The 62,314-nt window shown below is 32.7% G+C and overlaps 2 protein-coding genes and 1 non-coding gene across 3 annotated transcripts; 2 read left to right on the top strand and 1 right to left on the bottom strand.

The window, feature by feature from the left end:
• Nucleotides 1-25,682: 25,682 nt before the first annotated feature.
• Nucleotides 25,683-25,789, bottom strand: LOC121223955 (small nucleolar RNA R71). The gene has a single exon (XR_005921420.1). It is a non-coding gene; the product is annotated as a small nucleolar RNA R71 (small nucleolar RNA).
• A 25,560-nt stretch (nt 25,790-51,349) lies between these two features.
• On the top strand, nt 51,350-53,022 carry LOC121223175 (uncharacterized). Its single transcript, XM_041104272.1, has 6 exons — nt 51,350-51,398; nt 51,525-51,670; nt 51,829-51,923; nt 52,199-52,334; nt 52,412-52,566; nt 52,702-53,022. The coding sequence occupies exons 1-6, from the start codon at nt 51,350-51,352 to the stop codon at nt 52,835-52,837; spliced, it is 717 nt and encodes a 238-aa protein (XP_040960206.1). The 3' UTR covers nt 52,838-53,022.
• A 2,892-nt stretch (nt 53,023-55,914) lies between these two features.
• LOC107947223 (probable mannitol dehydrogenase) lies at nt 55,915-60,551 on the top strand. The gene is given in 6 exon segments (XM_016881798.2): nt 55,915-56,259; nt 56,470-56,583; nt 59,371-59,846; nt 59,849-59,883; nt 59,959-60,112; nt 60,207-60,551. Coding segments are annotated over 6 exon segments (1,092 nt in total). The 5' UTR covers nt 55,915-56,161; the 3' UTR covers nt 60,422-60,551.
• The last annotated feature ends 1,763 nt before the right edge of the window (nt 60,552-62,314 follow it).

The following is a 62,314-nucleotide window of genomic DNA, read 5'->3' on the forward strand; positions in this document are numbered from 1 at the left end:
GGAAGAATCAGACTATTCTTGACATGGTTCGATCAATGCTCAAGAGCAAGAAGATGCCGAAGGAATTTTGGGCAAAAGCCGTGCAATGTGCCATCTATGTGCAAAATCGATGTCCACATGAGAAGTTGGATGATCAAACACCACAAGAGGCTTGGAGCGGACAAAAACCATCAGTTTCTCATCTTAAAGTATTTGGTAGTGAGGCCTATGCACATGTGCCGGATCAGTGAAGAACGAAGCTCAAAGACAAAAGCAAAATGTTTATTTTTATTGGGTATGATGAGAAAACAAAAGGATACAAGCTACTCGACCCGATAAGTAAGAAGGTTGTGGTAAGTCGTGATGTACGATTTAATGAAGCAAGCGAGTGGGATTGGAATAACTCAACGGAGGTTACCATCAAAGATGGAGGATCATCAATCGCTACACCAACAATCATACCAACAAATCCTGAAACTACCGATGATGAAGATGAACCGCAACAACCAAAAATGCGAAGTTTGCAAGATTTGTATGATTCAACAAATGAGGTACATATTGTATATCTTTTGGCAGATTCCGAGATTATAAGTTTTGAAGAGGCGGTGTGAGACAAGAAGTGGCAAACTACTATGGATGAGAAGATTAAAGCAATTGATCGCAACAACACATGGGAGTTAACGGAATTACCGAAAGGAAGTCAGCCCATTGGCGTGAAGTGGGTGTTCAAAAGAAAGATGAATACTCAAGGCGAGTTAGAACGGTACAAGGCGCGACTTGTTGCAAATGGATATAAGCAAAAGGAGGGGATATATTATGATGAGGTATTTGCTCCCGTTGTAAGAATGGAGACAATCCGGTTGCTCATTGCACAAGCGGCACAATTTAAATGGCCAATATTTCAAATGGATGTCAAGTCGGCATTCTTGAATGGTGTGCTCGAAGAAGAAGTCTACATTAAACAACCACCTGGGTATATGAAAAATGGAGAGGAAAAGAAGGTGTTGAAATTGAAGAAGGCACTTTACGGGTTGAAGCAAGCACCGCGGGCATGGAATACTCGTATCGGTACATACTTCAAGGAGAATGGGTTCAAACAATGTCCTTATGAACATGCCCTCTACGTGAAGAAGAATAGAGGTAATATGTTATTTGTTGCTCTTTATGTTGATGACCTCATTTTTATGGGGAACAATGGTGAGATGATACTGGATTTTAAGAGCAAAATGACACAAGAATTCGAGATGACAGATTTGGGTTTAATGAAATTTTTCCTTGGTTTGGAGGTTCGACAAAAAAGGACAGGTATTTTTGTGTCACAGGAGGCATACACAAAGGAAATTTTGAAGAAGTACAAGATGGCACATTGCAACCTAGTATCAACACCAATGGAACCAGGTGTAAAACTCTCGAAATTCGATGGAGGAGAACGAGTCGACGCAAGCAAATACTGAAGTTGGTGGGAAGCCTTCGCTATCTCACTTGCACAAGGCCTGACATTTCGCTAAGTGTTAGCATTGTAAGTCGGTTCATGGAAGAGCCGGTTTATTCACATTGGAAGGCGTTGAAGCGAATCCTACGGTACATTCAAGGAACGGTGTCACACGGGTTATTTTATTCAAATAGAGAAGATTACAAGTTGATTGAGTATTCCGACAGTGATTGGTGCGGAGACTTAGATGATCGGAAAAGTACATCGGGATATGTGTTCTTTATGGGTAACACAGCATTTGCTTGGCTTTCAAAGAAGCAACCAATTGTGACACTATCGACATGTGAAGCTGAATATGTGGCAGCATCTTGGTGTTTGTGTCATGCTATATGGCTCAGAAATTTGTTGGGCGAGTTGGAGCAACAACAACTTGGTGCAACTGAGATACGAGTTGACAATAAATCAGCGATTGAGTTGGCAAAGAACCCAGTGAATCATGAGAGAAGCAAACATATTGACATTCGTTTTCATTTCATCCGAGATCATGTAAAGGAAGGAAGTGTGAAATTAGTGCACGTGGCAAGTCGGGACCAAGTCGCGGATATCTTTACAAAACCGCTACCGATGGTACTCTTCGACAACTACAGGAAATTAATTGGCATGAAGGATGGCAGAAGCATTTAAGTTTACAGGGGAGTTTTGTTAAATAAACTTAAATGAATGTTAAGAGTTATGTAAGTGAAAGGTCAAGAGTTGAAAGGTCAAGAGTTATGTTGTTTTTAATGGGTTTAAATTAGTAGTTTTTTGTTTAAGAAAATGAAAGGTCAAGAGTCATTGGTTTATGGTTATTATTAGATTTTAATATTTTCAATTTTTAGTTGTTTTAAAGGGTAGACTATAGCCTATAAATAGTTTGTAAGCTTTTGATTTTATAAGAGAGAACAATTTTATATTGAGAACATTTTCTACAAGGCCAACAATGCCTTTCAAAGGACTGTAAACAGTGATTCCAGCACAAAGCAAAGGAGCTGCGGAGTCAAGGGGCATGCCGTCAGGGATAGAACAACGAAGCATTCATTGGCGGCCATTGAATCTGAATAGCCTCCATAAGTTATGGTTCCATCTTAGTAAATACCATTGTAGGTTACAATGAGTTTAGCCTTAGGGCTGTAATCTTCAGGGTCGTTTGCCCAACTGTCGCAGCCGTGGCAAGCTCCAACCATGCACCCCACACACACTTTATCTCCCACCTTAACCTTTTCCACTTCGCTGCCTACTTCTGTCACTTCCCCTACTATTTCATGCCTGCAAATTATGGGCATTTTGTGTTATATCTCGATGAAGATGTAGCTGTTAAAAGAAATGGTCTAAACAAATTAATGATTTTATAAGTAAAATATATCATTTTTTTATTTTTTATTTTACTTCTAAATAAATAAAATACTTTTGTTGCAAATATTCTTACGTTCTTGTAGTACTTTTAGATTTTATATATTCTTCACATGATGTTGCCAATGCAGAGGACTACATAAATGGATCATAATGTTATCCAATCCGATAAAATAAAATGAATGTATACTTTTATAAACCAATTTGGGTGTGATTCAATTATGACTATTACTCTTACCGTCTTTATTTGGATAGTTCAACATTTATTTGTGTAAAGGTCTAGACATGAAGCATTCTGCACTCCTTATTCATCGACTGTTTTAAGCGTAGGATACCAAAGTCAGCGAGCTACCAACTCTGAGAAATTCAAATAATTTTAAACTTCTAAAATATAAATATTTTAATTTTTAACGTAATAATTTATTTTATTTTTATATGATTAAAACATAATTTAAATTTACATTATAAAAAGTATTAATTATATATATTTAATTGATTTCTTTTATATAAAAAATTAAATTGCATGTAAAATTTATTATATGACATGCATATTAATTGATAAAATATATTTTTTACTATTTATTATATTATATTGATAATTAAATAAATTTGATCTTTTTTTATTAAATTTATAAATCTACTATTAATATTCTAAAATGCTTATTCCAAAACCTAAATATATTATACTAAGCCCAAACTTTAACAATATACTCATTATCACCCAAAGTCAAAATAAACTAATTATAGTTCAAATATCAAGTCCAAAATAAAAAGAAACTATACTGAAAACCTAAATACAATTTGTAAAAGTTAAAATTCAATTTAAAATCTAATGTGATAAAAATAATATTTTATTAAGATATTACATTTTTAATGATATTTATGTATTATTAATTATAGACATGTATTGTAATATGCTAAATTGCACATAACTATTTATACTATATCTTTTCTTATAATCTATAGTATAATAATTATATATATCTATTAATAGTTTTAAAAATATATTATTATATTATGTAATACTATATTGCTTACTATAATAATACATAATTATAAATCTTTATATAATATTATTGTTTATTATATTGATTGAAATATAGACTAATTCTTTGTACTCTTTACACATTTAAAAGTTAGCCTTCCTATTATATTATATAATGCTATATCATATCATATAATATATAAAGTAAAATATATTAATAGTTTATATATATTCATTAATGATTAAATATTATAATATTATATATTTTATTATAATGTATAATATAATAATTATATATATATCATGTATTAATAGTTTTAGTAATAGTTATACACTATGGGGAGGGATCCACTTATAAAGTAGTTTTACACCTTTTCACATTTCTTTATATGGTTAATATTTTACTAATCCAACCGTCAAATCTTACATTTCATTTACATAGAACATGCATGTCAAATTTAATGTAAATTAAAAGTATTTAACTATTTGTTTTTATGTAAAAAAAACTTTAAATCGTTCAATAAATATTAATATATATAGTATTTTAGATTAATATTATAGAATTATGGAATCAGTTTGAAAATTTACATACATGACAAGTACAATTACATCGATAAATTTAACGGTTGGATTGTTAAAATATTAATGGTACAAAGAGATAAAAAAAAAGTGTAAAACTTAGTTTTATATTGTTGTAAGTGGATCCCTCACCATGCACTATATTATAATATTATGTAATAGTTTATCATCTACTATAGTTAGCGTTTTAAGCAAATTGTTGATAAATTCATTTTTTTGGGACCAATTAATAGATATATATATTAATAGTTTTAAAATATATTATTACATTGGTAATATTATATCACATGCTATAATAATATATAATATATTTATTATCATTATATATTATTGTTTATTATATTAGATAAAATATGTTTTAAGTCCTTATATTCTGTGTACATTTGAAAATTAACCCTACTACTATATTACATAATGATATATCGTATTATATCATATTATAATATATTAGTAGCTTATATATATATGCATTAATGATTAAACATTATAATATTTTGTAATACTATATCTGTTATTATAATCTAATATAATATATTTATTGAAGTTTTAGTAATAGTTGCATACTATATTATTATATTATAATAATAGTATATCATCATTAAAGTTAATGATTAAAACTAATTTAATCGACCAAATCGAGCTAATTCGAGTAAATTTGTTGGTAATTCAATTTTGATTTTGGACCAATTAATAGTTATGTATTAATAATTTTATAAATATATTATTAGACCATGTAATACTATATCACATATTATAATAGTAGTAATAATATATTAATTATTATATATTATTGTTTATTATTATATTGGTCAAAATATGTTTCAAGTCCTTATATTCTTCGTACATTTGAAACTTAACCCTTTCATTGCATTATATAATGCTCAAAGAACATGTACTAATTTGATCAAGGTTTATTATTATAAATTACACAAGCGCTCGATTTTAGAAAAAAATTAATTTTTCATTGTGTAACAAGAGTGATTTCTAAACGAAAATTTTCCAACGAAGTGAAATAACGATAAAAGTGGAAATTGAAGTGTTGAAAAAGGAAAAATTGGTTTTATAATATACTAATGTGTATATTAAAACATCAACATCGAGTATGTTGTAAAAAAATGTAAATGAGAAATTATAATGGGACGCTCATGTGTTATATGAGTTTTGAAATGCTTAATTTTTAAAAATATTTTGAAATCAATTTGGGTTATAGAGTACATGTTATGACTTATTCAAATTGTAAATTAAATGTTTGGGGCTTATCGATTTAAGTCGGGTACGTTCGATTTGAGCAAAGTAGAATTTTTATTGTAATTCAAAACCTTAAAATAATTTTATAAAATCATTAATCCAATTTTAAGAGACTTTAAAGTCAATATAAAATTATTTTGAAGATGCTCAGAGGTGGTTGGAGGTGTTTGGGACCTAAAACGGGCTTTGGAAAGTCAAAACAACTCAAAATAGTGGAGTGACACCGCCTAAGAAAAATATTGATACCTCTGAGACAGTATCGATACCTATGTAACAATTTTGGAAATTTTACAATTTGGCCCATTTGTAGGTTTGGTTGATATTTTAAATACCCTTATTGTATGTATGGCATGTTTTAACGATAAGAAGTGGTTGAAAGACTATAATTCATACGTAGGACTAAATAAAGATGATGATTGGTTACTTGCGAAACTGTTTGCTAAATAAATTATGCATAACGATGGTGTAGCGTCCTTCTATTTGGGCTCAGCGACTGGGCCAGGTATAGAGTTTTACACAATCGAAACTGTCAACCACTAGCCGATTGCTACTTAAACTCGAAAGCAGCAACATCTTGCACCCTTCTTCCCTACCCAAAGTTATTGTATTCCACTACACTTCACCACCACAACCCTTAACTTTCAGCCACTGCACCTTCACCACCCTCTAAGGCCAGCGTTGCACCCCTCAAAACAGCCACCCAAGAAAGCATCAACCGCCCTACACCTCTAAACCAATGCCACATTTTTTATGCATCTTATAGTTTCCATCTTGTGTCTTCATTGGTTATTAACAAAGGTAGTAAGAATTTTTTTTCCAAAAAATTTTTATTAAGATTGAATTTTCTTATCTATTTGGTTGTATACAAGTTGATTATGCTAAAATATTTTTTTATTATATTTGGGAAATTATGGTCACTAAACTAACTATAAATACAACAAAGGCAGCACACTTATCGAACAATAGTATAGTTATGGTGAGTAGGGAACCTCATATCCATAAGGACTAAAAGTACTAGTAATTACCGTTTTTCTATTATTTAGCCAACAATTTAGGGTGATGTATTTCAATCTAAATTTACTAAACTAATTTAATTAAGAATGCAACAAAGAATGAATCAAAGAAATAATCGAATATTAACCAAAGAGATAGACAATACCCAAGAAAGAATCCACCTAGACTTCACCTATTATTATGAATCCGATTCACTGGTTACTTGATCTGTAGAAATCCCTAAATTATGTTAATATCTCTTTCGAGAGTAAGAACAACTAACTCTATGTTGATTAATTCAAATCTCTTTCAAATTAAAACCCCTATCGTCGCATTAACTCGATCTATGGAATCCCCTATTAGATTTGACTCTAATTCAATAGATTTATGTTGTCCTATTTCTAGGATTGCATGCAACTCTACTCAATTATGCTAGATCTACTCTAACAGCCCGATTTTGGGCCTAATCGAAATAGTGGTTTTGGGACAGCAAATTTGACGAGAAAAAAATTTATTTTCATTATATTTTTATGGTCTACGATTTCAAAAAATAATTTTGTGAAAATTTTGTTCGAAAATTTTGACATTTGGGCACTCAATTTAGTAAAAAGTAAATTGTAAAAAGTGCAAAAGTTGAGTTCTACATGTTAGAAGTGTCCAATTGTTATGAAATTTTAAATTGGAGGTCCTTATATGGTATTTTGACCATTGGTTAAGTTGGTGGACAAAAATGGACATGAGATAAGCGAAATAGGATATTTTTAAGTTAAAGACAATTTGGTAATTTGGTAATTAAAATGAATTAAAAAGACAAAATAGGCAAAATTTTCATCATCTTCAAGCTTTGGCTGAATTTTACAAGAGGAGAAGCCATAGTTAGGGTTTTCAAGCTTCCAAGCTCTATGGTAAGTGATTCTAAGCCCCGTTTTTAATGTTCTTTACGTTTTTGGAGTCCTGGTAACTTGATTTAGCTATTTCTAGCAATAATCTAACCTAGGGTTTATATTTGGAAAAATACCCATAGGTGAAATGTGTTTATTTTTTATGCTTTATGGTAGAATATGAAGCTAGAAATTATGTTAAACAACTTTTTCTAAGCGATTTTAAGTGAATACGAGTAAAACGACATAATCGGTAAAAATACCTAATGTTCATAAGTGTTAGAGTGGGAATTCGACATTGCCATAGAAGGGAAAATGTTCAGTATGTCATAAAACATAAGAATAAGAGATGAATTTTAATTTCTGAGCTTTGGGGAAAAAGTGTAAATATGCAAAAGTTTAGGGGCAAATTTGTAATTTTGCAAAAGTTCGAGTCAAGGACTGTTTTGATGAATGTAAGTGTTAAATAAGTCAAATGTGTTATTATAGATCAAGAAAGAAGTGGAATTGACTTTGATCAGAGAAAAGAAATGATTAATGACTAAATTGCTAAATTTCTATATTGTTGCACCAAAGTAAGTATGCATGTGAATTAATGCATTGTTTTAATATTATTCAATATATTGTTGAGATAAGATTGAATATCGAATAAATATTTGATGTAGATTATAAAAATGTGGTTAAGTTTGAGAAATGTGGTAAAATGTTGAAAAGTAAGATTCCCGATTGAACACTCGGAATAAGCCGGAGTACATTGAATATAAAAGGGGTTGCTAAGTGCTGATTCCACCGTATCTTTGAATGTGAAAGGGGTTGCTAAGTGTTGATTTCCCGAATCTTTAGTGGTTGCTAAGTGTTGATTCCACCGTATCTTTGAATGTGAAAGGGGTTGCTATGTGCTAATTCCCCGTATTACTGAATATAAGGTGGTTGCTAAGTGTTGAATCCATCGAGTAACGGATGATTTTCCGAGTGTTCAACAGGGAAATAGGAAAAGTGAAAGTATGTTTGAAATGGGTAAGATTATGTGAGGAATACTGGGTTGGATGCTTAATTGACCCATGAGTAAGATGGTACGAAGTATCAAAACTACAAAAGAGTAAATTTAGAAATAAAACAGTTTTGAACAACAGTAGTTGTGCAACTTTGAAAAATCACCAAAAATGGTGAAAATTAAATTAGAGGCTAAATAATATATGAAATTGAAGCTAAATGAGTCTATTTTCACATGAAAGAAACAGAGCAAGCAAAAGAGTTATATATTTTAAAATATTCGAATTTTAGTGAATTTGGAAATCCATTCAAAAACATAGGTGCAAATTCAGATTTTTTTCCAAAGTCTATTTTTGTGTTTTCTTTCACTAATTTTGACCGAATTCACATCAAAGTTCGTGCACTACCTTTCCCCAAAGTCTGATGCACAACCCACCTCTCTAATAGGCAATAGCCCTACTAATAACTCAATAGGGTTCTCATTACTTTGTTGTACCTCTAGAATTTCCATGGGGGTCTTCTTAGCACTTCAATCTACCAAGTCAATATTTCTACCACTCTGAACATCCTTGGCTAGCTGGATTGCCAACAATACCTTGGTTCCACCCTTCTCATCACAACTCATTGGCAACACGCATTGTCTTTGACGAGTACCCAAGATACATATGCAATCAGTAAAAAGAATCAATAGAGCATTAATCTTGTCAAGAAAATTTAAGCCAAGCACGAAGTCATAACCATCTAAGTGAATTACCTCAAAGTCTTCACTACCTTTCTTCCACAGTTGGGACCTCTTTGGAATTTACTATCTTGATGTTCTTGGTCGATTGGCTAACTAAGAGACCAAGTTTACCCACGACTTTCTCTTATCTGAAAAAGTTCGATGCCCTCGTATCAATAAGATCACTCTTTCTTTGGCCTGCGATGTCAACGTCCAAAAACATCAACCCTTTTTTGCTTAGGACCCCTCTTCACTTTCATAGAATTGAGTATCATTGACACAAGCTTTAAAGCCTCACTCTCTGGCTCTGCCTCATTTCCTTTACTGTTCATGAATATATTGGATTTCCCTCAATAGTCCTGTATATGATACGAACCACAACATAAAAAAAATTCAATGGCCTTTTCTCATTCTCTTTGGCCCTCTTAGCTTTGACACCACAAAGCTTCAGTGGTTTTTTTCTAACTCATCATCCACCTTGATGGCAGAAAGCGTGGATCGTATAAAACAGTCCCTCTGGTTTGTTGTTGGGCTTCCACTTTGGTTTGTTCTCGGGCCTCTACTTCCCATTATTTGGTCTCCTATTACCACTATTTTTGTTGTTGTTTTTAACCTGTCCTTCTTCATCTCCCCTACCATTGACATTCTCTTTGGGCTTAGAAGACTCAAATTTGTATTTCCTCATAACAAGCTCGATTATGGACTCCGCTATGGTCATTACTTTGGAAAGTTCCTTGATTCCTTAGAATTGCAAATCTTTTTTCGTCCAAGGCTTCAACCTATACTTGAAGGAGAAAAATGCCTCCTTCCCAACCAAATCAGAAATTTGGAGCATTAGCTCACTAAACTCCCTCACATACTCCTTATCTATGCATTGTTGCATAAGCTAACACAACTTAGCCCGAGCCTCATCTTTGAAATACTTTGGGTGAAAATTCCCCTTGAATTCACTATAGAACTCCTTTTTAGTTCAAATAGCAATACCACCTCGTCTCTCTTATATGGACCTACGATGCCACCATAACAAAGCAGCATCAGTAAAATACATGGGAGTGGTATTTACCTTAGTAGCATCATCCATGATACCTTTGGCACAAAAGTATATCTCCATTCCCCATAAGAAGTTATCCACATCCTTTGCGGACCTCGTCCCATTGAACTCTATTGACATCGAGACATCTATTTTAAGCTTGGGTGTCATAGCCAACACCCCATTTCCCAAAGTAGCTTTGCAGATATTGAACATCCCATTAAGCTCCTCAATTCGTTCCTTCAAGGCCGACACCATACCTCGAGAGCATCATTCTTCCCAAATAGTTCACCCACATCAATATTAAGAGCCCCTTGTATCGCACCCATATTATCCCTAAGGACCTTTACTATTTAGTCCTTGAGTTGATCTTACCTCAATTTAAATTCTGTGGTACACACATAAACTACCTCAAAGGTCTCCTTCCCATCATCCATAAAAATATCAAGTTTGGCCATTGTGCCATCTAAAACTAACAACATATCCCTTAATCGACTAGCTTTATTTCCTTCCCCATGTGTTTCTATAGGCTCAACTTGTTCGTCTACTCTTTTTGACATCTCAGGCAGTGCCTTCAAATATTGGCTCTAATACCAATTGTTATAGGGCTAAAACTTAAGTCTAGCAAACTACGTAGCCTTAGGAGATTTCTTCACTTCAAATCTACCTAATTCAGCCAAACTCACAAAAGATGAGAATCCTTTCGAAAATTTACTAAGTCATCAAAAAACATAGTAGAAGCGAACTCGAAATAAAAAAGCGACAAGAGAATTGGAAAAGCCACAAGAAAGTAATTCACACCAAGTTTCTTAATAATTCTCTCAAATATATTCTGTAACTATCAATGGGATGATTACAAATAAAGAGGGCCTCTATTTATAGTCGAGCTCTCCAGATCCAACAGTACAAATTGTATTACACCAACATCTGATATTAGCGCCTATCTACAAGATAAAATTCCTAAAAGATTTAAACTCTATACATCTTTATCCTTTAGGATTTACATTAATTGCCCTGGTAACTCTAGTTTTACTAGAGTGTTTCACTAGACCACCAAGACTTTAATGTAACAAACCGTCTAACGTAGATCGTATTGATATGCTATTTGGCGTATAGTGGAATAGCCTAAGGTAGGAGAGGGCGAGATTGGTAAACTATCCATTATAAATCTGGGTGACATGTTATGTGAACTCAATAGTACGCCCATTTGTGAAACGCCTTCCTGGAATTTACCATTTGGAGAACTCTAAGGTTTGGCAGACTCGTTTGTGTGACAATCACCCAACCCCAAATACTTAGGGTGAACCTGTTAGTCTTTCAAATTTGTACACTTATTTTTTGTGTTTTAGCATCAAAATGAGAACTTGATGAGTATCGTTAAAGTTTAGTTGACCTAGCTGGAATTGAACTAGAGTACTGTAGATGACAGTTTGATGTGTTTAGGTAGCTGAGTGACTTATTTAGTTGGCTTGTTTTAAAGTACAAGCAACATTTTGCTACTTACTAAACTGATTAATGGTAGTAGTTAAGTTTGGTAGACGCCTAGGCAAGCCTATTCTCGGGTTTTATAGGGCTATAGTGGGATTTCCTGACCCTTCTACATCTATTTTGGAACTAAGAAATTTCAAATCAACTTACTCCATTATTTTTCATTCTTAGGCATTTTGATAGTAGAAGAAGGATCTGTCGAATGGGACTACGCCAGAGTTGCGTTACGAGTGAGCCACTTGTTTATTTTTGTATCATACATGGCTATGTGGCGAATGGCGTATGCATATGTTTGTAATTAACCTTTGCAATTAACTATTTTTTTATTGTTTATCTTAAAGAGAATTGTCCTTTCTTTTGAAAGTGTACGTAAAACCCTCTTGAATTGCTGATCATGATTTTCTTTGATTTTGATATATATACCATAACTAGGCAGCAATTGAATAATATATTTTTCTTTTATAACTCCGATTGGTTTTCTCTGTAGATGCATTGAAAGATAAAAGAAATGTTGGAAAAAATAAAATTTTGAAAAAAAATTTCTTGCATAGAAGAAAATTAGAATTTTGAAGATCGAATTGGTTTGTGTTATTTATAGCAATAAACCTTAACTGAATTTGTACCTGTGTTTTTTCCATAAGTAAATCATTGATGTATTTTGGTTTTCAACCAAACGATCTTCTCCGCTATTCTTATATCATGAGTTGCTTCGAGTGTGGCTTGAACCAATTGAATTAAAACACGAAACTAGAAAAGGTTTTCCTTTTGGGATGAAAATGGGAATTCTCTCTTCTTTAAAAGAAATTTGTAAAATTTTTATTTTGAAAAATATGTTTATAAGTTGAGAATAAATTCTCTCTATTTTTCGCCAGGATAACGATCTATTATAAGTTGTTTTAATAATTGTACTGGTGTCATCTATTTGTAGGAAGAGAAGGTATAACCGTTGTAGAGTAATAAAGGTTTATTTTAAATAGATAAACAACATTCTACTTAGAGTAGGAGAGAGGTGAACAACTCACCATTGTATTTCTACTAGGGTTGTTGGCACCTTCATGTTATATTAGGGGTTTTAGACCTCTCTCACAATAGGTCCAATTACAGTACTTCTTGGGCCTTTTTGACCCAGTACTCTGTAATGTGATCCAACCTGATTCAGTTTTTCAATTTCCTAAAATAAGCTTTAAAATTTACATATTAAATAATTTTTAATCTTAATTTTACTCCAAAATATTTTATTCCCCAATAAAATTTCTAGAAAATCAGTTCAATATGTTAAACTCAACATGTTCATTATGACCAAATGGTTTATTTTCATTTTCGGACTTTACAATAGTCCAAAAATATAAACTCATTCTTTTATCATTTTTTAAGTAATCCTATGTAGGATTGCAAATTTCCATATTCATTTTTATTTCCATTTTTGGAAACCTACATTTATTTCCAAATGATTCCATTTCTCTGTTTCGAAGAAAACCATAATCATTATTGAATGTTTCTCATTTCTCTTTTTCTATTCATTCTGTTCATTACTATTCAAACACGCAATTCATTTCTAGTTTCAACGAGCTAGCAGAGGGACCGATTAAACATATGTAGTTTAGAATCAAATGATTTATAATTAAGTTCCTACTTTTCGCCTATTAATCAATTCAGTTCTAGTTTCAACAAGCTAGCGGAGGGACCGATTAAACATATGTAGTTTAGGCTCAAATGGTATATAATTAATTTCCTGCTTTTCACCTATTAATTATAAACTCATTTAGTAATAAAATCATTCAACTATAGTATCATGACTAAGCTCTCCTTAACGACATACCATTACGAAAATAACTACTCAATGCATGTCCAATGACCTTGTATTAGTTTGTTACCCTCATACGATATCCTTAATCTCTTTAGGATAATATTCATTCTCCCAATATGATTCTATTTTATCTCATGGTGACCATTATATCTTTCTTCATGAAAAGTAAATCATTATCTAATAGTGATTAAGTTATATTATAAAGAAGAACGAATCGTGGTCACGTTTACTTTTCATCAACCATGTAATGTCAATGAGAAGATCTCATTTACCCATGTTTTGGGCTATGAATTCCATTGTTGTGAATGACACTACATACTACAGAAATCATACATCCAACATACCAGCTTTTGATTCCTTATCTATTAGAACTTAGGTATTTTTACATCAAAGTGTATGAGTCAAGCATACATAGTTCGCCATCCACTCAGGATTTAGGTATGTCACACTATGAACATCACAAGTGAATAAATCCATAAACGAATTCAGGATCTATTCTACTTGGGTCTTGTCTAATGTACTGTCAGTCCAGTCAGTCACATCTATGTCTCTATCTTCTTGTAGTCATTCGCTCAGAAGCCCAAGATAAGGTATCTCCCCAATTGGACTTGATAGACAACATATTATTCTTTTAATCGATTTGCTCATTTATGATTAGATTAAGGACCTGTTTAGGTTTTTCTATTAATACAAGTTGTCTTTCTGTACTATGACCCAACGACGTAATACCCCTTAGTATTAGTTAAACATTTAGAAAACCTATGAGTAATATTTGCTTCCATTTTGCTTTGCATGGAAAAACCATGTGAGGAAAATTATACGATGTATATTAATGTAATCAATGAATTTGTTTTCTTAACTAATCTGTTTGAAAAAATTACAAGTATATATTAACAAAAATATTACATTTAGGGCACCAAATCCAACAGTTTCCCATGCCTCCCCACATGTTCCCTAAATAACTCTCTAGCTAGTAAAGTCTTGGTAAAACAAACCCCAGGGTATGTCCTCAGATGCGTTCTTTGACTACATCCATTATTCCATCAAACACTACCGTCTCGTTTAATGTGATATGTTCTTATATTATTTCTTTTAAGTTTAGTTATATCCACATTGTTACAATGTCAGCTTTTTCGCACCTTATATTTGGCCCTCTATAGTGAAGTTAGCAATGTAACCTTGTTTGACAGTTATTCACACTATGGACCCATCGCTTAGTATAAAAGAACAGTCTAATGTCAATTTCCTCGAATCCTGACAAGTTTAGAAGATAGAATTAGTATATTCAATAGGAGTAAAGTCTCCTCCGGAATACACAAGCATATAATCCCTTGCTTTCGATAAATCCTTGAGTATATGCTTAACTGCTTGTCAGTTTTTTACACTTGGATTCGTCTGATATTGACTTACCAATCCCACTGCACAATAAATATCAATGCGTATGTATAGCATAACATACATGAGACTTCCTACTACAAAAGCATAAGAAACATTTCTCATGTTTTCTATTTCTTCCACTGTCTTAGGATATTCCTCTAAAGACATATGAAATCTCGATACGAAAGGTTGATTTCCCTTCTTCGAGTCGGTCATTGCATCACGCTCCAATATCTTGTGTATGTATGAAGCTTGAGATAGTGTTATCACTTTGTTCTTTTGATCCCTTAATATCCGAATACCTAGAATTGAATTGACTTCTTCCAAGTCATTCATGCTAAATTGTTTGGTTAAACATAGTTTAACTGATGACAATGTCCTTACAACATTTCCAATTAATAGAATGTCATCGACATATAGAATGAGAAAGACCACCTTTCCATCCCTAAACATTTGTAAGTACAAGGTTCATTTACATTTTACTCAAATCCAAAAGTCTTGATTGTCTGATCAAATCTTTGATTCCATGAATGGGATGATTGCTTAAGTCAATTTATGAACCTATGTAGTTTGCAAACTTTATGTTTGTTTAATTTAGCTATATATCTACTGGGTTGCATCATGTAGATGCTCTCTTCAAGATAGTTGTTTAAAAATGTTGTCTTAACATTCATTTACCAGATCTCATAATCAAGAGTCACTGCAACGGATACTAATATACGGATTGACTTAAGAATGGAAATCAGAGATAAGGTTTCCTCATAATCGATACTTTCTTTCTAAGTATAACATCTTGCTACAAGTCTGGCCTTATAAGTTTTCACTTTTCCATTCACATTTCTTTTCCTCTCATAGATCCACTTACACTTTATGGGTTTTATCCCTTTCAGTAAGTCTACAAGTTCCCACACTGAGTTGGAATACATGGATTCCATCTCAGCTTTCATAAATATTTCCCAAAGCTTGGAATCAGCACTCTGCATCACTTTGTCGTATATGAATGGATCATCATCTTCCTGTTCAGTAGACTTAGTGTTAAAAAAATTTTGACCACCAAGCACCCGAGCCCCTACAAGCTACAATGGCTAAATAATGGTGGTGAGTTAAAGGTAACAAAACAAGTACTTGTATCATTTTCAATTAGAAAATACGAGGATAAAGTGCTTTGCGATGTAGTACCCATGGACGCGGGTCATCTGTTGCTTGGAAAACCGTGGCAGTTCGACCGAAGAGTTGTCCATGATAGGTATACAAATAGATATACATTTAAATATTTGGGGAAGAACTTCTCATTAGCCCCGTTGATACCGAAGCAAGTCTACAAGGATCAAATGAAATTGAAAACTTTTGTAGAATAAATGAGAGAAAAAGAAAAAATTAAAAATGAGTAAAAGAAAAGAAATATAGGAAAAGAGAATGAAAAGAAAACGAGAAAAGAAAAAGAATATGAGAAAATTAGTTTGATTGCAAAAGGGAGTGAAGTCCAGAAAGCACTGTTATGGACACAATTCGTTCTTGTACTCATGTACAAGGAAAATTTATTTAACACTAACAAGTTACCCAAGGATCTACATCTTATGTTTGTTTCTCTTACAGAATTTCCAAGATGTGTTCTCGAAAGAAACTCAAAGTGGATTGCCACCCTTTTGCGGAATCAAGCATCAAATCAATTTCGTGCTTGAAGCCGTAATTCCAAACCGACAAGCCTATAGGATGAATCCTGAAGAGACTAAGGAATTACAACGACAAGTCAATGAGTTGATGGAAAAAGGCTATATCCGTGAAAGCCTTAGCCCTTGTGCCGTACCTATTTTGTTAGTGCCGAAGAAAGATGGGACATGGTGGATATGTGTAGACTGCTGAGCTGTAAATAAGATCACCATCAAATATCGACATCTGATGCCTCGCTTAGATGACATGCTAGACGAACTAAGGAGCAAAATCATTCTCGAAGATCGATTTGAAAAATGGCTACCATTAGATTCGTATGCGAGAAGGCGGCGAGTGGAAGATGGCCTTCAAAACTAAACACGGTTTGTATGAGTGGTTGGTCATGCCGTTTGGCCTAACCAACACTCCTAGTACCTTTATGAGGTTAATGAACTATGTTTTAAGGTCTTTCATCACTAAGTTCTGTGTGTTTTATTTCGATGAAATCCTTATATATAGCAAATCATTGGAAGAGCATGTGATGCACCTCAAATCTGTTTTGGATGTTCTACGTAAGGAAACCCTTTATGCTAACCTTAAGAAATCTACCTTTTGTTCTGATCAGGTTATCTTTCATGGTTTTTTAGTTTGTTTGAAAGGATTAGAAGTGGACCAAGAGAAGATAAAAGCTATACAAAAGTGGCCGAGACCAACAAGTATTAGCCAAGTGTAGAGCTTCCATGGCTTGGCGAGTTTCTACAGACGATATGTGCCCAATTTTAGCTCTATAGCCGCACCTTTGACGAGCGTGATTAAGAAGAATTCGAATTTCCATTGGACCGACAGCAAGAGAAGTCTTTTATTGAAATTAAAAACTGTCTTACTAACGCACCTCTACTTGCATTACGCGATTTTGCTAAAACCTTTAAACTTGAATGTGATGCATCAGGTGTTGGAATAGGTGTTGTTCTAACTCAAGACGGAAGGCCCATTGCTTATTTTAGTGATAAACTTAATGGAGCTCCACTTAACTATCCTATTTATGACAAAGAAATGTATGCGCTAATTCGATCCCTTAAGACGTGGCAACACTATCTATGGCCGAAAGAGTTTATGATTCATTCTGATCATGAAGCATTGAAGTACATCAAGGGCCAGCATAAGTTGAATAAGCGTCATGCCAAATGGGTCGAGTATCTCGAGTCTTTTCCTTATGTTCTAAAGTACAAAAAAGGTAAAGATAACATTGTAGCTGACATGTTTTTGAGAAGATATACGTTATTTTCGTCTCTTGAATCAAAACTGCTTAGATTTTCTTTCTTGAAAGATTTGTATGCTAATGATACTAATTTTGGTGAGATTTTTACTGCCTGTGAGAATGCTGCTTTTGAGAACTTTTATAGGTATGAAGGCTTTCTATTCAAGGAAGGAAAGCTATGCATTCCCCAAAGTTCCATTCGGGACTTACTTCTGCACGAGGCATATAGCAGATGCCTCATGGGACATTTCGGAGTAAGTTAGACCTTAGCAACGCTCCAAGAACATTTCTACTGGCCTGGGATGAGAAGAGACATTGAACAAGTTCACGAGCGATGCATGACGTAGATTCAACCACACGGCCCATACACTCCACTACCCATACCCGAAGCTCTTTGGATGGATATATCCGTGGACTTTGTTCTTAGATTACATAAAACAAAAATGGGGAAGGATTACATTTTTGTTATTGTTGATAGGTTTTTTTAGGATGTTGCATTTTATTACATGTATGAAAGCTGATGATGCTATTCATATTGCTAACCTTTTCTTTAGGGACATTGTTCGACTACATGGCATTTCGCGAACCATCGTGTCCAATCGCGATGCAAAATTCCTAAGTCATTTTTGGAGATCGTTGTGGGGCAAACTAACTATGTTGTTGTTCTCAACTACCTCCCACCCTCAAACAGATGGAAAAATAGAATTGATCAACCGCGTTCTGTCCACATTACTTCGAGCAATCATTTGAAAGAACTTGAAACCGTGGGAAGAATGTTTTTCACATATCGAGTTCACCTACAACCGATATGTTCATTCAGAAATTAAATATTCACCTTTTGAAGTAGTTTACGAGTTTAATCCATTAACTCCATTAGATTTAATGCCATTAACTCATGATCAATTCATTCATTCTGATGCTAGGAAAAAAGCTGATTATGTAAAAGAGCTACATCAAAAGGTTCGGGCCAACATAAGGGTAAGAACCGAGACCTATGTGCAAAAGGTGAACAAAGGACGAAAGCAAGTTTTTTTTGAACTTGGTGATTGGTTTGGGTTCATATGCGCAAAGAGCATTTTCCAGCCCAACGGAGGTCCAAATTATTACCTCGAGGAGACGGACCTTTCCAAGTCCTAGAACGAATCAATGAGAATTCCTACAAACTAGACATACCTGGTGAGTATAATATAAGTGCAAGTTTTAATGTTTCTGATTTGTCTCCCTTTGATGCAGATTCTGACTTGAGGACAAGTCGCTTTGAAGAGGGGGGAATGATACGAGCACGCCCCAAAGCTCACCTAGCTCGAGCAAGGATCCGACGGTGCTGCCCAAAGGTCCTATAACGCGAGCTCGAGCTAAGTTCTTCAAAAAGGCCATTTCAGCCTTAGTCACTCGAATATTGGCTGAACCGTTGTCTGAACACATTAAAGAACCCAGGACCAACGCAACGAGGAATCCTTGCAACCTCTTGCAAGTTAACCTTAGCTCCTCTTCAGCTTTCCGAGCTCTGTTCAGCTCAAATCAGCTCATTTGAGCTTCTTTCAGCTTATTTGAGCTCATTTCAATTTATTCCCAGCTCATTTACTTTATTGCTAGAAATAAAATAAGTGATTACTTTAATTAGTTTATTTTTGTTTCAGCTCATTGATTAGTTTATTAGCTCATTACAGCTTATACATGTTTTTAGTATTTTTTGGGCTAGCAGAATTAATGTGTTTGTTAAGACCATATTAAATATGTCATAGTTTCATTATATGTTTATTAATGTGTCTAAAGCAAGTCTTTATTTTGGTTCAGCCAAACTTAGCTTTTTTTTAATGTTTTTTTTTTGTCATTTAGCTGCAGTCGAATGCATGAACGGAAATTAATGCATGGTGCATGTATGATCGGATACAACGCATGGAAGGATTCATACATGGTCGGCTACAATGCATGGTGGCTGATTGTTTGGCTTCTCCAAGCACCTATTTGGCCAAGGAGTAGCTGTCCATCAATTTCCCAAGTTGGCCGAACATCTCCCGAAAGCAGCCTTAAAGGTATTCACACTTGCCGAATTCCCCATTCACACATGAAGTCCATTCGGCTATAAGCATTCACATTCAAATGGATATTCAACTTGGTGTTCACATTTCTGATGACTATTCAAGCTGCCCAATTAATGCATGCAACACTCGGCTGAACAAGGCAAATTAATTGAGCTCATTTAAGCTCATAGCGGAACCTAGACATGCCCAATCAGCTCCCAATGATTCCAAATTTATTCAGGTGAATTTTTTTGTCATTAAGCTGACTTGTGGCGTCCTCAAAGGTTGAACATGGACAAGGAAGACTTATGGATTTATTTTAGAATATTTTCGCTCATTTAAAGCCGAATACTTAGTCATTAAGCTATGTAATTTGTCTATTCGGTTAGCCTATGTAATAGCTATAAATACTTAGCTAATTTCATTTTGTATAGACTTTTTTCCAATTTGAATGAACATAAAGTTCTTTGTAAGGTTTCTTCCTCTCCAAATTTCATTTGAGTCTCACTTGACTTATCTGCTCGTCAGTAGCATCAATCTGATTCTCTTCTTGAAATTATCACCATCTTGGTGTGGCGTTCACCCTATATCTTATACTATTGGTTCCTACCTTGTTAGGTAATGTGTCAAGGTCCCCTTCTTTCATTCACCAAACCACCTTAAGCTATATAAGTCCCGAGTCACACTCTCAATAGTGTTGGTTCGTTCTTGACACTTGAGTTTGATTTCCATTCCACCTACTTATCAAATTACCTATCATTAATTCTTTATTATCCCAACTTATTCAAACCATACTTAAACTACTTTGAACCTAATTACACCCATTATCATATCACTTAGCCGATTACAAGCCTAATACAAGTTTGGAATGATACTTTCTCCTTGACAATCGGGCAATTAAGACTACTCGACTCATATTATCGAGGCAGACTGTATCATTTTCCTCTTTACTCTAAGGTTTGAAGTCATTCGTGTAAATTTCTTCAAGAAAAGTAGCATAAGTTGAGATTATAATAGTTTGCTCTTTCGGGTTATAAAAAAAACCACCTTTGTTGCCTTTCGATATCCAACAAACATGCATAATTTTATTCCTAAGTCTAACTTACTCGCATCTTTATCCAATACATGGGTTAGGCATCCCCAAGCCCTAAAATGATTAAGATTTAGCTCCCTTCCATGCCACAATTCGTATGGGGTTTTTGATGCTTCCTTAGTTGGCACATCATTCAGAATATAGCAACCGTTTTCACAGCGTATCTCTAAAAAGAGATTGGTAACTTCGAATAACTTAACATTGAATGTACCATGTCTAACAACGTTCGATTTCTTCTCTCTGTCGCGCCATTATTTTGTGGAGTGTCGACGTGATTAATTGGGATATAATCTCATTCTCTATAAGGTATCCTAAGAAATAATCATATAAATATTCTCTACCTCGATCACACCAGATTGCCTTTATGGGTAAACCTAGTTGTTTCTCCACTTTCGTACCAAACTCTTTGAATTTATCAAAGGTTTCACTTTTATGGTGCATCAGGTATACATACTCTTATTTGGAATAATCATTAATAAAGGTTACAAAATACTTATAACCACCTCTTGCACAAATACTCATGAGGCCACAAACGTCAGTGTGGTCAAGTTCTAGGGTTTTCTGGCCTTCATTCCTTTTACATTAAAAGATCGCTTAGTCATATTACCTTCTAAGCAAGATTCACACTATTGAAGATCAACTTCTTTAAGTGAACTTAAGATGTCGTCTTTCACAAGTCTAGTGATTCTTTCTCGGTTAACATGACCAAGTCTCAAATGCCAAAAGTATGCCTCATTAGAGTGAGAAGTTTTAAGTCTTTTATTTGATATTTCAGTCCCAAGCAGTGTGTACATCTTTGGTTTGATAAAATAAAGATTATTTGATATTCATCCATTACAGATAAGATTGTGATTTCTACATATTTCAATTCCATTATAAAAAGTCATGATCAAGCCATCTTTATATAAACATGCAAGAGAAATTAATTTTATTTTGAAACTTGGTACATAGAAAACGTCTTTTAAAATAATCTTCCTAAATTTATCAAATTAAAGATGTACAACTTCCACTACTTCAGCTGGCACACTTGTCTCGTTCCCGGTCTGCAATGATAAGCTCTTATCTCTAAGATCTTTCGTCTTCTTGGAACCCCTATAGAGAAACACAAACATGATTAGTGGCTCCCGAATCAATGACCCAATGGTCTATTAAATCTTCCATTAAACAAGCTTCTATCATCAGAGTTCCATACATTTGCCTTTGGTAGCTACGCATTTCTTCCACTCTTTACAGTTTGCGTTAAAGTGTCATTTTTTGCTACAAAAGAAACATTTCGACTTAGATAAGTCTTTAACATTTCTGGTTCTCTTCCTTTCCACTTGTGGTGGCCTAGAGACCTTAGCCTTGCCTTTCTTAGCGCGTTTCCCTTCCCTTTTGAGGAAAAAGTGATGGCTATATTTGCTTATACTCTTTGGACCAACTGGCCACCATTCAACACCAACTCATAGGATTGTAACTCTTTCATGAGTTGTGTAAGGGTCAGGTTTTTGTTGCCAAGGTTATATGTGACTCAAACACCAGCAAAATCCTTGGACAAGCTTTTGAACATCATATCAATTTGAGTTTTTTGGTCCCAATTGGCCTTATTGTCTGTAGCCTCGGTAAAGTAGCCCAAAAGAGTGATCATATGGTCTTTGACTGGAGTGTCGGGTGTTTGTTTGGCATTCATCAATCTAGTTAAGAAAAATTGTTGAGCCAAGACAGCTTAGCCTCCAAACATGTTTTCTAGCTTATCTAGAATCGCTTTAGAAGTCTTATAGCTCTCAAGTTGTTTATATAGAGTACTAGTCATGCTTGCCAGCATATAGTAACGAGCTATCTTATCAAACTCTTTCCAGCATTTTATAGCCTCAGCTTGAGTGGCCAGTGGGCATTTATTATCTAGAACTGTTTTAAGTTTCTCACAGCTCAGGAAAATTATCAAGTTTATTTTCCATTCCTTATAGTTATTTCTGTTCAGTTTGTTTTCAGTGAGTATGTTCAATAAGGGAGTTGGTGTCATTTTTGGACTTAGAAAAAACATTCATATATTAATATCTTTGTATTAAGCAAATGTTTGAAAATGTATTGCAACATTACAGTATGCATTAAGATGATACATGCATCTTACATTAAGCCTTTAAAATTTTTGTAAGTCATTGCAATGATAATTCTCACACCCATTGAATCAAGCTACCATGGGGTGATCATGATCAACTAGTAAGAACATGGATTTCCATCCAATTAGTACATGAACCTAATTTTTTTAGGCATTACACGAACTAATAATCGTGTAGCATTTGACCATCATTCTAACTTAAGTAGAGCTCCTTAAGGAGTTACTTAACTAGAAGATCTTGAGTATATAACTATCAACTCAACACCTATCGCATCATGCACCACAAATGATTCATCATGGTACAATCTCACTGAGTATCAAGCTTTGACTAGTTGTCCTCTTTTGAAGATAGAATTTGTTAATGTATTGCATGATAATACTTATCACAGGGTCCGGTCAAACTATCATATGATCATAAGAAAAGTCTACTTACTTTCAGGAAGTCTTCTCAGTGAAATCCACATGACAGTCTACCTTGAGGCAGGTCCATTTCATGTCATCACAATAGACCATTGATGAAGGCCATAGGTCTTGTTTAGGGACCTTCTCCCACTCAATATTTTTAAGAACATGCAAGGATTTTAATTTTCGATTTCAATAATGTATGATCAATATATTCATGGCAAGTGCATGTGGCATTCTTTTCTAAACTATATGGCACGCTTATCTCATGTATACATGACCTACTCTGGAAATTTTTAATATTCACATTCATTCACTTACAAGAGTCAATCAAAAAATTTTGATTCTCCACAAATTTTCTTTTAGGGAAAAACTGAAGAAATGAATGTGACTGATAAGCTATAGAAGTAACATATTTTAACCACATTCTTAATGCATTTTTGGATGATTAATTATGCAAATTAGTTAATTTGATGCTCCTAATCCTTTAAATTCATGTTTCTATACTTATGAGAGCATTTGAGAGCAAAAAATGAGTCGAAATCAGACAAATAGAGCTGTTTTCAAGATCCACACGGCCTGGGCATTTCCACACGGGTTAGGCACATGCCCATGTGCCAGCCCGTGTCGATTTCACATCCTACTTCCCAAATACGCCAAAAAACCCAATTTTTAGGCTTTCTGAGCATTCTAAAGTCTATAAATACCCATTAGAAGAAGACATAAGGGGGCAACTAGAGAAGATTAAAGAAAACACTCAAAGAACACCATCAGAATCTACTCAGAAGCAGATCTCCATCAAGATCACAGATCTCCTTTTAATTTCTTTCGAAGTTTTATTAAGTTTCTTTATGTCTTGTGGTTATTCTGACTTTGAGATGTTTTCATTCAAGATTATGAACTAATTCCCTATATACCTAAGGAGGATGAAACCTATGTTTACATGAAAAATACTTGATTCTTATTCTCAATTATTTATGCTTATTTCTTGTTTTAATATTTCCAGGATATTAATTAATGTTTAATGTACTTAATTCAGTGGAGCAAAAATCCCTGTTTAAGAGTAAATCTAGCATAATTGAGTGGAGTGGCATGCAATCCTAGAAATAGGACGACATAAATCTACCGAATTAGAGTCAAATCTAATAGGGAAATCCATAGATCGAGTTAATGTAACAATAGGATTTTTAATAAGAAAGAGATTTCAATTAATCAACCTAGAGTCAGTTGTTTTTACTCTCGAAAGAGATATTAACATAATTTAGGGATCTTTACGGGTCAAGACACAAATGAATAAATCGTATAATTCAGATTCATAATAATAGGTGAAGTCTAGGTGGATTCCTTACTGGGTCTTCTCTATCTCATTGGTTATATGATTTCCCCATTTCAATCTATGTTACGTTTTTAGTTAAATTAGTTTAGTAATTTTAGATTAAAACACAATCACTCCAACTTTTCGGCTCAATAATAGAAAAATGGTAATTACTAGTACTTTTAGTCGTCGTGGATACGATATTCCCTACTCACCATAGCTATACTATTGTTCGATAGGTATGCTTGCCTTAGTCGTACTTATAGTTAGTTTAGTGACCATCAAGTTTTTTTGGCACCGTTGTCGGGGACTAAAATATTATGAACACTCGATTTTTATTAATTTGTCCATTTTTATTTTTATTATAATTTTTAGTTTAATTTTTACATTATAATTTTTCTTTTATTTGTTTCTGGCAGATTTCTTTAGTTTATGACTAGAAGAAACCCGTTGAGACCATTATTATTTGATAGTGAAATTGAAAGTACAGCTCGTTGAAACCGTAGAGAAGCAAGGCAAAGTCAAGAAAATATAGTAGACGAACAAGAGGAAATTATTATTACAGAGGAGATGAGTGATAACCAGAATAATCAGCTGCCTCCTGTAGTTGTTGCAAATCTAGATCCTATTCCACGTACTATGTACGATTATGCCAAGCCCACTATGACTAGGCCTGAACCAAATATTGCGTGACCCACTATTGCTACAACAAATTTCAAACTGAAGCTCAACACTATTCAGATGATACAATAGTTTGTAAATCTGCGATACTTTCAAGATTAATGGGGCCATTGACGCCATTCACCTACGGTTATTCCCTTTCTCGTTGAAGAACAAAGATAAGTAGTGGTTGAACTCTTTACCATGAGGTTTCATTACCACATGGGTTTAAATGAACTAGAAGTTCCTTCTAAAGTACTTCCCACCGGATAAGATAGCCAAGTTGAGCAATGATATCTCTTTCTTCATTCAGATCGACTTAGAGACCTTATATGATGCATGGGAGACGTATAAGGACTTATTGCGAAAGTATCCTCACTATGGGTTACCTCTATGGTTACAAGTTCAAACCTTCTATAACAGTTTGAATCCCTCAACTAGGCTACTAATTGACGCAGCAGCCGGTGGAACTCTGAATAATAAAACACCCGAAGAACGCTCAATCCTAACACGAAGGAAGTTGTTAAGTCTGAGGTAATTAAACTTCTAGATGTTGGAGTTATTTTTCCTATTTCTGATAGTACTTGGGTGAGTCCTGTGCAGGTTGTTCCTAAGAAGGGAGGCATGACTGTTGTGGCCAACAAGAAGAACGAGTTGATTCCAACGAAAACAGTCACGGGATGGAGAGTTTATATTGACTATAGAAAGTTGAACGATGCCACGAACAAAGATCATTTTCCTTTACCATTCATAGATCAAATGTTGGAAAAATGATCAGGTCATATGTATTATTGCTTCCTAGATGGACTCTCTGGCTTCTTTCAAATCCTATAGCTCTCGAGGACCAAGAAAAACTGATATTTACATGTCCATATGGTATGTTTGCTTATGGAATAATGCCTTTTGGATTATGGAATGCTCTTGCTACTTTTCAGCGTTGCAAGTTAGCCATCTTTGATGAACTTGTAGAAGACATTATGGACATATTTATAGACGAGTTCTTAGTATTCGGTAATTCTTTCCATCTTTGTCTTAAAATTTTAGAACAAGTTCTAATGAGATGTGAGGAAACAAACCTTGCGCTTAATTGGGAAAAATGTTCAGCCAACCAAATAACTTATGTTCAACCGAATCATTATTTATATATTCGGTTCCCAAATTCAAACTCGTATGACCAAACCAAACTACCATAAAACATAACCATAATTTACTATCTTCATTCACATCTAAATAATCAACCAAAAATAATGACATAACCATTATTTAACCTATGTTTCATACACCATAAACACACTTTTAAAGTGAGCTACTTTCATAGCCAATTATAGACCAAGCTTTTCATTTTCCAATACCGAATTATATTTCAAAACATCCCAAGCATATATATAATGGAACATTTCTCCATAATAAGCTCAAGTAATAAGCAAATACAAAAGTGAACTAATCATAAGCCACATATATGTATATCATTGCTTCATACTGCAACCAAATTCTAAACACACCACATAATCTATACCATGACCGAAAATGCATTAACAAGAACATCATTAACAATCAAAACACATTTATATATCAAGATTACTACACACATATATCATGACCAAAATTACTTAAACATTAGAACATTAACATGAAGATTGATCCATTTTCGCATGGCTAAATATATATACAAATTTCGAGGCCAACCAAAACAAATGCTAGCCTATACATGCCATATGTTCAAAGTTTCAAGCTTTCAAAATACCGAAATAGACATCGATAGTGTGACAGACTTCCTTGACGGTCTCCAAGCTCGTAACTAGCTTTCCAAAAATCTAAACAAAATAACGAACAAACACACACAGAGTAAGTTTATATTGCCTAGTATGTTATAAGCAAATAAATTATCAAATGAACATTAGCATAGTTATATCAATATGGCCGAACATGAACAAACTCATGCACATATTAGTCACACCTTTAACATATATAATTCATATCATCATCTCAAGTATCATACTTACTTATTTTTATGAACATTTAATTTCGCATGTACCTAAGCCATTTAACTCGATTTCACACTCGATCTTAACTTAACACTGCTCGTTGAACCATTTGGAATCCATAAGGATACTCAGATAACTCAAAAAGCTCATACAATGCCAACGTCCCAGACGTGGTCTTACATGTAATCAAATAACGATGCCACTGTCCCAGATAAGGTCTTACACGTAATCATATACGATGTCAATGTCCTAGATATGGTCTTACACATAAATCGCAAATCGATGCCAACGTCCCTGACGTGCTCTTACACGATATCACATAACGGAATCCTATGGTTCGTACAGGCTTTCAGATGTAGTAATTCAATCGAATTAAGCTCGTAAACAATTTTCCCATACTTAAAAACAGTTCGGCATTTACACATATATTTATTAAAATTTAATTTGACATATATATACATATACATTCAAATTTAAAGGCATTTATTTTCTTACGAACTTACCTCGGACGAAGACAAACGGACCAGAACAGCTATTCGACCACTTTTGATTTCCCCCAATCTAATTATGTTTTCTTTTGTTCTTGATCTATATAAATTCAAATTTGGTTATTTAATAACACATTTCATTCAATTCAAACCACAAACACATAATTAGGGCATTTTTCACTTTAACCCCTAAAATTCACATTTTTAACCTTTTAGTCACTATTTTATAAAATCACAAAATACACAAAATTTCATATTTCCCATGCTTGGCCAAATATTCATATAGTTCATATAAGCCCATATCTTTCATTTATTTCACATTTTAACCCTTCAATTTCTCATTTTCACAAATTAGTCCATACTAAGCAAATTCATCAAAAATCACAATACAAAATATATTTATCTATCATCAAGCTTTCATATTTCACCATTTAACATCACAAAGCTTAAAAAATAAACAATGGCATAACTCAAATTCATCAGTAAATTCTGAAATTTAAGCATGGTCTTGATAAAACAGAAAGCAACGATCTCAAAAATGTAAAAATCATTAAAAACTGAACAAATTACATACCTAATTTAAGCTTCCAAGTGTGTTGAACTATTTAAGCAACCATGGTTTCTTTTTCTTTCAACTTTCGGCCAAAAAAAGATGAGAATGCATGGAAATTTTATGTTTTGTTTATTTAATTCATAATAATATATCATTTACCATTTTGTCCATTAATTAAACATTATAAAATCATCAATTATAAGCCCAATACCGTCCATGCTATTATTCAATGGTCAAATTTCAACATAAGGACCCCATATGATGCAAGTATGAGACATTATGACGCAAGTCGCTCAAAGGCGACTTCTCTTCCTCCGGCCTTATGGTATATTCATGCCTTCTTGGCTCACACATTAACCGGTAGAAGAGACAGCATCAAAGTCATCAATACTACCGATGCATATTTTTTATTGAGCATGGCTACAGGGCATATTTTCGATTCAGCCTACTTCATCGCTCTTGCATTTCGCCATCAAACAGACTGCAATAAGAAGGGTCCTACTTGTTTAGGCCCTTATGTAACTCGACTCGCTCGACACATCGATCTCCTCGACACACCAGATCAGTCCTCCTCGCCTACACTCGTCGACTAGATGTCCCCACAGGGAATATGAGCATGACCCATATAAAGATGATCGAGCGACTTTGTGGAGTGGATCTTCCTCAGTACCGATTATCTTGTTCTAACCCTCAGGATGAGCCCGAGGACTTCACCAATGACGTCTCCTTTCATTACGAGGACCCACCTCATCCTCCACATTCGAGTCACCGTTCTATATCTTCTGCTACTACCTTAGAGGACATATCCGAGCGGTTCACTCACTTCGAGCAACACTACTTTCAAAGGTTTGACAGTATTGACGCGACATTACAGCAAATCTACCAACATCTCTATATCTCCTCTTCAGTACTGATAACTCACAACACTGACACCTCTGACGATGAGGACCATTGAGTTTATTTTTTTCTTTTTAGATTTTTTTATTTTTTTATTGTTATTTTTAGTTCTTTTTATTTTTATTTTCTTAGCCTTATTTCATTTCTTATCTTTTGAACTATATTTTTATTTTTATGGTTGTTTCTAATCGAGTTAGTAACCTTTTAATCTTCTTCACTTTTTGTGTTTATTTTCTTATTAGTTTGCTCGAAATCATGCACACATCTAGATTTTTCTACAATTTCACTTTTTATCATTCCGGCAAGTTCTTCCAATATTCAGAACAATTGCAGTGTTCTCCCTCTCTTATGATATTCTGCTTATTCTGTGATTATATCTATTTGTACATTAAGGACAATGTACATCTTAAGTATGAGGAGGTTATTTATATAATTATTAGAAAATCCCTAAATTATGTCTTGTATTTAAGTAATTTTCTCATACTTCTATTAGAATGAATTTTTGTCGATTTGGAATTTTTGTTGATGTGTTTTAGATTAATTTGTCGATAATTATGTATTGGTTTATTTAAACTTGAAGACATGAGAGAATCCAGCATGATAAGTTATTTTTTAGAAATTAAAAATTTTTAGGTTGTTTCCCTCAATTAAAGTATTATCTTGAAGTTTGAGATTTGCAAGTTTAACATCAAAAACCATGAGTTTTTGTGAGATTTTCAGCCTTTAGAGCATACATTTTTCTTGCTCATTTTATTATTTTTTTAGATAAATAAATAAATAAATAAATCAAAAAAATATTAATTATTATTTAGCTCTATGTTGATTGATCTTGAATAGTTAAATTCATATTTTGAGAAGAAGCTCGTTTTTATTCTTGAATAGTTCTCGATTAATATAATTGTTTTTAATTCAGCAGTTGTTTATTTTTACTAGTTTGGTAATTTATCAATTTGATCTTGATTATAACCAACTTTCTTGGCCTTTATCCACACTCTTAACATAAGCCCCATTCCAACCTCTTAAAGACCTTTTGATTTGTGTATCATCTCATTTTATAGTGGTGAAGATTTGATTTTCATACAAGCCTATGGTAATGACCTTTCTTGTTTAACTATTGAGTGCTTATTTGTGAACCTTAAACACTTTGAGTGATTTGAGTGAATCTTTAGTGAGGTTGTTGATTGTTGTCAATTTTGAATTAAAGGTAATTACTTAGATAAGGGGAGACACCTATGTTTTCGTGTTTAAAAATTTTAGCTTGGATTGTTTGAGACTTTAGTACTCTTTTAGTTGAATTTCCAATGCATGATTATTTGTGAATTATTTTGAGACATTATTGATGGGAATTACAAGTTGAGAAATATTAATTTGAATGGAAGTTGAGGATTTTTCTTGAGGACAAGTAAACGCTTAAGTGTGGGGAAATTTGATAAGCTATAAAAGTAACATATTTTAATCTTATTCTTAATACATTTTTGGATGATTAATTATGTAAATTAGTGAATTTGATGCTCCTAATCCTTTAAATTCATGTTTATATACTTAGGAAAGCATTTGGGAGCGAAATGAGTGAAAAACGAGCCAAAATCAGACAAATAGAGCTATTTTCAGGAGCCACACTGCCTAGGCATTTACAAACGGGCTGGGGCACAAGCCCATGTGAGCTACACGGGCTAGACACACGCCCATGTCGATTTCACAATCTACTTCCCGAATACGTGGAAAACTCAATTTTTAGGCTTTTTGAGCATTCTAAAGTCTATAAATACCCATTAGAAGAAGACATAAGCATTAGAAGAAGACATAAGAGGGTAACCAGAGAAGATCGAATAAAACACTCAAAGAATACCATCAGAATCAACTCAGAAACGAATCTTCATTAAGATCAAATGTCTCCTTTTAATTTCTTTTGAAGTTTTGTTGAGTTTCTTTATGTCTTATGGTTATTCTGACTTTGAGATGTTTTCATTCAGGATTATGAATGAATTTCCTAGATACCTAGGGAGGATGAAACCTATGTTTACATGATAAATACTTTATTCTTGTTCTCAATTATGTATGCTTATTTCTTGTTTTAATACTTCCAGGATATTAATTCATGTTTAATGTGCCTATTTTAGTAGAGCAAAAGTCCCTGTTTAAGAAAAAATCTAGCATAATTGAGTGGAGTTGCATGTAAGTCTAGAAATAGGACGACATAAATCTACCGGATTAGAGTCAAATCTAATAATCGAGTTAATAAGACAATAGGGGTTTTAATTAGAAAGAGATTTCAATTAATCAACCTAGAGTTAGTTGTTTTTACTCTCTAAAGAGATATTAACATAATTTAGGGATTTCTACGGATCAACTACGGATCAAGACACAAGTGAATAAATCATTTCATTCAGATTCATAGTAATAGGTGAAGTCTAGGTGAATTCTTTACTGGGTATTGTCTATCTCATTGGTTATCTTTGATTATTTCCCTATTTTATTCTCTATTGCGTTCTTAGTTAAATTAGTTTAATAATTTTAGATTAAAATACAATCACTCCAATTTGTCAGCTAAATAATCAAAAATAATAATTACTAGTACTTTTAGTCCTCATGGATACGATATTTCTTATTCACCATGTTGAAACCATTTTTTTGAAAAATAAAAATTTTAGGTTGTCGACTTTAAAAAAAACAAAAATTGGGAGTCGCCACTAATATTTTATTGAGGTGTGATTGGATCACCTAAAAAACGGCTTTGGTCTACGAGTTTTAGAAAAACGGATTCGGGAGTCAGTTATGTACGAGGAAGGATTAGCACCCTCGTAACGCCCAAAATTGGTACCTAGTTAATTAATTAGTGTCTTAAGGTCAAGAATTGGGAAAAAAACGTAATCCTTAGCAAAACTTAAAAGGTTACGTATTAAGACCCTTATTATTTCAGAGAAAGAAGATACCACACCCAATGTGTTAGGGTACAGCATTCTAATTTTCCCCAAAATGAATTGGGCCAAACTACTTGTACAATAAAACTTTAAAAGAACATCCACTTATCCAAGATTTAAGAAATCACACCCAATACGTTAGGGCACGATTCCTCTAGAATCCTAAACTCGGAATATTTCCTTTACTTTAAAAGAACATCCACTTATCCAAGATTTAAGAAATCACACCCAATACGTTAGGGCACAATTCCTTTAAAATCCCAACCTCGGAATATTTCCTTTATTATTTTTTAAAAAAAATCTTCATTTCGAGAAATCAATGCGTCACATCCAATACGTTAGGACACAACGTGTTGAATTCCCAATAATGAGTTTTTATTTTTTGATTGAAGAGAAATGCTCGATTGTCAGATTTAATGAAGAAAATCGGAACCCAATATGTTAGGGCTCAATTCCCTTGAAAATCCTAAATACGAACATTATCTCAATTTTAAAAAAATTTCTATCTTTAAATTTGAGTAAAAAATGATGTAATGTGATTTTATACATACAAATGCTATAATAATAACAACAACAATAATAAATACATTAATGACATAAAAAAATGTAAACAAATGAATAAATGAAATAAAAAAATAGTAATCCATGACATGCAAAATATTAAATGTAAACACAATTATACAACGAATGGGAAAGCAAACAAAATAAATAAAGATCAGAAGACATATAATATACACATGAAAATTATGAAGATTAAAAATATATATATTTTACAAATAAAATTTTGGGTTATAGAATTTATATATAAATACAATACATAATATACTTATGCAAATAAAGAAAAAAATATAATTATACGTACATATATAAAATAATAAAAAATAGGTATATTTTAAAAAAGAAAAATTGAGTATTTAATCATTTAAAAAAATTTAAATATATACATATAAATATGAAAATATTCTTTAAAAAAATATAGGAAAATATTCGTTAAAAAAATATACATGTACATATAAAAGGAATATACATAAATAAAAAATTAAATAATGAGTACATTATCAAAATTAATTTTTTAAAAAATAAATATACGTATATATACATATATATATACAAATATGAGAAAAATATTAGCTGAAAAAAATAAGTATGTTCATAAAAATATACATATATAGATTTTTTAAAAAATGAAAATAATAATAATAATTACACTATTAATTAATAAAATAAATAAAAAGAACATAAAAAAACTAAATTGAATTGCAATTAAAATATCTGGGGTAAATCCGTAAATAAATAAAAGTAAAAGGACTAATTTGAACGCGCGAATTACATAGAAGGGCTAGAAGGGAAATTTTCCCTTCTCCTCTAAAACGGCGTCGTTCAAATGGATCAAATTGGAATTTAAAATAAATAAAAGGGTAAATTAAAAAAAAAAACTTAATTACAAAAACATTAAAAGGCGAAGGGGCTAAATAAAAAATAAATAAATAAAATTCGCAGTGGTATCACCTTCTCCTTTTTTTTTTAAATCGTAAATAAGTAAAAAATAATCGAACGAAAAAAATAGTAAGCCACCTTTAAAAAACTGCCAATCGTTCTCTTTTTTTATTCCTCCCTTTCCTCCTTTTTTTTTTACAATGAAGGGAGAGGCCTCTATTTATAGCTGAGCCTTCCCAAATCCAACGGTACAAATCAGTTACATCAACGGCTGAGATTAAAGGGTATCTACAAATTAAATCTCCAAGATTACAAAATCATATATTCTAAGATTGCATATCATATCTAAGATTATATATCATATCTAAGATTGCATATCATATCTAAGATTGCATATATCATATCTTGGATTGCATATCATATCTAATATTGCATATCCTCAAAAATTATGTTTCCATATGTGAGCCCGGGCAAAAATTGGGTATGACAGCTGCCCCTCTTTGCTCGTTCTTGTGTAACAGGGACGAAGCAAAGACTTTAAAAATGCCCGATTTTGTCCGGCCGTGCTGAACCTTGGTACATCTTTAGAAGTATAGGAATTAGTGCCATCTTCAGTCTGCCCCACTGCAACTTCAGGAGGATAGGACTTGCTTACTTAGTCTGCTCCACTGCAACTTCAGGGAGATAAGACTAGATGCGATCTGCTCTCTGCAACTTTAGAAAGATAAGATCTGAGGTTTTAATCTGCTCCACTGCAACTTCAGGGAGATAGGATTATCGGCTTTAATCTGCTCTACTGCAACTTCAGGGAGATAAGACTTGCCATCTTCAGTCTGCCCCACTGCAACTTCAGGAGGATAAGACTTGCTTACTTAGTCTGCTCCACTGCAACTTCAAGGAGATAATACTAGATGCGATCTGCTCTCTGCAACTTCAGAGAGATAAGATCTGAGGTTTTAATCCGCTCCAATACAACTTCAGGGAGATAGGATTATCGGCTTTAATCTGCTCCACTGCAACTTCAGGGAGATAAGACTTGCCATCTTCAGTCTGCCCACTGCAACTTCAGGAGGATAAGACATGCTTACTTAGTCTGATCCACTGCAACTTCAAGGAGATAAGACTAGATGCGATATGCTTTTTGCAACTTCAGAGAGATAAGATCTGAGGTTTTCATCCACTCCACTGCAACTTCAGGGAGATAGGATTTACAATCTTCAACCTTCTCCGCTGCTGCTCAGGGAGACAAGGCTTGGTGGCTTAAATCTGCTTCCCACTATCTTGGAAAGATAAGATTCGCCGTCTTCGATCTGCTCCACTACTGCTTAGGGAGATAAGATCTACAATCTTCAACCTTCTCTGTTGCTGCTGAGGGAGACAAGGCTTGGTGGCTTAAATCTGCTTCCCACTATCTTGGAAAGATAAGATTCGCCATCTTTGATCTGGTCCACTACTGCTTAGGGAGATAAGATCTACAATCTTCAACCTTCTCCGTTGCTGCTGAAGGAGACAAGGCTTGGTGGCTTAAATCTGCTTCCCACTATCTTGGAAAGATAAGATTCGCCGTCTTCGATCTGCTCCACTACTGCTTAGGGAGATAAGATCTACAATCTTCAACCTTCTCCGCTGCTGCTGAGGGAGACAAGGCCTGGTGGCTTAAATCTGCTTCCCACTATCTTGGAAAGATAAGATTCGCCGTCTTCGATCTGCTCCACTACTGCTTAGGGAGATAAGATCTACAATCTTCAACCTTCTCCGCTGCTGCTGAGGGAGACAAGGCTTGGTGGCTTAAATCTGCTTCCCACTATCTTGGAAAGATAAGATTCACCGTCTTCAATCTACTCCACTGTCAATGCAGGAAGGCAAGATCTGCTCTTTCACTGATCTGTTCTCTGTGGAACATGACCTGTATAATGAACCTAACTATGCCTAATGATTAGGATGGCATGATCAAAATGCATCAAATGCTCCTAACTAGACATGTGTGAATTTTGCATGAATGTAAAATTTATTTTTCCGAGAATGATCCCTCTTAGGTTGTCATTACTCGAAGTTTATTAAGGCTTTGTGACTGACGTGCTACAACGCCTTCTTGCTTTACTGGCTTTTCTGAAGAAACATTTAGCCAGGCTGTCCCCCACTGTGAACCTCCAAGTTTAATCCATTGGGATGCAAAATTTGTACCCTCTTTCTTCTACTGTGACCCAAGGGTAAAAATATCTGGCCTTTTCTCAATCCTCTGCTATCACAATTCGAAGATACAGAATGCGAAACTCTTTGGTTTCCTACACCATTCCTAGGGTGTCATATCAAATGATCACGCACAAATGAAGGATTCTCTTCTCCAAGGAAACCTCTTCTTATTGTTTGGTGATTTAAACTTTGTCACCCATCTGACATCCTGTCATTTTGTTTGATCAATGTTTTTGACAACAAAATCCAAAGAGATAGTCTTCATTTAGACTCTTCCTTCTCAGATTTCCAACCTTTAAACTTGGTGCGTTCTAAATAATAGTCATGTTTCAGGCTCCTGTATTATTTAGAAACTTCTAGAGTAATATGCAAAACTTCCTTCGTGAAAGTTTTATTAGTCCATTAATCATTATTCTAATGCAACATGCTTGTAAAAAGGGTATAACAATGGATGAGAATACAATTGGTTCTGAGCATAGCTCGAAAGGAATAGATTATCAAAAATAGTAAACAAGGATAGCAAAGAAATTGATTGGGAATGTGTATCTTGGAAATGAAGTATTCCAAGAATAACAAATTTAGTATGAATATAGGGTGCCCCAGATATCGCAGCTTGAACTTCTCTGTACAAAATTTTTAAAGATCCTTCTGAGTTTGACATATGTTTAAGAGATCCACAGTACTCTGCCAATGCCCCAAGATGTTACCTACCTCTTCCTGATAATTCAGGTATAACAAGATCACCACATGCCCCCATCTGGTCAAAATTTGAACTGCTCTGATCACCTCTTGCCCCATTCTAATCAATATTTGAGCCGCCCTTTTCGGGTTTTCAACTCAAATCCCCTTTGGTCTCAAGGCGCCCTTTGCGGGTTTTCACCTTGGCCTCTCCATTTTCTTTCTTCTTTTCTTTTTTTTTCGAAATAATTTTGATTGAATCTGAACTCATAGGATTAGGCACGTCCTTGTTATCCCTTCTAATCAAAATCAACACTTTTTCAGATAAGGCCTTCAACATAAGGCCCTTCCCATCTTGGATAAAATTCTTTTTGTATGGGAAAGATCCCCTTCAATACTAGGTCTCTCTCAAGGAGTTCTCTAGGGCGAACCTTTTTTTGTGAGCTCGCATCATTTTCTTTTGGCGCATTTGACCATGATGGATAACTTTGAACATTCCTCTTCAATTAGATCTAAAAACTCAGAGTGACAGAATCTTGTCTTCAATAGGCAAAACCACGATGGGCCCAAGAGAAAGTCATTGCCCCAGCAGAGTAGTTTTTTTTTGCCATCTTTTCTTTGGGCAATATGGCATTAATCGTGAACAGACTGTAAACTTTTGATATTTTGTTGTTGTTCAAATTTAGTACATTGTCAGATATGATCCTTTTGGCGTTCCATATGATTCTTCAAAAATTGACATACGAAGCAGCTTCCACACATTTATTAAAGTAATTGACGATCACAAAGATGAATTGATGACCGTCAGACTCTTTTGGCGAGATCGACCAAATGACCTCCATGCCCCACATAAGGAGAAGTCATGTACCCTGATAATTCTTTATAAGGTGAGATCCATTTTCTGACTTGTTCTACCATCCTTAACAGGTTCAGAAATAGGTTACGATCTATGAAATCTTCAAAGTTATGAGATCCCTCTAAACACATGTCTCGCTCAGAAGGAGATTCTGAGTCAGTAGCAGCGTCACTCATGTCATTGATATCTTAGGACCCGTAGTAATTGCAAAAGAATATACAAAAGAATGTATGAATAATTATTTGTACAATTATGAATGAATGGAATAATATGGAAGAAGATCCGAAAGAATGAAAGTATAATTATTTGAAAAGAATGAAAGAATATTGGCTTAAAAAATGAATGCAAAGATGTATTTTATTAGAATAACAACGTTCAGACATGAGCCTATTTCATAAAGGAATTCTTATTGCCTCTAGGCTGAAGGCAACAAGTGTGTTTTAAACATTATTCTGAGTAATCTCTAAATACTACAGGGGCTTCTTCTGCAGTCTAATTATTTAAAACACTCCCAAGTCTATAAGGGCAAAAATCTGACAAGGTCTCTTCTTCAGTTGTTTCATCGTGAACACTTCTCGACACCCCTTCATATTCAATCATGACTGGGTACTAGATGAACCATCTATCTTGACAATACCCATGTTGATGAATTTTTCAACTAGCTTTTTGAAGGTAATGCAACTTTCTATAGAATGCCCTGTAATTCCTGCATGATAATCACATTGTGCACTTGCATCATACCATTTGAGATACGGGGGCTGTGGAGGCTTCACATGTAAAGGAGCAACAACATGCGCATTGAATAAGCTTTGATACAGCTCCTTGTACGGTATTGGAATTGGCATGAACTGGAGCTTTTCAGTACCTGCCTTCACACTTAATTCTTGTCTTGATGAACCCAGTTGGTTAGCAATCAATTTTCCGTACGTATTCACGCTGTTCACCTCATTTCCCTTTTCTTTTGAGGCTTGCCTTCTGTTATTTCCTCCAGCATCAATATTTCCGCTCCTTATGGCACTTTCAATCATTTCACCATTCATGATTATGTCAGAAAAGCTTTTTGTCGCACTCCCTAACATATGTGTGATGAACGGAGCTTTCAATGTATTTATGAATAACATTGTCATTTCCCTTTCCAAGAGCGGTGGCTGAACTTGGACGGCGACCTCCCTCCACCTCTGTACATACTGCCTGAAGCTTTCATTTGATTTCTTTTCCAAATTTTGTAAGGTGATTCTATCAGGAACCATATCTGTCACATGACTGTACTGTTTTATGAATGCCTGTGCCAAATCTCTCCATGAATTAATCTGGGTACGGTTCAATCGATTGTACCACTTGGATGCTGCCCCTATGAGGCTATCCTGGAAGCAATGAATCAAGAGTTGGTCATTATTGACATAACCGGTCATTCATCTGCAGAACATGGTAATATGAGCTTCGGGGCTACTAGTTCCATTATATTTATCAAACTCTGGCATTTTGAATTTGTAAGGGAGCACTAAATTCGGAACCAGACTCAATTCTTTAGCATCCATCCCATAGTAGCCTTCTGCACATTCCATCACTCTAAATTTCTCTTCCAACCATTTGTACTTTTCCTCTAGCTGTTTTGGCAATTCATCATTCATTTTCTCCTTTCTAGTCGTCTCATCGAAATCAAGGATAGCAGGATTAACAAAGTTGGCTCCGGGGTTAGAGCCTGATCCTGCTTGGAGATTCAATAGCGTTGCAGCGTCACCCGGAGGATTAATGGTAACAAAGGACATACACGGGTATATCTCAACTTATTGGGGGGTAAAGTCTGGAGGATAAACAGGTCCCTCATTGTCTCCTTCTTCATTATTGAGCACAAAGCCTTTTCCTTTATCAGTTCCTTTGTTGAACCATTGAGTTAACTGAGTCATCATACTCCCTAGAGATTCTATCATTTTGTCTATCATTTTTTGCTGCTCATTCATTTTCTTTTGAAGTTGCTCATGCATTTCCTTTTGGAATTGTTCTAGTCTTTCCATCCTTTGATCCATATCCTTTAGTTTTCAATCGAGTACCGTAGAGGTGTTTAGTAGGCTGATTGGTTTCCAGATTAACTGAGTGATTAGAATCTTTTAGTGGACTTTAATGCATATGATATGATGTAATGTGAATACATGCAATGAATGCATAAAGAGACGAAATGCCATGACATGTAAATAAAACACAAAAAGTCAGTATCATATAGACATATAATATAATAGTAAAATTCCTACTCGAATATCTACTAGGGTTTAGTATAGTTCTACTTAGGGTGGATTCCTAAGGTTCATTATATGAGGTTTGGCTTCTAGAGTAAAGGTACCCGAACCAACAGATTCCTCAATCCTCACCCATTATAGACTCATATGGATCGAGTTCAGTTCAGGGGAATACATTTCCCTATGGCTGCACGGAGATGAAAAATCTCACAAAGACATAAGTACGGATGTATCCCGAAAGCAATCCACTACCTTACACGGAGATAAAAACCTCACAAAGGCATAGCTTCTTACTCCCACTTAAAAGGGCCAAAATTGTTCAACTCATGAAATGCATAATGCAAACAATATTTAAACAAGAATTTAAGGAATGAAAAAGGATGTTATGAGTTTTTTTTTAAAAAAAATATTTTCTCGACCATAAGACAAAAGTTAATTAACTTTGTGGCTCGACTCTCTTATTTTTTTTAAAAAAGTCCCCAGTGGAGTCGCCAAGCTGTCGAAACCATTTTTTTGAAAAATAAAAATTTTAGGTTGTCGACTTTAAAAAAACAAAAATTGGGAGTCGCCACCAATCTTTTATTGAGGTGTGATTGGATCACCTAAAAAACGGCTTTGGTCTACGAGTTTTAGAAAAACGGATTCGGGAGTCAGTTACGTACGAGAAAGGATTAGCACCCTCGTAACGCCCAAAATTGGTACCTAGTTAATTAATTAGAATCTTAAGGTCGAGAATTTGGAAAAAAACGTAATCATTAGCAAAACTTAAAAGGTTACGTATTAAAACCCTTATTATTTCAGAGAAAGAAGATACCACACTCAATGCGTTAGGGCACAGCATTCTAATTTTCCCCAAAATGAATTGGGCCAAAATACTTGTACAATAAAACTTTAAAAGAACATCCACTTATCCAAGATTTAAGAAATCACACTCAATACGTTAGGGCACGATTCCTCTAGAATCCCAACTCGAAATATTTCCTTTACTTTAAAAGAACATTCACTTATCCAAGATTTAAGAAATCACACCCAATACATTAGGGCACAATTCCTTTAAAATCCCAAACTCGGAATATTTCCTTTATTATTTTTTAAAAAATCTTCATTTCGAGAAATCAATGCGTCACATCCAATACGTTAGGACACAACGTGTTGAATTCCCAATAATGAGTTTTTATTTTTTTGATTGAAGAGAAATGCTCGATTGTCGGATTTAACGAAGAAAATAGGAACCCAATACGTTAGGGCTCAATTCCCTTAAAAATCCTAAATACGAACATTATCTCAATTTTAAAAAAATTTCTATCTTTAAATTTGAGTAAAAAATGATGTAATGTGATTTTATACATACAAATGCTATAATAATAACAAAAATAATAAATACATTAATGACATAAAAATAATGTAAAAAATGAATAAACGAAATAAAAAAATAGTAATCCATGACATGCAAAATATTAAATGTAAACACAATTATACAACGAATGGGAAAGCAAACAAAATAAATAAAGATCAGAAGACATATAATATACAAATGAAAATTATGAAGATTAAAAATATATATATAATTTACAAATAAAATTTTGGGTTATAGAATTTATATATAAATACAATACATAATATACTTATGCAAATAAAGAAAAAAATATAATTATACGTACATATATAAAATAATAAAAAATAGGTATATTTTAAAAAAGAAAAAATGAGTATTTAATCATTTAAAAAAACGTAAATATATACATATAAATATGAAAATATTCTTTAAAAAATATAGGAAAATATTCGTTAAAAAAATATACATGTACATATAAAAGGAATATACATAAATAAAAAAAATTAAATGATGAGTACATTATCAAAATTAATTTTTAAAAAAATAAATATACGTATATATACATATATATATGAGAAAAATACTAGCTGGAAAAAATAAGTATGTTCATAAAAATATACATATATAGATTTTTTAAAAAATGAAAATAATAATAATAATTACACTATTAATTAATAAAATAAATAAAAAGAACATAAAAAAACTAAATTGAATTGCAATTAAAATATCTGGGGTAAATCCGCAAATAAATAAAAGTAAAAGGACTAATTTGAACGCGCGAATTACATAGAGGGGCTGGAAGGGAAATTTTCCCTTCTCCTCTAAAACGACGCCGTTCAAATGGATCAAATTGGAATTTAAAATAAATAAAAGGGTAAATTAAAAAAAACTTAATTACAAACACATTAAAAGGCGAAGGGGCTAAAAAAATTAATAAATAAAATTCGCGTTGGTATCACCTTCTCCTTTTTTTTAAAATCGTAAATAAGTAAAAAATAATCGAACGAAAAAAATAGTAAGCCACCTTTAAAAAACTGCCAATCGTTCTCTTTTTTTATTCCTCCCTTTCCTCCTTTTTTTTTACAATGAAGGGAGAGGCCTCTATTTATAGCTGAGCCTCCCCAAATCTAACGGTACAAATCAGTTACATCAGCGGCTGAGATTAAAGGGTATCTACAAATTAAATCTCTAAGATTACAAAATCATATATTCTAAGATTGCATATCATATCTAAGATTATATATCATATCTAAGATTGCATATCATATCTAAGATTGCATATATCATATCTTGGATTGCATATCATATCTAAGATTGCATATCCTCAAAAATTATTTTCCATATGTGAGCCCGGGCTAAAATTGGGTATTACACACCATAGCTATACTATTGTTCGATAGGTGTGCTTGCCTTAGTTGTATTTATAGTTAGCTTAGTGACCATCAATGACCCGTGCACTACGTAGGATCCCAAGAAAGGGTGGTGAGTCATATTTGACCGCTTAAAAACTAAGGCTTTCCTTGTCAGATCCAATCCTAGACATGCACCTTCCCATTACCACACTTCTCACAGTAATCTAATAACCTAATAAGTGAATGGAACAATACAACACTTGTATTTTCTCACTACCACACTTCTTGTATTTGATAGATCAATCATTGATCATCTCATACACATATATTACAATTATATAGTAAATAATTATTAAACAGATATATATACACATAAAGAGATGGGTAATAAAATAAAATTTTTAGCCAAAGTTTTCATGGTTCTATTTCTAGAAAATAAATGAAAAACAAAAATTACATAGTTTTTCAGACATTTCTTGTGTCTGACCACCATCACTCCATCTTTTCCTCGTCATGGACTCTTTTTTGGAAAAAAAAGCACATTTATGTCTTATGTCCATTTCCAGCTCATAAGAATTCTATAAATAAAAAATAATCCTACCTGAGATGATAGTCCATGGTTTATTTCCTAAGAACCCCAACCTTGAAAAAATAATAATAATTATATAACAAATATATAATATTGCATTCATGCAAATACATTCCCCTAAACATTCGAATAATTACAATAATGTCACATCTTATCAAATATTAATCAAACAAAATAAAGAGAAAGATTTCATCTCGGTTTACTCCATAAACATAGCACAACCTAGCTATGGTACCAATTGTTGGAAAAAACTCAGTTTGAAAATGGTTTTCTTGTACAACGGAAAATTAAAATTTTGGAAACCAACCCATTTTTTTGTTTTTTATAACAATAAAACTTAATCAAATTTGTACGTGTATTTTTGGTTAAACAGATCCTTGATATATTTTGTTTTTCAACCAAACGATCTTCTCTACTATTCTCGTACTACGAATTGCTTTGAGTGTGGACCCGAACTGATTGAATCAAAACATAGAACTAGAATGAGTTTTCCTTTTAGGGTAAAAACGAAAATTCTCTCTTCTTTAAAAGAAATCAATAAAATTGTTATTTTAAAAAATATGTTTATAAATTAAGAATAAATTCTCTCTATTTTTTGGCAAAATAACAACCTCCCAACAGTTGTTTTAATAACTCTACCAGTGCCATCTATTTATAGGAAGAGAATGTATAACCCTTGTAGAGTTGTAGAAGTTTATTTTAAATAAAAACAAAACAAAATCCTACTTAGACCGAATGGTTTATTTTCATTTTTGGGCTTCAAAATAGTCCAAAAACATAAACTCATTCTTCCATCATTTTCTAAGTAATCCTATATAGGATTTCAAATTTCCATTTTCATTTTTATTTCCATTTTTGGAAACCATTTTCATTTCCAAATGATTTCATTTCTCCATTTCGGAGAAAGCCATAACCATTCCTGAATGTTTCTCGTTTCCCATTTCTCATTTTCTATTCATTTCGTTCATTTTTATTCAAACACGCAATTCATTTTTGGTCTCAACGAACTAGGAAGGACTGATTGAACATATGTAGTTGAGGCTCAACTGATTTACAATTAAATTATAGATTTTCACCTATTAATTATAAACTCATTTAGTCACGAACTCATTCCATTATAGTATCGTGACTGAGCTCTGCTCAACAACATACCATTACGAAAGCCACTACCCAGTGCTCATCTAATAACCTTGTCATAAATGTGTTACCTTCATAGGATATCCTTCATCTCTTTAGGATAATATTCGTTTTCTCAATAAGATCCTATTTTATCTCATGGTAACAATTACATATTCTTTCAAGAAAAGTCAATCACTATCAAATAGTGATCAAGTCATCTATAAAAAACACAGATGACCCATGGCCACATTTACTTTTCATCAACCATGTAATGCCAATGAGAGGATAACATTTACCCATGTTGTGGGCTATGAATTCTACTGTTGTGAAAGACGCTACATACTATAGAAGTCGTACACCCAACACATCAGTTTTCGGTTCCTTATCTATTTGAATTCAGGCTTTTACTTACATCAAAGTGTGTGAGTCACGCATACATAGTCTGCCATCCATTTAGGATTTACGTATGTCACACTATGAACATCACATGTGAATAAATCCATAAACAGATTCAAGATCTATTCTGGTTAGGTCCTGTTTGATGTACTGTCAGTCCAGTCAATCACATCTATGTCTCTATCTTCTAGAGTCATATGCTCTTATGCCCAAAACAAGGTATCTCCCCATTGAACTTGATAGACGACATATTAGTCTTTCAATTAGTTTTCTCATTTCTAATTAAACTAAGTAATGTTTAGGTTCTTCTACTAATATAAGTTGTCTTTCTGTACTATGATCCAACCACGTAATCTGATTAGTATTAGTTAAACATTTAGACAACCAATGAGCAACATTTTCTTCCATTTTTTTAGTGCAAAAACCATGTAAGGACAATACAGCACATTTATTTTCTCATTATCACACTTCTTATCTTTCATAGATCAATTATGGATCATTTCATACGTATATATTACAATTATATCATAAATAATTATTAAACAGATATATATACATAAAGAGATGGGTAATAAAATAAAATTGTCAATCAAGGTTTCCATGGTTTTATTTCTAGAAAATAAATTAAAAACAAAAAAATACATAGTTTTTCATCACAAGGCATTTCTTATGTCTTTGACCACCATCGCTCCATCTTCTCCTCATCATGGACTCCTTTTTGGAAAAAAAAAAACACATTTATGTCATGTCTGTTTCCAGCTCACAAGAATTCTATAAATAAAAAAATAATCCTACCTATAGATAATAGTTCATGGTCTCTTTCCTAAGAACCACAACCTTCACAAAAAATAATTATTATATAACAAATATATAATATTGCATTCATTCACATACATTCCCCTAAACATGCGAATAATTACAAGAATGTCATATCTTATCAAATATTAACCAAACAAGATAAAGAGAGAGATTTGGTATTGGTTTACACCATAAACAAAGCACAAATTGGCTATGATACCAATTGTTGGAAAAAACCCGATTTGAAAACGATTTTCTTGCACAGTGAAAAATTAAAATTTTGAAAATTGACCCGGTTTGTGTTATTTATAGCAATAAAACTTAATCGAATTTGTACTTGTGTTTTGGATAAGCGAATCCTTGATATGTTATGTTTTCCAACCAAACGATCTTCTTTGCTATTCTCGTACTACGAACTGCTTTGTGTGTGGGCTTGAACCAATTGAATCAAAACACAGAACTAGAAAGAGTTTTTCTTTGGGGGTAAAAACGGAGATTCTCTCTTCTTTAAAAGAAATCGGTAAAATTTTTATTTTGAAGAATATGTTTATAAGTTGAGAATAAATTTTCTCTATTTTTCGGCAAAATAACAATCTCTCAAAAGTTGTTTTAATAGCTCTACTAGTGTCATCTATTTATAGTAAGAGATGGTATAACCCTTATAAAGTTGTAGAGGTTTTTTTTAAATAAAAAAAATATCCTACTTAGAGTAGGAAAGGGGTACACGACTCCCCCTTGTATTTCTACTAGGGTTGCCAGCACCTTCATCTTATATGAGGAGTTTTGGGTCTCTCTCACATTAGGTCCAATTACGAGTACTTCCTAGGCCTTTTAGACCTAGTACTATGTAATGTGATCCAACCTGATTCAATTTTTCTATTTCCAAAATAAACTTTAATATTTACATATTAATTAATTTTTTTCATCCCAATTTTACTCCAAACGATTTTACCTCTCGATAATTTTTTGATGATTTTCATTTTCATCGTTGAGTTGTGAAAATAAATCATTCGATCATAGTGAACACGTTGAGTTGTGACATATTATTTAATCATAAAAATTCTTTCAACATGTCACAACTCAACATGTTCACTATGACCGAATGATTTATTTGTACTTTTAGGCTTCAAAACAGTCCAAAAACATAAACTCATTATTTGATCATTTTCTAAGTAATCCTATATAAGATTGCAAATTTCCATTTTCATTTTTATTTCTATTTTTAGAAACCTACATTTATTTTCAAATGATTCCATTTCTTCATTTTGTAGAAATCCATAATAAATACTGAATGTTCCTCATTTCTTTTTTTCTATTCATTTAGTTCATTTCTATTCAAACACACAATTCATTTCTGGCTCCAACGAGGTAGTGGAGGGACTGATTGGACATATATAGTTGAGGCTCAAATGATTTATAATTAAATTCTAGGTTTTAGCCTATTAATTATTAAATCATTTAGTCACGAACATATTCCACTATAGTATCGTAACTGAGCTCTCCTCAACGACGTACCATTACAAAAGCAACTACTCAGTGCCGGTATATTGACCTTATCATAAGTGTGTTATCCCCATAGGATATCTTTAATCTCTTTAAAATAATATTTGTTTTCCCACTATTATTCTATTTTATCTCATGGTAACCATTACATCTTCTTTCATGAAAAGCCAATCACTATTAAATAGTGAGTAAGTCATCCATCAAAAAGACGGACGACCCATGGCCACGTTTACTTTTCATCAAACATGTAATGCCAATAAAAGAATATTATTTACCCATATTTTGGGCTATGAATTCCATTGTTGTGAAAGACGCTACATACTACAGAAGTCGTACACCCAACGCACCAATTTTCAATTCCTTATCTATTTGAACTAAGGTTTTTACTTACGTCAAAGTGTACGAATCACGCATACATAGTCCGCCATCCACTCAGGATTTACATATGTCACACTATGAATGTCCCAAGTGAATAAATCCATAAACAGATTCAAAATCTATTCTGCTTGGGTCATATCTAATGTATTGTTAGTCTAGTTAATCACATCTATGTCTCTATCTTTTGGGAGTCATCTGCTACGATACCCAAGACAAGGTATTGGAAGGATAGAAATGTGCATGTGTACATAATCACAAGTAATAAAGTAACAAGTAAATGTCGAGTTATTGTACCTATAGGGACTGTGAAAGAAAATATTTATGAAGTGTAAATCAAATACTTTGATGATGGGAAAAATATTTCGTTTTGAAGAAGTGATGTAAAGACTAAAAATTAACTAAGTAATAAAAGTAAAAAGTAAAAATTCCAGTGCACAATTTCAAAAAGATGAGTTTTAATCAATATGACATAATTATGCTAGATCAATTACATTCCTTAACTTAGAATTACTAAACCTATGTTAATATTGTTACGAATATTTTCACGGCAACTTGGTAATTTGTTAACTACTGCAAAAACATACTTACTAAATTAACCAATCTCTTGAACATCTTACTATGTCAATTCAAGCAATTATTCAATTTTAATAAGTAAGTAAAATACTAAGTGAAGTAACAATATATTCCTACATTGAAATAGTTTAATCACAATAATCTTGCAAGTTATGCAAGGCTAATGTACCGTTTAATACCGTCGCTAATTTAACCCTCAGCTACCTTAGAAGATTAAACATGCATTGATTAAGTATTGTGTCCATTAATTAAAATTTCAATACGATTAATAATTCATTCATTCATTACCTTACAATTATAATGCAAGTATAACATAATCATGGTTTTACTTAATCAAACAAGTAAAACAATTTACCAAGACCTATAACAACACAAACATGATTTTAAATATTCAAGTGGATAGAATGCAGTCAATCTAACACGAATTAATTTAAGTCATTTTAATTAGAACAAGAAAAACAACAAAAAAAAATTATTCATATTTATGATCACAACATAAACAAGAAAATTAAATAGAAGGGAACTAGGAAGCAAACTAGTTTTTCTCTGAAGCCAAACTAGTGCGCTCCTCTTCTTCTTTGCTCGTTCTGTTGAACCAAGGCTTCCATGAACAATTAAATGATGTTATTCCAAGGTGGAAGGCAGCTCTTTTTCAAGAGGGAAATCGACAAGGGAAATGGATAAGAAAAAGGGAAAAACAAATGAGAGAAAGTGAGTGAGTGAGAGAGATGTGTGGGAATGAAAGTGTGTTGAGTTAATAGGTGAAGGGGGTATTTATAAGTGGGAGTGGCTGCTAAAAATAGCAAATAATTATCAACCACACACTTCCCTTGGCTAGCCACACATGGAGCAAAGTTTGAATGTTTTAAACTTTGCTAAATTTAGCTTGGGGCAAATCTTTAAAGGCACAAAAAGTGGAGGGGTTTGAATAAGATTTTAAGAAAACTTGAGGGCTATTTTTACGATTAATTTAATCATACAAATTACCTGATTGGGTCATTTTTTGGGCTGCAAATTTTCTTATTGGATCAGTCTTCAATGCTTAGCACACTAGGCCACTTTCTCCTTTAGGCTTTATATTAATTTTTAACCCAATTTAACTTGGATAAAAATTAAATATAAAGTACATAAAATGATCATCATTTGGACTGACCTTGGTTGGAAAAATATTTAATCTTACCCTTGGTTCACTTGATGCAAAATTCCCCAACAATTCAAACCTTTCAAGGTGTCTACCGAGCCAATTTTCACCTTTTTTGCAAAACTGTCAAAAATAAATCAAATTTGTGAAGATTTATTATAAAAATAATTAAAATTAAATATGTTAATAATTTAAGTGCAAATTAATTATTTTATAATTAAAGTGTGAATTTTGACAAAATTTACTACGAAATTGCATGAATTAGAACTCAAAAGGTGCTGAAAAAGTTTATATATTTTTGTGTTTCCAGGTATTTCCCCCATTGGACTTAATAGACGACATATTATTCTTTCAATCGGTTTGCTCATTTTCAATTAGACTAAGTAATGTTTAGATTCGTCTACTAATAAAATTTGTCTTTTTGTACTACGATCCAACCATGTAATCTGATTAGTATTATCTAAACATTTAGACAACCAATGAGCAACATTTTCTTCCATTTTGCTTTACATGCAAAAACCATGTGAGGACAATTATATAAAGTATATTAACGTAATCAATGAATTTGTTTTATTAACCAAGCTGTTCGAAAAAATTACAAGTGTATATTAACGAAAATACTACACTTAGCGCACCAAATCTATAAAGAAGAGAAAAGACTTTAACACTAAGTAAAATATTCATAATGGTTTTTCTAAAATTTTCAAGTTAAGTCAAAGGGTTTGAATCTGTTAGTAATGTCCCAGTCCGTCGAGTGGTCTGTTTGGCTCAATAATACACGCCATGTCTTCCTAACAGGCTAAGGGGTGTTACATTCAAGTAGATAGCCTTCTCCATTGGTTCCATAAGTCAACCCAGATCAAGTAGGTCAAATGAGCCACATTTAATAAGCTGACCTTCATGGGACGTTCTGTGCACAATGATCATGGGATTTGATTTGTTGCCCGTGACACTAGCTCATCATACTTTGATAATGAATATTTGTTAAAATTATAACCTTTCCAATTTTGAAATCTTGAAGAGAAAATCATAGATTGATGGAAAATTTCAAGGGAAAAGCTAGATAGAACTTTTGCAGTTTTTGGAAAATAATCATGCAAAATGGGGAATGGCCATTCCCTCCAACAAATTTTACAAAAATCAAAATTTTCCATTAAAGGCTTGGGATATTACAAGTTAGGGACCTTTAGCTCTTTAAATCATATGTTTTAATATTTACACATTAACCCTTCTAATTTTTCTAATTTTCCAATTTAGTTCATAAATCTTAATTACTAAAACTCTTTAAATGAACCCCTTAATAATTCTAATTAATATCTAATTACCTAATAATAACTCTCTAATCCTCTACCGTACAAATTCCCGGAAACCTCACAGTCTAACTTTCTGAAACGACTCTGTTTAAGAAATCCAATCCAAAACTGAATTTTTCAGCATCAAGAAAAAATTAAATTGTTGCACTCTTGTACCTATAAATTTTTATGCCCTGAAATGTCTATGAATGATGCCAAACATTCTCATTTTGTAATAGGACTTTGAAAATGATTGTTTAAAGATTCGAAATGCAAAAAAGATTTGGTTTTTGCAAAACCTTTACTCTTTTAAATAAAAAAAAGTTCACATTTTAGCCTTATAAGCAATCGAAAACCAATTTTATGTTTTCACAATATCCAAACACCTAAATAATGTTTTTTAAAGAAAATTGTTTTTAAATGTGTTTAAAACTTTGAAAATGTTGCATATAGTTTTAAGAACAAGTCAATATGACATCACTTATTCACATCGATTATCGGATCAAGTAAGGGATGTTATAGACTCTAGTTTAACTATGGAGAAAATAAACTCCAACATGTATAAGAACTTTCCCATTTTGGTAAAGTAAATAAAAATGAGCCCTTCACAAGGGATCATTCGGTGATCTAACACACTTAAAATCATATTTTGAGCAAGTTCAAGCACTATGATTTTTAGCCTACTAATAATTGTGAAAAGAATCACTATTTTATGTTGCAATAGAAGATATATGTTGAAATTGCAATCTCAATAAAATCCCTTTAAGATTGGAAGCTCAAGCTAAATTAGGGTTTAAAGTTTGGTAGGAGAAAGTTTAAGGATTATAGTATGGAAATGTAGCGTTTTATGTGAAAAATACAGAGATAGAAAAAGTATCGACTTCGACTCCCATGGAATCCAAAGTCCTCTCTACTTAATTTGAGTCGTTGGTGATCAAACATTAAATGTTGGATTATTGTATTTGGCATAACCTCAATATGCATGAGTATTAAAGTTTGGTTGATTACATTGATTCGAGCGTGATCTCAACGTGCATAGGCGATGACATTTTTTTTGTGTACCTATCAATATACCAAGGACTCAAAAATCTGCTGACATTAAATGTGAAATTGACCTCGAGAGGTCATGTGGTAGAGAAAAAAAACCCACATTTTAGTAAATAATTAGTGTGGAAAATTGATTAATTGTTTCTATGAAATTATAAAATAAAAATTTGAAAGTTAAAATATGATGTTAGTCTCTACGCTTTATACATTTACAGCATGTTTAGTTGAAGGTAATGGCTATGCCATTACCTGCCTATTACAAGCTTATTATGGTTCCCACTTAAACAGAGGTTTGGTTGTAGGGAACACCCTATTACTGGTGTATTCCATTCTGACCTTAAGTAGAAAAATTTGAGGCTTTCTATTCCCTTCCCTCTTCACCGTTTACCCATTCCGTCCCAAATTAACCCTATTTTACCCTCACAAATTCTCACCTCAAAAACACTCAACGGAAGCCATTTCTTGCTTCCTCCAACTCCAGCATTCCTCCCCTTCATCCAAGGTTAGGTAAACATTTTTTGGCTATCGCCATCTTAATCTTCATCTTCCTTCTAGTTGAACCTCCTTATTTACAGTAAGTGCCTTTGATTCCTTAATCAACGACATTTCTAGTTGAACTCTCAAAAGCCCTCACTCTTATAAACCCTTTGGCTATCGCAGTCTCCCAAATCACTCTACTCCAATTTGCTCTGCTTTCGCCTAACAAAAGCGAGATTTATAGATTTATTTCTCGTCTATCTGCCTCCAAATCAATGGTGAGCCCCTTGCTCTTTCTCTTCTTTTTTTGTTGTTCTCGATTTCTTAACTATAATATAGGGTTATTTTGTAAGAATAGAATTAGGAAGGGACCGTGCATATGTTTGTATGTGGTATAACCTTTGCTGTTTGCGTCTTTCACTTAGAATAGTGTTGTTTATGCTCATTTATACTAATCAAATCATATAATTTTGCAATCACTATGTACTAGTCCTCTAAAATCAAAGATTTTTCAATCACTATGTTTGAGTCTAAAATTTTACTTTTTATTAAGGGATAATAATAGATTTTGCAATCATTATGGACCTGGGCAAATAGATACAAGAAGGTATGGTGAGCAATATGCTAGTAAAGAAGAAGATGCAGACTGTGCTTTGCTTCCTGAGCAGACACCGTTCTACAAAGATCTGGTATCTTTCATTTGAATTTTGTATTATCTCATCCTAGTCATGTGGATTGGGAAATGTAGCATTGACAAATGTTACAGGCTACTGTGGCTGTTCAAGCAGGTGTATGCGTGGACATTTTTGCTGTTACAAATGAGTATACAGATTTGGCGTCTCTTAAATTTCTTAGCATAGAAAGTGGTGGCTTTTTGTTCTTATATGCAAATACAGATGATTCAACACTTCCTCAGGACATGTTAGTACTATAAGTTCCTTTAATTTATTCTTTTTTAAAGATGACAAAGTATATGTTTATATGGATACTTCATATCTACTTGAGTTAATTATATGGATATTCCATTTGAGTTCTGTTATTGATCTTACTTTGCAGGTACCGAATGCTAAGTCGACCATATGCTTTTAATTGCATACTAAGATTGAGAACATCTACTGAATTCAAGCTTGGCCATTCTGTAAGTTTTCCTCTTTCCACTTTCAAATTTTCTTATTGGGGAAATATCATCTAATAATTTTTGATTTCTCACTTCTTTTAATCCCACCTTTTGCAGTATGGTCACTTATTGCCAAATCCACAATATTACTAGTTCAGCACATCATTTGTTGTGATTTTTTTGCAACATATGCTTATGATTTTGATTTCGCTAATAATGTTGGATTTTACAGATATTAATTACTCATTACAATTTCGTTCTTTGGCTGCCACAGTCAATATTACTAGTATTTTTTATTGTTGAATCTGATGGACATACATTCTGGACTATTTTGCTCTAGAATGTAGGGACTTCATCTGGCATAGAATCTTATAACTTAGTATTCTACTTTCTTTGAGTTCTCTTGATTCAATAAAATATATTCATTATGCTCAGATTTGTAATATGTAAATTGTTACAGATTATACAATGTTATTATGATTATATATATTTCTCATTATATTAGTTTCTTGCCTGCACCAGATGGGCCCACCTAAATGCTTGAAACATGCTCCCTTCAAGTGTTTTGTGGTTGTGCTACCTTTTTTTGTTGATAGCAATTTGTGGAGCATTAATATTATATTATTTAGATATTTTAATCTCCTTTTTCCTTTGCAGACATTCTTCTGAACTACCTATAGTGCAGATTGCATTTCAGTACACTGTTGTTGTGCCCCCTAAGGAACTCTCGAGTTTAGGATTGGTGTCTTCTAGTAGGACTTAACAAAAAGTCTGTATTACATGGATCATTGTACTTATTCCCTTGTTCATTACCAAATTCCAGTACTCCCCAAACCAAATGGTTGGAGTTGGTATTAGAGTTTAATTTGTAAAACATAGATAAATGTAGGCATTGAGAAACCATTTTTTTTTTGTTAGAACATCAAATACATATGTAACTTTTTGTTAATATATGAATATTATATTTGGATGTGAAATATAATTCTCAAGTTACTTATTACTTCTAGTATTTTGTTTTTTATTGTAGAATAATTAAATTATTTGTTTCACTAATAATATTTTAGCACATTCAATATGTATTGCAGTTTAAAAATAATAAAGTACATTGCATATAATTTTTATAGTATTATATATTATGATTTTAGTAAATTCATATAAGAATAATTATATTAAGAATTTCATTAAATTATTTTTTTATTAAATTATATTTAATACTAATTAAATTAAAATATTATTAAATTATTTATTATTTTTATTAATAATCTTATTAAAATTTAATAACAATAACAATAATCATCAACCTACAAAAAATTCTGCTAAGGGTATTCTAGTCATTTTAGTTTTTTTCCTTATGCTATTACAACATCATTCCATTCAATCAAACACAAGAATACCATTACAGTTCTATTCCATTCCATTCAACCAAATAATTGAATTACTATTACAGCTCTATTCCATTACACCTCTATTCCATTACAGCTAGGGGTGAGCATTCGATCGAATCGAATAAAAAATTTTCGAGTTAATCGAGTTTTCGAATCTCATTTTATCATCCTAACTTTATTTGAAGTTTTCTCGAATCGAGCCGAGTGAGATGGAATTCGAATCGAATATATTTGTTCGAGTTAAATTTTAAAAAATAATTTTGGGTCCTTGTAACCATTGTCACCCATCGTAATAAAATTTGTCCACCTTAATCAAATTTTTTATTAACTTTCATCACTTCATAATTTATTTATTAATTTTTTATATATTGGTTAGCTTCTTTGCTTGCTTAGTTGTTTCAATTATCTTCTGATTCTTGTCACTATGTATTTTAGAATTAAAAAATATATTAAATGTAAAAATATGATTTTTTTAATAAAAGTTATTTTAAAAATAAAATGTGAAATTGATATCAATATAAAATTTTAACACGAATATTTTATGGCATAATTAATAATTCAATTTTAATATAAATATTCAATATGACTAAACAATTCAATAATATAAATAATATAAAATATGAAATTTAATTTAATAATATAAATAGTATATATAAATAAAATTATTACTATTTATGTTTAGTGATTTTTTTTGGATAATTTTGATTTTTTATTTGAGAGTAAAGGGTGAGAAGTAAAAGTTTAGGGGGAAAATAAAAAGTTTTGGGGAATAAAAGTTTGAGGGAAAGTAAATAGGGGGAGTAAAATTTTGGAGGGAAAATATAAAAAAAAATTGGAGGGGGGAGGGTTTGGGATAGATGGGAGGTGGGATAGGAAGGGAATAAAAGTTTTAGGGGAAAAGTAGGAGAGAGTAAAAATTTTGGGGGAAAATAAAAGGTTTTGAGGATTTTTTGGAGTAAAACTTTGAGAAAAAATAAATGGGAGAGTAAAATTTTGGTGGGAAATAGATTTTGGGTAGATTGGGGGGTTGGGAGGGGAGTAAAAGTTTTGAGGGGAAAGTGGGAAGGAGTAAAAGTTTTGAGGGAAAAGTAAAAAGGTTTTGGAGTTTGGGGTAAAAATGTAAAATATTATAGTTTGATATTCGAATTATTCGAATTATTCGAATTATTCGAGTTATCGAATTCGAAAACTCAACTCGATTCGAATTCGAAATTCGAAAAAAATATTCGAGTTGATTCGAATAGCTCGATTAACTCGAATAACTCGATTCGTTTAACTCGAAATTCAATTTTTTTTTTGATTTTTTCGAGTTGAATCGAGTTTTGCTCACCCCTAATTACAGCTAACCAAACGTGCCCTTAGAATTTGATCTTTTTATTTTTTAAAATTAAAAATTTTAGATTCAATTATTAATATTGTTAAAATTCTTCTATTAAATTCACTGGTGTGACATTCTAATTTTTTTTAAAATAATCATTTGATAGTCATGTGACAAAAATGTAATTGTAATAGATTTAAATTTAAAAGAGAATTTTAATAGTATTAACAATTCTTAAAATCCACGAAAATAATTTAATTATAATAAAATATTTAAACTAAGTAATTAGATACCAAATTATGTTAAAAGATATTAATTTTAAATCTTAAATTTGAGTGTAATAAAAAAATTAAAATTAAAATTTGATGATTTTATATAACCAAAAAAATAAAGAGACGAAAGTAAAAAAAGGCCATATAAGGCTACATACATGTCAAAGAAGGAAAGTCTTTTAGAACTTCCTAGATTTTATAATATTCAAAGAAAAATGCAATATTCCAATAAAAAATCAAATTTTATTGATAGTCTCTGCTTTTTAGTCCGCAATGAGCTCAGATGTGATGTCATGTGTCACCAGACAAAATCCTTCAAAAGAGTACTAACCAGTGAAGCATTTGCTATTATCATTACCCATCAAAACACCCAGGTACAGAAGCACTAACATTTTCTCTTTGGCTTACCAACCTTGGATCTGAAATGGCAAAGTCACCCGAAGAAGAACACCCTGTCAAGACCTTTGGCTGGGCTGCAAGGGACCCATCTGGTCATCTCTCTCCTTTCACCTTCTCCAGAAGGTTATTTTCACAGTTTAAGCTTTCTGACAGATGCATGCTTAAGTCTTAACTCGTTCTACTCTTGTTGTTCCATCAAATTTAATTTAATGTTGCCTTTTGCATTTTAATCTTTGTGATAATTCTCTTTTATAGCATTTACTTAGTCTGATTTCAAAGGGATTAAAGGTGATGATGATTTTATTTTGAGTTGTGATGAACTGGTGAGTGCAGGGTAACTGGTGAAGAAGATGTGAGGTTTAAGGTGCTGTATTGTGGGATTTGTCATTCTGACCTTCACAGTATCAAGAGTGAATGGGGCTCCTCCAACTACCCCATGGTTCCTGGGTCAGTCACTCCCCTCCTACCTTTTACCATCTCTTTCTTCATCATCTATTGTTATTAATCCATTCTTCTTCTTTCCTTTTTTTTTATAAAAGCAAGAAAAGCTCCATATACATGATAGCTGAGTCAATTATAACTCATAAATTATAGTATCTTAACCTAGAAACTTGTTTCACATTTAAAATATGTGGTCCACATATCACAAAAATTATAATTATTAACTGTTGGAACGTAACAAACCCTTAAAAATAGAATTTAAAGATTAATTATTTCGCATTTAACTCTAACCCTGCTGAAAGGATTTCAAATTAGAGAGATAAACCCTAAAAATAAATTAGTAAAGCTTGACTTCAGAATTTTGAACTTATTACTTTATTTATAAAACTTGAATTCCATTTATCCCCAAGATAAAATAGGTTAACATTTTATTGGTAGTGGAACACTGGATCGTACCTGATTTCTGAAAGTAACCCTACCTGTCTATTTAATGACAAGGAAACACCGAAATCCCAACTCTTCTGTTACTATGGAATAAATTCCATCTCTATTTTATTGTAAATTCATAGATATAATAAGTAATAAATTCCAATATTGATAAAATCAAATACAAATGCGTACATAAATTATTGTATAAAAAATATATTTTGTAATATCATCATATATAAAATGAACAAGTAATTGCATGGCTAATGGCTGTTGGTGTTATCTGTATGACATGAAAGGATGTCAATTAAAGTATTATTATTGGACCGACCAAAATTGGGGGCTTGATTATCAGGAATCACAATAATATCCAGCCATTTGTCTCTCAATGCGCGTTACTTTAGTCGTTCTATGTCCACTACGGTTTCTATCTGACTAATTCCCACCTATATTTTAATTGTGGTTACAAATTTGTTGTCCCGTCAAATGATGCTGTGTCAAGTTTTGAACCGTTTCTTAATGTATATGAACTGATAAGTGAGAGAGTCATGAACTTCGGCTGCCAGTACTAACTACACTTTGACCACTTTATTTTGATGACTCAAATTTGCTTGAAGTTGTTTTATGGAGGCAAGAAAGTCCACGTTCATTTGTTTTCTAACATAAAGTCGACTTTAGGTCTCAACGTTAATATTTTTTAATTTAATTTTTATTATTTTTTAATAGAAATATTAGTTAAAACATTAAATTTTTTAACATGACATCCCACGTACTAATCTATCATGCTTCTTTAAAAAAAATATCATGAGCTTTTTATATTTTATATTTTTTGAATAATTTTAAAAATTTTAAATTATTTATTGACATGATTATCATGTTAACATAAAATATACATGAATTGTCACAAAATCATCATTAAAAATTAATATTTTTAGTCAGCATTTTTATTAAAATAATCAATTTGACTCTTTTTAAATGTTTAATGATTAAAAAAAAACTAAATTAACAAATATAAAAATAAAAACCTTGAAAGTTAAATTTCACATTACGTCTTTATTTTTTAATACTATATTTAGAATTTAATTAATACTAGTAAATTAAAGAGTTTAGTTTAGATTAAAATATTCTGATTTACATTTTAGGTATCCAATCATTACCTATTTTCTTCTCCAAAATTGTATTAATAAAAATATAATTATATAAACTATTGAAAAAACAAATAAAATCTTTTAACTTCTTATAACTCTACTTAAAAACCAAATAAAATGAAATTTTAAACACTAAATCTTTCTCAACCTAAATCTCTATCTTAGGTCCAACTTTTAAACCCTAAATATAAGCTTGAAGCCTAATTTGACTCTATATTTTTAAGGGAGAGTATTTAGTTTTTTCCGTCCATTTGGTTATTTTTCTAATTAAATCGATTTAATTCACCATAATCAATCCAACTAAATTTGAGTTCAAGAACCGATATAATTAAATTGATTTACAGTTATTTTAACTGAATTTAATTATTGGCTTAAATAATATATTTATTTTATATATTATAAATTAAAAATATATTTTTAAATAATAAAAAATATTAAATTAAGTCGATTTTTTTAAAAGATCAATTTAAAAATTCAAAAAAAATAATCAACAAAACTAAACCTATAACTAAGGCTTCGTTTGGATGGGCGATTGACTGTGGTGCGGTGCGTTTAACTTACTTTTTATCTCACGCTACAGTATCTAATCTCACCGCCACCGCTGTTTTTACTCTAACCGCAGCTAAACGCACCGCCCATCCAAACTCACCCTAAGTTTAGTCGCTTTTCTCGATTTTGAACAAAAATTGCTCTCGCCTATATATTCTAGCCCTTAAATCTTAATCAATCTCATATCCTATTTTTTTTTTGAAAGTTTCATTAATGTTACAATTAAAATAATGATACAAATAGAAATCTCAAATTAGTAGAATCAAACTATTTTAACACATTCAAGTACAAAGAGATCTGAACAAGTAAAATCAAATTATTATAGCATAAATTGATTAAAAAGTCTATTAACTCGAATTAAAACCCACAAATGACATATAATTACACATAACTAATTTAGAAAGTTAATTTTATTATGGGTTAATTTTATGTAATTAAGATTAAAATATTGTTAAAGAAAAATAGATGGAGAGCCTAATAATTAAGAATTCTTTTTAAAAACAAAATGAAGAGCTCTGAAAGTGATTTCTCTCTATATTTTAAAGTCCTAGTAGAAGTAAAATAAAAAAATGATATATTTTACTTATAAAATCATTTATTTATTTAGACCATTTCGTTTTAACAGCTACATCTTCATCGAGATATAACACAAAGTGCCCATAATTTGCAGGCATGAAATAGTAGGGGAAGTGACAGAAGTAGGCAGCAAAGTGGAAAAGGTTAAGGTGGGAGATAAAGTGGGCGTGGGATGCATGGTCGGAGCTTGCCACAGCTGCGACAGTTGTGCAAACGACCTTGAAAATTACTGCCCTAAACTCATATTAACCTACAATGGGATTTACTACGATGGAACCATAACTTATGGAGGCTATTCAGATTCAATGGTCGCCAATGAACGCTACGTTGTTCGTATCCCTGACGGCATGCCCCTTGACTCTGCAGCTCCTTTGCTTTGTGCTGGAATCACTGTTTACAGTCCTTTGAAATACTTCGGATTAGGTGAACCTGGAAAGCATATCGGCATTGTTGGCCTTGGTGGTCTTGGTCATGTTGCTGTTAAATTTGCCAAGGCTTTGGGGTCCAAAGTGACTGTAATTAGCACTTCTCCTAATAAGAAGGCTGAAGCCTTGGAACATCTCGGTGCTGACTCTTTTTGGTTAGCCGTGACCAAGACGAACTACAGGTAATTGTGTGTACTTACTCCTACTTTTACTAAAAGAAATTTTAGAAATGATTTTACTTTTTCGGGTTGGAGCAGGCTGCCATGGGTACGTTTGATGGAATTATAGACACAGTCTCTGCTACTCATCCAATTATGCCACTGCTTGGTCTGCTAAAATCCCATGGGAAACTTATTATGGTTGGTGCACCCTACGAGCCACTTGAGGTACCTGCATTTTCGTTGATCATAGGTAAGCAGAAAAAGCATTTAATAAACACTAGTCTTGGAGTTTGAATTCGAGTATAAAGCTGACAAGTAATTTATATATTTGTGATAAAAAACAGGAAGGAAGACGATGGCTGGAAGTGGTATCGGAGGAATGAAAGAGACACAAGAGATGATTGATTTCGCAGCTAAACACAACATAAAAGCAGATATTGAAGTTATATCCATGGATTATGTGAACAAAGCGATGGAGAGGCTTGAACAGGCTGATGTCAGATACAGATTTGTAATTGACATTGGAAACACCTTGGCTGCCACCAAGCCTTCAAGTTGAAAACCACTAATCCGTTGCTTTAAAATGCTCGGATGTTGCAGTAGTTTCGTGGTTGAATGTCGTTTGCTTAAACAGACTTTGGTATGCTATGCTTAGAACAATCGATGAATAAAGAGTGCAGAATGCTTCATGTCCGGAGCTTTTATTTTAATACACAAATAAATGTTGAACTATCCAAATATAGACGATAAGAGTAATAGTCATAATTGAATCATACCAAAATCGGTTTATTAGAATTTACATTCATTTCACTTAATCGGACTGGATTACATTATGATCCATTTATGAAGGCCTCTGCCCTTGCAACATCACGTGAAGAACATATAAAAACCAAAAGTATTACAAGAAAGTAGGAATATGTGGGACTGGTGTTGCCATTTTGTTGTGTAATAACATATAGGAAGCAGAGCTTTAAGAGGTGGGCTTCAACGTGCTCCCAATGTCAATTACAAATTGATATTTGACATCTGTTTTGAGAAGGCGTTCCATGATAGTGTTCACGTAATCAATTGGTGTGGTGTAAGTTCAATGTCTGGTTTTATGCTTTGTTTAGCTACGAAATCAATCATCTCCTAGTCTCTCTTATCTCTCCAATCAAACTTCCTCCTATTATCTTCCTCCCTGCCAATTTTAATGTAAAAATCACATCAGTATTATTTGAATATGCATATGGTGAAGTCGAGCCTCATTCATTCTTTTTAGAGAGCATATATTCACCATAAATTCTTACCATAGAGCAACGGAAAGGCTGGTAGCTCAAGTGGTTTCTCTGGAGCACTAACAAGTGTCACGGGCTACAGTTCAAAACCTGTGACCATTACATCAAATATATCTCATGGAGGTTTATCATTTAGATGGAAATTATTTGGCTTACAAGAACTGGCACGATTCAAGGAGCTGTTGGAAAAGCCTGTCAGATTCAAGTCTAAGTAGCCCAATGATAAAGATATGACAACATTAACTACCTTGATAAATAGAGAAACTAATCTTAGAAGATCAAGGGGAATCATATCTTATAAGATTATATTGTATTTGATTATATAAAATGATTATGTAAAATTCCTAGGGCTAATCTTGTTCGTCGATGTAACTTGTTCTAAACTGTCGGTTTTAGGGGAGCTCAACTATAAATAGAGAGTCTCCCTTTCACTTGTAATTTATTTCATTCTTTTATTGTTTCTTATATTATTTGGGAGAAAGTAATACAATTGAGAGCATTTACATAAACACCTCTCGTGCTTAGTTTTCTGTGGCTTTCTGTTCTTTTGTACTTCTTTTGATTTGTATTGCTTCTACTATATAAATTGGTGCATTAGAGGAATTCTTTATGAATCCTCAATTGTTTGGTGGTTAAGCAGACTTAGGCGTGTTTGCGTCGAAAGGATCACCTAAGGCCACATAGAATCTGTGACACAATAACAAGCGTCCTGTGAGTCTTTAGCAACCCAAGCAAAGGCAACAAGGGATGTTGAGCAGATACCGTGTCGATGATGCCATCCAACGTACCATTAGCAGCCTAAACACAATAAACATATATTATATATAAATCCAATAATTCACTAAGCACATACATATTATCCATCATGCAATTAACAATCATGCGTATTCAAGTTTAAATCCAATCAATCAAACACAAACTCAATTATTCTAATCCCATTTTTATGATGTGTCAGAAGATTTAATAAAATCATTAAAAAACCACAAAATATCCCAAAAATATCAAAACTTAGAAAATAAAAAAAAATCATAATCTTTTTGTGAAAATCATAAAATAAAATATTTTAAAAATTATAACTATGCAAAACTCCTTTCAAAATTAAAAAGTTTCAGAAAAAATTTCGCATACCTATAATTTTTAAAACTATTTTTTTTTATAATTTTCAAAAATAAATT

The sequence above is a fragment of the Gossypium hirsutum genome, chromosome D11 (genome assembly GCF_007990345.1).
Source record: "Gossypium hirsutum isolate 1008001.06 chromosome D11, Gossypium_hirsutum_v2.1, whole genome shotgun sequence".
NCBI classification, from domain to species: Eukaryota; Viridiplantae; Streptophyta; class Magnoliopsida; order Malvales; family Malvaceae; genus Gossypium; species Gossypium hirsutum.

Coding starts and splice junctions, on each gene's coding strand:
- LOC121223175 (XM_041104272.1), top strand. CDS start 51,350: ATGATGTTAGTCTCTACGCTTTATACATTTACAGCATGTTTAGTTGAA. Junction 51,671..51,828: donor ATTCCTCCCCTTCATCCAAG/GTTAGGTAAACA, acceptor TGGCTATCGCAG/TCTCCCAAATCACTCTACTC. Junction 51,924..52,198: donor TATCTGCCTCCAAATCAATG/GTGAGCCCCTTG, acceptor CTTTTTATTAAG/GGATAATAATAGATTTTGCA.